The sequence below is a fragment of the Heterocephalus glaber genome, unplaced genomic scaffold (assembly GCF_053883595.1).
Source record: "Heterocephalus glaber isolate CG9 unplaced genomic scaffold, H.glaber_assembly_v1.0 deba00000936, whole genome shotgun sequence".
Taxonomy (NCBI): Eukaryota; Metazoa; Chordata; class Mammalia; order Rodentia; family Bathyergidae; genus Heterocephalus; species Heterocephalus glaber.
In genome coordinates, this window is record NW_028258172.1 from 1,468,359 (window position 1) to 1,540,447 (window position 72,089).

Sequence of the window (72,089 nt, forward strand, 5' to 3'; positions counted from 1 at the left end):
CTCTTGTTCAATATAGTTCTGGAAACATTAGCCACAGCAATTAGACAAGAGAAAGAAAAAAAAGCAATAAAGATAGGAAATGAAGAAGTCCAATTGTCATTATTTGCAGATGACATGATACTCTATATAGAAGACCCCAAGAACTCCACCAAAAGTCTTCTAGACTTAATAACCAAATTCAGTCAAGTAGCTGGTTCCAAGGTCAACACACAAAAATCAATAGCTTTCCTCTACACGAATGACAGACTCACTGAGAGAGAAGTAGGGCAAATAATTCCTTTCACAATAGCATCCAAAAAACTGAAATACCTAGGAATCATCCTAATGAAAGAAATCAAAGACCTCTTCTCTGAAAACTATGGCACTCTGAAAAGAGAGATTGAAGATGATATCAGAAAATGAACAGACATCCCCTGCTCCTGGGTAGGAAGGATTAATATAGTGAAAATGGCCATACTTCCAAAACTACTATATAGATTTAATGCAATTCCAATTGTGATCTCAGCAGCATACTTCATAGACCTCGAGAAAACAATCCAAAACTTCATTTGGAACAAGCAGAGATCCAGAATAGCAAAAGCAATTCTAGGTAACAGAGACATGGCAGTGGGTATCACAATCCCCAACCTGCAACTCTACTACAAAGCTACTGTGATAAAAACATCATGGTACTGGCAAAGAAACAGGCTTGAGGACCAGTGGAACAGATTAGAAGATGCAGAAACAACGCCAGACATACTCAGCTATCTTGTCTTCGAAAAAGGAGCCAAACACCCTCACTGGAGGAAAGATAGCCTCTTTAAGAAATGGTGCTGGAAAAATTGGACTTCAACATGCCAAAGATTAAAACTAGACCTGTATCTCTCACCATGCACTAAACAAAAATACAAAATGGATTAAAGATCTAAATATTAAAATAGAAAGTCTTAACCAGTTGGAACAGAGGTTAGGTAGAACCCTTGAAGACATTGGTGTAGGAAAAGATTTTATGAACAAAACCTCAGTTTCCCGTGAACTAGCACAAACTATCAACAAATGGGATCTCTTCTTATTAAAAAGTTTCTGCACAGCAAGACAAACGACCAGCAGTGTGAAGAGACAATCCACAATGTGGGAAAAAATCTTCACCTGCTTTTCCTCAGACAAAGGTCTACTATCTAGAATCTATAAAGAACTTAAAAAGATCAGACCTCTCAAATTTAAAGACCCAATCCGAAAATGGGCATCTGAAATGAACAGACATTTCTCAGACAAAGAAGTAGAAATAGCAAATAAATACATGAAAAAATGTTCAACGTCACTGGTCATTCGAGAGATGCAAATGAAAACAATGCTGAGATTCCACTTCACTCCAGAAAGAATGGCTGCTATCATGAAATCAACCAATAACAAATGCTGGCGGGGCTGTGGGGAAAGAGGAACCCTACTCCACTGCTGGTGGGAGTGTAGACTGGTGCAACCACTGTGGAAATCAATATGAAGATACCTCAAAGAACTAGGACTGGAAATCCCATTTGACCCTGCTATTCCACTGCTGGGGATCTTCCCCAAAGAATTAAAAAATCATACCACAGTGATATATGTGCACCCATGTTCATAGTAGCGCAGTTTATGATAGCTAAAACTTGGAAACAGCCCAAATGCCCATCAACTGGAGACTGGATAAAGAAAACATGTTTTTTTTTTAATAAAATGGAGTACTACTCACCCATAAAAAATGAGAAATTAGAGACATTTATAGCTAAGTGGATGCACAGTGAGGCGATACTCTTAAATGAAATAAATAGGACACACATGTGTAAATACCGAATAGTTTCTCTGGTATGAGAAACCGAAAGTGTAAATAAGGACTAAATGTATAATAGGCCATGTGAAATAGGAAGAAAAGAGGCAAAGGGGAAGGCAGTGGGAGGGCTAGGGGAAAGGATAGAAGGGAATGGGATTAATATGAGAAAATGGAAAAATAGGAACAAAATCTTTGTAAACAGGGAGGACTGGAGGGGTTGAAGGGAGGGCTGGGCAAGGGTGAAAAATAAGAACCAAGAGAGACTATGTAAAGGTGCAAATTTCCAATGATCAATGTCATTATATTGTATGCCTAAAATGTACCAATTATTAGAATGAATAATCGATAATGTAAAATAGGAAGAAAAGGTCCAAAGGGGTAGGGGTAGTGGGAGGCACAGGGGAAAGGAAAGAAGGAAAGGAAAAAATGCTGAAAAATGGAAAAAATGGAAATAAAGTCTTTGTAAATAGGGAAGGGTGGAGGGTGTGAAGGGAGGGCTAGGAATGGGGAAAAAATAAGAACCAAGATGCATTATATAAAGGTACAATTCCCAATGAGAAATGTAATTGTGTTGTATACCTACAATGTACCAATAAAAGAATTTAATACAAAAAAAAGAAGCAAAATCTAGCAATATGCTGTATAAAAGAAACACACCTAACTCAAAAAGAAATTCATAGACTGAAAGAAAAATGATGGAAAATGGCTCTGAATGTGACAGGAACCCAGAAGAAAGCAAGCATAGCAATCGTAATCTTATTTTCAGACAATGTAGATTTCAAACCAAAACTATTTAAGAGAGACAAAGATGGTCACTACATACTTGTGAAGGGAACAATCCAAAAGGAAGAGAAGACAATCCTAAATACATATGCCCCAAATACGAATGCCCACAACTATACAAAACAAATATTAATGGACATGAAAAAACAAATAAGGACTAATACAATTGTAGTGGGGGACCTCAACACCCCTCTATCACAAATAGACAGAACAACTAGAAAAAAAATTAACAGTGGAATTCTAGAACTGAACCAAGATATTGAACAAATGGACTTAATAGATGTTTACAGAGTATTCCACCCCACAAAATCAAAATACACATTCTTTTCAGATGCACAAGGGTCATTCTTCAAAATAGATCACATGATAGCTCATAGGACGTATCTAAGTAAATGTAAAAGAATTGAACAATATCCCCTGTATATTATCAGACCATAGTGCAATACAATTGGAGCTCAATAACATAAGAAACCGCAAAACTCCCACAAACACATTGAAATTGAACAACACCCTCCTGAACAACCAATGGTTGACAGAGGAAATTAAAGAAGAAATTAGTCAGGGGGCTGGGGATTTAGCTCAGTGGTTTTGCCACCTGCTTCGCAAGCACAAGGACCTGAGTTCAATCCCCTGTGCCAAAAAAAAAAAAAAAAAACTGACATAAAGAAGAAATTAGGCAGTTTCTACAAGTAAATGATAATGCCAGTACAACATACAGGAATCTGTGGGACAAAATGAAAATAGTTCTACATGGGAAATTCATAGCAGTGAATGCCTATATTAGGACAACAGAGAGAACTCAGTTAAATAACCTAATGCAGAACCTCAAACTCCTAGAAAAAGAAGAACATAACAAACCCAAAGCTCTTACAAGAAAGGAAATTATAAAGATCTGAGCAGAAATCAATGCAATGGAGTCTAAGAAAATGATACAAAAAAAATCAATGAATCAAAGAGTTAGTTTTTTGACAGAATAAATAAGATCGATAAACCTTTAGGCAAACTTATCAAAAAAAGGAAAGAAAAGGCTCAGATCCAGGCAATTAAGAATGAACAATGTGAAGCCACAACAAATCCAGCAGAAATCCAGAGAATCATCAATACCTACTTTGAGAACCTATACTCTAATAAAATGGAAAACACAGAAGAAATGGACAGATCCCTAGATACATACGAATTGCCAAAATTAAATGAAGAAGATATAGAAATTCTAAACACCCCAATAACAATGAGTGAAATTGAAAATTTAATAAAAAACTTACCAACAAAGGAAAGCCCAGGTCCTGATGGCTTCACTGCTGAATTCTACAAGGCATTTAAAGAAGAACTATTGCCATCGCTCTTTGAACTCATCAAGGAAATTGAAAGGGAAGCAAGGCTTCCAAATTCATTCCTGGAATCAAGTGTGACTTTGATCCCAAAACCAGGGAAAGACCCAATCCAAAAAGAGAACAACAGATCAATCTCCCTAATGAACATAGATGCAAAAATCCTCAACAAGACACTGGAAAACAGAATACAGAGTGTCATCAAGAAGATCATACAACCTGACCAAGTTGAATTTATCCCAGGGATGCAACGGTGGTTCAACATCTTCAAATCCATAAATGTAATACACTATATTAACAGAGTCAAGGACAAAGTCCATATGATCATCTCAATAGATGCAGAAAAAGCATTTGACAAAATCCAACACCCATTCATGATAAAAACCTACAGAAAATTGGAATAGAAGGTCTTTATGTCAACCTGATTAAGGCTATCTATGAAGAACCAACGGCCAACATCATACTAAATGGTCAAAAACTGAAAACTTTCATGCTAAAATCAGGAACAAGACAAGGATGCCCACTATCACCATTTCTGTTCAATAATGTTCTGGAAACATTAGACATAGCAATTAGAAAAGAGAAATAAATAAAGGGAATAAAGATAGGAAAAGAAGAAGTTAAACTGGCATTATTTGCAGATGATATGATACTTTACATAGAAGATCCAAAAAACTCAGTCAAAAGTCTTCTAGACCTAATTGACAGATTCAGGAGAGTAGCTGGATACAAGGTCAACACTCAAAAAACAATACCCTTCTTATATGCAAATAGCAGACCCATTGAGAGAGAAATTAGGGAAACAATTTCTTTTACAATAGCATCTAAAAAAATGAAATATCTAGGAATCAACAAAGGAAGCAAAAGACTTCTACACTGAAAACTACAGCTCTCTGGAAAAGGAGATTGAAGAGGATATAAGAAAATGGAAATATATCCCTTGTTCCTGGGCATGAAGAACAAATTTAGTGAAAATGACCATACTTCCAAAACTACTATATAGACTCAATGCAATGGCAATTGAAATTCCAACAATATACTTCACAGAACTAGAGAAACAATCCAAAAATTCATTTGGAGGCAAAAGAAACCTAGAATAGTAAAAGGAATTCTAGGCAACAGAGACATGGCTGAGCATATCACAATCCCCAACTTGAAAGTATACTACAAAGCTACTGTTATAAAAACAGCATGGTACTCACAAAGAACAGACATGAAAATCAGTGGAATAGATGAAAAGATCCAGAAACAACTCCAGACATACTCAGCCACCTGATCTTTGACAAAGGAGCCAATCACCTTCATTGGAGGAAAGATAGCCTATTTAATAAATGGTGTTGGAAAAACTGGATTTCAACCTGACAAAGATTAAAACTAGACCCATGCCTATCACCATGCACTAAACTAAGATTGACATGGATTAAAAATCTAAATACTAAGACAGAAACACTAAACTTGCTGGAAGATAAGTTAGGTAGAACTCTTCATGACATTGGCATAGGAAAAGACTTTATGAACAAATCATCAGTAGCACAGGAGCTAGCACAAAGAATCAACAACTGGGATCTCATCATATTAAAAAGCTTCTGCACTGCAAAAGAAATTCCCAACAGTGCTAAGAGACAACCTACAATGTCGGAAGAAATTTTTAGCAGCTGTACTTCAGACAAAGGTCTACTATCAAGAATATATAAAGAACTCAAAAAAATCAGACCCCCCCCAAATTCAAAGATTCAATTCAAAAATGCTCATCTGAAATGAACAGACACTTCTCAGACAAAGAAGTAAAAACAGCAAAGAAATATATGAAAAAATTTTCAACATCACTGGTCTTTTGAGAGATGCAGATGAAAACAGCTCTGAGATTCCACCCCACTCCAGAAAGAATGGCTGCTATCAAGAAATCAACCAATAACAAATACTGGTGGAGGTGTAGAGAGAACGCATCACTTCTCCATTGTTGTTTGGAATATAGATTGGTGCAACCACTGTGGAAATCAGTATGGAGATACCTCAAAGAACTAGGACTACAGGTCCCATTTGACCCAGCTATTCCCCTATTGGGAATATTCCCCAAAGAATTAAAAGAATCATACCACAGCATTATATGTGCACCTATTTTTATAGCAGCACAGTTTGTAATAGCTAAAGCTTGAAAACAGCTCAAATACCCATCGACTGGGACTGGATAAAGCAGAAGTGGTTTTTTTTTATAAAATGGAGACTACTCAGCCATAAAGAATGAGAAACTAGAGACATTTATAGCTAAATGGATGCATACTGAGGCCATACTCTTTTTTTTTTTTTTTTTGGTACCAGGGATCAAACTCAGGACCTTGCATTTGCAAGGCAGGCACAAGAACCACTGAGCTAAATCCCCAGCCCTAAGGCCATACTCTTAAGTGAAATAAATATGACACACATGTGTAAATACCGAATAGTTTCTCTAGTGTGAGAAATTGAAAGTGTAAGTAAGGATGAAAATGATTAAAATGAATAATTGATAATTTGATATAGGAAAAGGTCCAAGGGTTTGGGGATGGCAGGAGTGGAAGGGGAAAGGGAAGAAGGGAAAGGAAAAATTATGAGAAAGAAAAACAAATGGAATCAAAATCTGTGTAAATATGGATGGGTGGAGGGGGTGACGGGTTCACAGGTAATGGCAGAAAAAAATAAAAACTAAGATACATCATGTTCTGGTACAAACACCCAATGATAAATGCAAATGTATTTTATACCTAAAATGTATCAATAAATATATATATATAAATAAAAAAATTGTCCTAAAAAAAAAGATGAGGTGGGTGTGTGTTTCTGGAGTTGTTTCTGCATCTTCTAATCTGTTTCATTGATCCTGGGGTCTGTTTCTTTGCCAGTACCATGCCGTTTTAAATCACGGTAGCTTTGTAGTACAATTTCAAGTTGGGCGATTGTGATACTCCCCTACCTTGTCTTTGTTGCCTAGAATTGCTTTTGCTATTCCAGGTCTCTTCTCATTCCAAATGAATTTTTGTATTATTTTCTCTAGTTCTGTGAAATATGTAGTTGGAATTTCAGTTAGGATTACATTGAATCTATATATCAGTTTTGGAAGTATGGCCATTTTTACCATATTGGTTCTTCCTACCCAAGACAAAAGGATCTCCTTCCATTTTCTTATATCCTATTTGATCTCTTATTTCAGAGTACTGTAGTTTTCAAAGTAGAAGTCTTTTACTTTCTTCATTAGATTAACTCCTAGATACTTCATTTTGGAGGATGCTATTGTGAAAGGAATTGTTTTCCCCATTTCTCTCTCACTGAGTCTGTTATTCGTTTACTAGAAGGGTATTGATTTTTGAGTGTTGACCTTGTATCCCGCTACCCTACTAAATTTGGTTATTAACTCTAGAATTCTTTTGGTAGAATATTTGGAGTCTTCTACATAGAGTATCATGTCATCTGCATATAAGGAGAGCTTGACTTCTTCCTTTCCTATCTTTGTTCCTTTTATTTCTTTCTCTTATCTAATTGCTGTGGCTAATGTTTCCAGAGCTATATTGAGCAGGAATTATGATAGTGGGCATCTTTGTCTTTTCCTGATTTTAGCATGAAACATTTCATTTTTGACCACTTAGTATGATGTTGCCTGTTGGCATTTCATAGATGGCTTTTATCGGGTTGAGATAAAGACCATCTATTCCAATTTTACATAGGATTTTTATCATGAATTGGTGTTGGATGCTGTCAAAAACTTTTTCTTCATCTACTGAGATGATCATATGGTTTTTGTTCTTGACTCTGTTAATATAGTGTGTTACTTTTATTGATTTACATATGTTGAAGCATCTTTCATCCCTGGGATGAATCCCACATGGTCAAGGTATATGATCTTCTTGATGATCTTCTGCATTCTGTTTGCCAGCGTCTTATTGAGGATTTTTGCATATATGTTCATTAGGGGGATTGGTCTGTAGTTCTCTTTTTTAATTGAGTCTTTCTTAGCTTTTGGAATCAAGGTAATGTTTGTTCCCAGGAATGAATTTGGTAATAATGCTTCACTTTCAATTTCTTTAGAGAGTTTGAGATGTAGTGACACAAGTTTTTGTCTAAATTTCTTGTAAAATTCAACAGTAAAGTCATCAATACTTGAGTTTAACTTTGTTGGTAAGTTTTAAATTTCATTTTCAATTTAATTGATTGATATTGGATTGTTTAGAATTTTTATATCATCTTAGTTCATCTTTGGTAATTCATATGTATCTAGGAATTTGTCCATTTCTTTATTTTCATCTTTTTTTCCCTCCAGTACTGAGAATTGAACTCTGGACCTTGTACTTTCAAGGCAGGTGCAACACCCCTGAGCTAAATCCCTGGCCCATGTCCATTTCTTCTGTGTTTTCCATCTTATTGAAGTACAGCTTCTTAAAGTAGGTATTGATGATTCTCTGGATTTCTGCTGGATCTCTTCTAATTTCACCCTTTTCATTCCTAATTGCAAGGAATTCGGCCTTTTCTTTCCTTTATTTTGTAAGGTTGGCTAGGCATTTATTAATTTTATTTATTCTTTTGAGGAACTAACTCTTTGATTCATTGAGGGTTTTTTTTGTATTGTTTTCTTAGTTTCCATTGCATTGATTTCTGCTCTAATCATTATAATTTCCTCCATTGTATGAACTTTGGGTTTGTCTTGCTCTTCTTTTTCTAGAACCTTGAGATTCAATATACAGTTGTTGATTTGACTTCACTCTGTTTTCCTAATATAGGCATTCAGTGCTATGAATTTCACTTATATGGCTGCTTTCTATAAGTTCCATAAATTTCAGCATGTTTTATTCACATTATCATTTGATTTTAGAAACTAATTTCTTTTGTGACCCATTGGATTTTCAGGAGGGTGTTATTCAATTTCCATATGTTTGTGAACTTCTTATGGTTTCTTTTACTATTGGTCTCCAATTTTATTGTACTATGGTCTTATAATATAGGGGGGACAACTTCAATTCCTTTGCATTTACTGAAGCATGTTCTATGACCCAGCAAGTGGTTTATTTTGGAGAATGACTCATGTTCAGTGGAGAAGAATGTGTATTCTGATTTTGTGGCGTGGAACATTGTAGACATCTATTAAGTCCATTTGTTCAAAAGTTTGGTTCATTTCTAGTATTTCAATGTTGATTTTTTTGTCCAGTTGACCTGTGTATTTGTGACCATGGGATATTGAGGTCCCACACTACTATTACATTACTGCATATTTGATTTTTCATGTCCATTAATATTTATTTTATATAGTTGGGTGAACTAGTATTTGGTGCATATGTATTTATGATTGTCATTTCTTCTTGGATTATTCCCTTTACAAGAATGTAGTGACCATTTTTTGTCTCTCTTAATTAGTTACATTTGAAATCCAATTTGTCTGCAAATAGCTAACCTTGCTTTTTTACAGATTCCTGTCACATGCAGTATTGTTTTTTATCCTTTTAGCTTCAGTCTGTGAATTTATTTTTAAGTGTGTTTCTTGCATACAGCATATTGTTGGGTCTTGCTTCTTGATACATTCTGCCAATCTATTTCTTTTGATGTGTGAATTAAGACCACTAACATTGATGGTTATATCTGATTTGTATTGACTTATCATGGCCATGATATTTTCCTGTTGTTGGCTCTTTTATTTTTCCCTCTTTCTGTTTACTTCTTGCCTTGCCTGATGGCTTCATTTGGTTGGGGTTCATAGCGTTGTAGCCCTTATAGTCTTTTTCTAGGACATTGTTTAGAATTTTTTGGAGTGCTGGTTTGGAATTAATGAATTTGTTTAGGTGTTCTTTGTCTTGAAAGTATTGTATTTCTCCATCAGTTCAAAAGATAATTTGCAGGATACATCAAACTGGTTTGCTGGTTGTTTTCTTTTAGGGATTGAAATACTCCAGGCTCTTTGTAACTTGAGAGGTTGTGTTTAGAAGTCTTCTGTGAATCTGATAGCCTTTCCTTTGTATGTGATTTGTTTCTTTTCTCTAGCTGCTTTTAGTATTTTGTTTTTTTGTTGGATTTGTGGAATCTTGACTATTAAATGCCCAGGTGTAGATTTTTTTCATTATGCTAGTTGGAGTCCCATGTGCCTCACTTTTCTGTATGTCAAATTCTTTTCCCTTGTTTCAGAAGTTTCTTGCCATTACTTCAGTGAACAGGTTTCTAATGTCATTGGTGCTAACTCCTGCTTTTTCATTGACTCTGATCAATCTTATGTTGTTCTTCTTTGCATAATCTAGCAGCTGCTTGATTGATTTCTCATGGTCCCTTGCTATTTTTAAGGACTCTCTCTTTTTATGATCACTAACCATAGTCCTGTCTTCTATATCTGATAGTCTGTGCTCACATTGGCTTGTTCTGCAATATATACTTTCAGTTGAACTTTTAATCTCCTGTATATCTGTTTCACTCTGTTTCATAGTTTTCATTTCTTTCCTATGTTGGGCATTCATGGTTTCCATTTTTTTCCTAAGGTGGGCGTTCATGGCTTTTATCATGTTCCCAAGCTCCTCTATTTGTTTATCTGTATGTGTTCTAGAGTCACTAAACATATCTTTCTTTCTGGTCACCATTTCTGTAGTTATCTGGGAAGTTATTTCTGATTTCATTTTTTTCCAGAGCCTCTTTCATCTGTTTAGTTACTTCCCATTCAGGGACTCCACATGGTTAAATATGGATTGTTCTGCCTTGCTGCCCCTTGAATTTGCTTTTGGTGAGCTGGAAGTTTGGGATTGTGTCTAGTTCATGTGTCTTCTCATTTTTATTTTATTTTTTTGTCATTGATGTTTTTGGTTTAATTCCTGGGTTAATACTTGTGTTTTGCTTATTGCAAGTATTTACAACACTTGGGGAATGAGTACTCCTCAGCAGTGACTTCCAGGTATATCTGGTCTTTGGATTTTGAGTCTATTATGACCCTTAGGCAATCTCAGTTTTGGTATATCAGGAAGGACCATTTTACCAAAGTAATGCAATCAGTATTGACAATGTCATCAAACACAGTTTAGAAGATGACAAGTTTTGGTAACTATTAATCCATCACCTTTAACAGCATGAACTAGACTTGTGGTTATGTATCAAAATCAAAGACTAACCAGAAATATAGTTGCAGCAAATAAACCCTGCAGTTTAATGAATTTACCCTCTGGGAAGACTTAAATGGAGTTGGGGGAAGGATAGAGAAATAGATATAGAGGAAAAAGGTTAGAAGTAGGGCTAGATGGGGCTGGGGACTTAGCTCAGTGGTGCCACCACCTGCCTCGCAAGCACAAGGTCCTGAGTTTGATTCCCAGTACCAAAAAATAAAATAAAATTTAAAAAGAAGTAGGGCTAGAGGACACAGGAAGATCATATAAAATTTGGGAAACTGGTGAAGACAGGAGGAAAGGAGAAAAGCTTAACTAAAACAGGAATAGAACAAACTAATGGCAACAGGAAAACTAGAGACTGTATTCATCTTCTTATAAAAATAAAAACAATAAAAACACAGGATAAAAACAAGAACAAAAAGGAAAGAAATTAAAAAGAAAAGAGAACAAAAAAAGAAGAAAAAGAAAAAATGTATTATTCAAGGTGTGTCTCTGCTATCAGTGGTACAGGATATGGGCATTAATGTGCAAATTGGAGTCAATTAATCTTAGTGAGCCAGGCATAGTCCACTGAGATTCATCCTGGTTTCTGGCTGTGAGGCCAGAATTGAGCTCCCAGACCTTCTGTGGGTTTGTACTCTGCATGGTTCTGCTACAGGTTCAAGCTACACTTACTCCACAGCAAGTCCAGGTTCCAGTATGAGGTGCTGATCCCAAGCACTCAGCAACTGCTGTAGTCCACTGTGTCTTTATTACAATGACTCTCTTCATTCTCCTGATGGTCTTCAATTCTCAAAAGCAAGCCTCCTTGGAGAGGTGCTCTCTGTGCTACTCACTAATCCACCATCTTCCAGAGCTCAGAAATATGGTCTTTCTACTCTCCACCCTGTCTAGATCTGGCTGTAACTCTCAGGAAAGTCTGCTGCTGATGGCCCATGGGGATGATCCCACCTGTGACAGTGCACATGTGCAGTCCAACTGGCAAAGATGCAGGGTACCATTGATGAAAAAGCATTGGGAATGGTCCCACTGGTGAAGCAGCATGTGGTGGTCCCATTGGTCACTTCCTTCTTATCCATAACTTTTTTTCTTACTCTGCCATGCTTGGTCTGGCTAATTTTTTGAGAAATATATTGAACAGGAGTGGTAATAGCAGACACCTTTGTCTTGTACCTAATTTTGGAGGGAAATTTTTCAGCTTCTCTCCATTCAATATGCTGTAATGGCTTCTGTCAGATTGAAGTAAAGAGCTTGTCTTAGTTACTTTTTTTGTTACTGGAACAAAATACCCAAAACACACAAGTTAAAGAAGGAAATATTTATTTCAGCTCATAGTTTGTAGAAGGTTCATTACATAATCTGCTGGTTCCAAGACAGAATGGCATGACAGAGGGGGATCACATAGAAGAAATAGTCCATTGTGGCAATCAGAAGGCAGAAAGCAGCAGCAGTAGAAGTATGCCTGTCTTTCCATTTTATCCAAGAGAGGCTACAAACCTTTTGGGTGGGACCACCCACACCCGGGTTGGGGCTTCCATCTTCATTCAATCACACTCAGAACTTTTCTACTTTCAATCACTGGACTAATTTATCTCCACACACCCTTAATTCCAGTATCACACAACCTACATCCAGCCACATCCCAAATGCTCCACCTATGAGCACTGATTTATCATGTCCAAAAGTGTTTCTTTTATATTAGTTATCCCAGTGTTTGGTGCATAAAATATTTATGAATGTTACCTTTTACTGTTGAATTGTTCCCTTAACAAATATGTAGTGACCTTCTTTGTCTCTTCTAACCAGTTTTGGCTTGAAAACCACTTTTTCTGAAATTAGGATAGCTACTCATGCTTTTTTTCTGTGTTCTCATTGCATAGCATATTGTTTTTCATCCTTCAATCTTAATCTGCAAATTTACTTTTTAATTAAACGTTTCTCACATACCGTAACTGTTACATATTCTTTCTTTATTCATTCTGACAATTTGTGTCTTTTGATTGAGGAGTTATGACTCTTCGTGTAGAGAATCATTACAGAAAGGTATTGACTTAATCTCATCATTGCATTGTTTTTCTGTTTCTGATTTTCTTAAATTTTTTCTTTTGGTTAGCTGTTTATCCTGCCAGTTCTAGTCACGTGTTTGATTTATTTGCATTGTTGGCTTCATTGTCTCTTTCTATGATATCTTTGAGAATTTTTTGTAATATTGGTTTTTAGTGGTCATGAAATTCTTGAGGTGCTCTTTGTCATAAAAAAAGTTTATTTCTCCATCAATTTTGAGAAAAAGTTTCGCAGGATAAATAAGTCCGAGTTGGAAGTTGTTATCTTTTAGGATTTGAAAGACTTCACTCCAACCCTCTTGGCCTCTGAAATGTCAGATATAATTCTAATGAATTATATGTGATTTACTCCTTTTCTCTAATACTTCTAAGGTTTTAAGGTCCTTTAATTTTATTATATCCTCTTCAATATCTTTTTCAGAGTGTTGTAGTTTTCAATGTAGAGGTCTTTTACTTCCTTCATTAGATTCATTCCTCAGTATTTCATTTTTTGGGATGGTATTGTGAAAGAAGTTATTCCTCTAATTTCTCTGTCAGTGAGTCTGTTATTTGTGTACAAAAAGGCTATTGATATTTGATTGTTGACCTTGTATCCAGCTACTCTACTGAATATGTCACTTAAGCCTAGAAGTCTTTTGGGAAATTTTTTTGTGTCTTCTATGTAGAATATCATGTCATCAGCAGATATTTACAGTTCAACTTCTTCCTTCCTGTCTTTATCTCTTTTATTTCTTTCTCTTGTCTAATTGCTGTGGATAATTTTTCCAAAACTATATTGAACAGGAGTGGTGATAGTGGACATCCTTGTCTTGTTCCTTATTTTAGCATGAAAGCTTTCAGGTTTTGACCATTTAATATGATGTTGGCTGTTAGGTTTTCATAGATAACCTTTATCATATTTAGGTAAACACCATCTATTTCAATTTTCTGTAGGGTTTTTATCATGATGGACGTTGGATTTTGTTGAATGCTTTTTCTGCATCTATTGAGATGATCGTATGGTTTCTGTCCTCAAGTCTGTTAATATACTGTATTACATTTATTGATTTATGTATGTTCAAACATCCTTGTGTCCCTGGGATGAATCCCAATTGCCAGGCTGTATGATCTTCTTGATGATCATCTATATTCTGTTTGTCAGTATTTTATTGAGGATTTTTGCATCTGTGTTCATTATGGAGATTGGCCTGTAGTTCTCTTTTTTGGTTGGGTCTTTCTTTGCTATAGGAATCAGTGTAATTCTTGCTTCCCTGCATGGGTTTGGGAGTATCACTTCCCTTTCAATTTCATTAAAGAGTTTGGGAACTATTGGCATTATCTCTTCCCTAAATTTCTTGTAGAATTCAGCCATGAAGGCATCAGGACCTGGGCTTTTCTTTGCAATTTCACTGATTGTAATTGGGGTGTTTAGAATTTTTATATCTTCTTCATTCAGCTTTGATAATTCATATGTATCTAGGAATCTATCCATTTCTTCTGTGTTTTCCATTTTATTGGAGTTTAGGTTCTTGAAATAAGTATTTATGATCCTCTGGATTTCTGCTGGAGTTGTTGTGACTTCACCTTTTTTGTTCCTAATTGCATGGATTTGAGCCTTTACTTTCTTTTTTTGATAAGGTTGGCTAAGAGTTTATCAATTTTGTTTATTCTTTTGACATACCAACTCTTCAATTCATTTTCTTATTGTTCTCTTTATAATTTCTTCCCTTGTACGAGCTTTAGGTTTGTCTTGTTCTTCTTTTCTAGGAGCTTGAGGTTCAGCATTATGTTGTTTATTTGAGCTCACTTTGTTTTCCTAGAATGGGCATTTGCTGCTATGAATTTCCTTCATAGAACTCCTTCATTGTATCCCATAGATTACAATATGTTGTATTGGGATTATCACTTTATCATAGAAACTGTCTAATTTCTTCTTAATTTCCTCTGTGAACCATTGGTTGTTCAGGGGAGTGGTTATTCAATTTCCATGTGTTTGTGGGGTTCTTGTGGGTTCTTACACTAGTCACCTCTAGTTTAATAGCACTATGGTCTGATAATATACATGGGATAACTTCAATTCTTTTCCATTTACTTAAGCATACCCTATGAGCTAGCATGTGGTCTATTTTGGAAAATGACCCTTCTTCAGCAGAAAAGGATGTATATTGTGATTTTTGTGGTGTGGAACACTGTACACATCTATTAAGTTCATTTGTTCAAGAGTTTGGTTCAGTTCTAGTATATTGTTATTGATTTTTTTGTCTAGTGGATCTGTCTGTGACAGTGGGGTATTGAGGTTCCCCTCTCCTATTGTATTAGTGCTTATTGATTTTTCATTTCCATGAATATTTGTTATATACCATTGGGTGCATTAAAATTTGGTGCATATATATTTATGATTGTCATCTCTTCATTTTGGATTGTTCCTTTTACAAGGATGTAATGGCCTTCTTTTTCTGTCTTAATTAGTGTTAGTTTGAAATCCACTTTGCAAATAGGATAGCTACTCCTGCTTTCTTTTGGGTTTCTGTCACATGGAATATTGTTTTTCATCCTTTGATTTTCAGTCTTTGAAATTCTTTTTGAATTAAGTGTGTTTCTTGTATGCAACATATTGTTGGATCTTGCCTCTTGATCCATTCTGCTGGTCTAATTCTTTTGATTGCTGAATTGAGATCATTAACATTGATGATTATAACTGATATGTACTGACTGGCCTTGTCATGATCTTTTCCTGTTGTTAGATTTTTTTTCCTCCCTTTGCATTTAATTTCCTGCCTTGCCTTATGGATTCATTCTTTTGGGCTTCATGGTGTTGTGATTCTCATTGTCATTTCCTAGGATATTGCTTAGAATATTTGGTAGCACTGGTTTTGTATTCATGAAGTTCTTAAGTTGTTTTTGGTTGTGAAATTATCTTATTTTTCCATTGATTTTGAAAGATATTTTCAGAATACATCAACCTGGGTTGAAGACTGTTTTGTTTTAAGGCTCAGAATATTTCACTCCAGACTCTCCTTGACTTGAGGGTTTGAGTTGAGAAGTCTGATGTGATTGTAATGGGCTTTCCCTTGGATGTATTTTGTTTCTTTTTTATAATAACTTTTAATATTTTGTTCCCTTGTTGGATTTCTTGGATCTTGACTACTATATGCTTAGGTGTAGATATTTTTTGATCATTGCTAGTTGGAGTCCTATATGCCTCACTTATCTTTATGTCAAATTCTTTTTCCCTATTTGAGAAGTTTTCTATAATTACTTTTGTGAAAAGTTTATTTATGTCTTTTGTGCTATCTGCTATTCCTTCACTGACTCCAATTAATCTTAAGTTATTCTTTGTTGCATCATCTAGTAGCTGCTGGATCGATTTGTCATGTTCCCTTACTATTTTTAAGAAATTTTTGCTTTTTCATTAACTGCAATCCTGTCTTCTATATCTGAAATTCTGTCCTCACATTCACTTATTCTGCTGCTGAAACTTTCATTGGAATTTTTACTTTCTTGGATATCTGTTTGAATGTGTTTTATGCTTTCCATTTCTTTCTTATTCTCTGTATTCACGGTTTCTAACATTTTCCTCAGCTTCTTTATTTTTTGTCTGTGTCTGCTCCAGAATTAATCAAGTCTTTCATTATTGTCACATCTCTATTGGCATCTGAGAAATTATTTCTGATTTCATTTTTTTGCAGGTCCTCTTTTGTTGCCTGCTCAAGGAGTCCAGGTGGTCGAGTTTCAAATTGTTTCATTTCATTTCTCCTTGGCATTGCCTTTCAGGATCTGGAATCCTGGTTTGAGTCTTGTTTAGGTGTCTTTTCTGGATTGGGAAGTTATTCAAGTGGATAGCTTCTATGTATAGTGAGTTCCTGGGGTGAAAATTAATTTGAGCAGCCTCAGAATAGTCATTCGTCCATTTCTCACTCCCAGACACTGGGAGTACTATGCCTACATAATAGCCACCTTATCACCATGCCTATCATTCTGTATCCAAATGGGAGGCACCCATCCTGTTGTGTACTGCTGAGGTTCAGAGTTGCCCTGAGGCACCACTGAGTTTATGGGTTGGAGAATGATTTGTCATGAAGAGCGAAGTGAGAAACATCACAGACAGAGAGCTGGAGAATGTCAGATTAGCAAGAGGGCACCTTATGAAGCATATATCTCCAGCCATGTATAAGGAGAACACAGCAGCAGCTACAATGTTTATCATGCAAAGAACATAGCAGAAATTAGAGATCAAGAAGGCTGCTGAGACAAGCACACTTCATGCTTTCAATCTTGGCTTAAGTGAGGGAGTCTTACTATAAGACAAAGGCAAAGGCCATATGTCCAGAGGCAAAATTGAGCAGTATGTCACTTGCAGCAGGAAGGTGGGCATAGTGGTCCATCTGGGCCCCTAAGACTCCTCATTCACAGGCAAGCAACTGACAACTGAACTAGCTTAGAAGGGCACTAACTTGGAGACCTGCAGGTACAAGCTACAGGCTGAAGAAGGTGAAGAGAAACAACTTGAGGTAGTGATGTTCAATGGAAGATAGTGGTGTGGGCAAGGGCCAGAAGAAAAACTCCATCTAGACCCCCTTTACAGGACAGTGTGAGACTTCCTGAATTTTGTTTTCGTGAAACTGCATTGGTTTTTTGTTCTCTCTCTCTCTCTCTCATTATTTCTTATTCCCTTATCTTCCTTCTTTCACTTTTATTCTTTCATCTAGCACTTATGTGGGAGGTGTCTGTATATGTGAAAAAGGAGACAAGAATTAACAAGTGTTTTAACCTAAATAGTACATTGGATGGGAAGTCAGGAAAATCCACTCTAGAACAGTGTACAAAGGATGGAAACACCAGGTGACTATCAGCATATTAACAGATATGATCATCCCCACAGGTTTATTCATTCTTGAATTATACTTTCTTCCTTCTTCATTTCTTTTCCAGCTCCCACAACTATTTTCTCAAGCCTCTACACCACTAGCCCTCCAGTTCAGTTATAAAAATATTTAGTTTATTATCTTCTTTTCCATTCATTTCTTATAATATCTTTTTAAACTTTATCTCCTTTCTGATCTACCTCCTTTTCTTTTCAGTACCTTTTCCCCATTCCAGCTTTCCTGTCAAGAGTAATATCTTTTCCTCTTTAATGAAACATTGAAAATAGGTGAAATTGTTAAAACAAGATCTAATATGCACAATTAACATATGGTTGAACCCATTAAAATTGATACAACTGGTAGTAATTTTATCCTCATAAAATAGTGACTGAATCTGATCCTACTATGTCAATAAAACAAAGATCACATAACTTCAAAGCAGGTACTAACTGAAAGGCTTTTTTATCCTAGCAGAAGAGTCTCTCCATTCTAATTCATTTTCATTTGTCAGTACACACACACACACACACACACACACACACACACACACAATAGAAACATGAAAAAAGAGGCAACAGTGTGCTCCAGGAATTTCCCCAAATCATTCCAATGGGAATTGATGGGGAAGAAGTAAAAAACCAAATGGCAGTAATGTATGGAGGGAATTTTTAAAAGAAATTTTGAAAACCTGATAAATAGGATGTTCAATAAGCTTAAAGATTATATAACTAAACATACAATTAATGTAATTCATAAAATGACCACTGACATTAGAGATGAGAAAAACAAAAGACTGTGTGAACTAGCCAAGATAATACAAAATACAAATAACCAGTTCAGGTCTCCCCATTTCTGGCCTCCAGGTAGGGGCTTCTGAGCCACTGTCCCATTGATCCCAGCACAGAGGAAGGGGCTTCTGGCCACTGTCACACTGCTCCAGGCCCAGAGGAAGGGGCTTCCAGGTCACTGTCTGTCCTGCCACTCCTGGCCCAGAGGTAGGGACTTCTGGGCTGCCATCCGTCCTGCTGCACCCAGAGCAGAGGAAGGGACTATGGGGCCACCATCTGCCCCACCATTCCTGGCACAGAGGAAGGGGCTTCTGAGCCACTGTCCCACCTCTCCCAGCTCAGAGGAGATGAGCCACATGGGTGGCAACAGCATCCACCACTCAGGTCAAAATGAGAAGACACATAAACAAGTCTCAAAACCAGACTTCCAGATCACCTACAGCAACTCCAAAGGGAAATGAGATGGAACACTCTGATACTCAACCACCTGGACCCACTGAACTGGCAACAAAAGAGGATCTGAAAAAAATAAAATCAGAAATAATTTCTCAGATAACAGCAGAGATTGTGTCCATAGGACAAGACATGATTAATAAATCTAGAGAGGAGCTCAGGAACATGATGGAATCCCAACATAGGAAACAAATGTAATCCATAAAACAGATGCAAATAGATTTCCAGGAGATGAAAAACTCCATTGAAAGTGTACACAGCAGAATGAGCCAATGTGAGGACAGAATTTCAGATATAGAAGATAAGATTGCAATTAGTGACCAGGAAAAGAAAATTACTTCAAAATTGTAAGGGAACATGAGAAGTCAATCCAGCAGATGCTAGATGATGCAAAGAAAAACAACATAAGACTGATTGGCATCAAAGAAGAAAAAGGAGACAGTGAAGACAATGTAAAAAATCTTCACAAAAGTAATAGCAAAAAAATTCCAAACCAGGGGAAAAGAACTTGACATACAGATAAGTGAGGCATATAGGACTCCAAATAGCCTTGATCAAAAAAAATCTACACATAGGCATATAATTGTTAAGATTCCAGAAACCCAACAGAAGAACAAAATTCTACAAGCAGTTAAGAGAAAAGAAACAAATCACATACAAAGGAACGCCCATTAGAATCACAGCAGACTTCTCAACACAAACCATCAAGGCAAGAAGAGCTCGGAGTGATGTATTTCAAGCCCTAAAACAGCTTCCAACCCAGATTGATGTACACTGAAATCCTATCTTTCAAAATTGATTTGGAAATAAGATACTTTCATGACAAAGAGCACCTTAGAAACTTCATGAATACCAAACCAGCACTCCAAAAAATTTTAGACAATATCCTAGAAACAGACACTGAGGATCACAACCCCAGGAAGCCAAGCAGAATGAACCTATCTGGTGCAACAAGAAATTAAATGTAAAGTAGGAGAACTCTATAAAAAGTAAAAGTTATAACAATGGTGATTCAGTGTGTTTCTGTTATAACCATCAATGTTAATGGTCTCAATTCACCAATCAAAAGAAATAGACTGACAGAATGGGTCAAGAAGCAAAATCCAACAATATGCTGCATACAAGAAACACACTTAATTCAAAAGGAAACTCATAGACTGTATTTTAAAGGGTGGAAAACAGTACTCCATGTGACGGGAACCCCCCCAAAAAGCAGGTGTAGCTATCCTCTTTGCAGATCAAGTAGATTTCAAACCAACACTGATTCAGAGAGACAAAGAAGGACATTACATCCTTGTAAAGGGAACAATCCAAGAGGCAGAGATGACAATCATGAATATCTATGCACCAAACACTAGTGCACCCAACTATATAAAACAAATTCTAATGGACATGAAGTTATATATGCGTTAATACAATTGTAGCAGGGGACCTCAATACCCCACTGTCACAAATAAATAAATCAACTACACAAACATAAGTAATGAAATACTAAAACTCAATCGAACTCTTCAACAAATGAACTTAACAGATGTTTACAGAGTCTTCTACCCCACAAAATCAGAATGCACATTCTTCTCAGCTGCACATGGATCATTCTTCAAAGTAGACCACATGCTCACACATAGAACATGTTTAAGTAAGTGCAAAAGAATGTAAGTTATCCCCTGTATATTATCAGACTATAGTGTGATGAAATTGGAGATCCATAGCAAAAGAAACTCGAAAATTTTCATAAAAACTTGGAAATTGACCAACACACTTCTGAATAACCAATGGGTCACAGAGGAAATTAAAGAAGAACTCAGACATTTCCTTCAATTAAATGAAAATGAAAATACAACATATTGGAATCTGTGGGATGCAACAAAAGCAGTCTTATGAGGGAAATTCATAGCAGTGAATACACATATTAGGAAAACAGAAGAAGCCAAATTAAACAACCCAATGCTGCACCTCAAGCTTCTAGAAAAGGAAGAGCAGGACAAACACAAAGCTCATTTAAGGGAGGAAATTATAAAGATGAGAGGAGAAATCAATGCAATGGAGACTAAGAGAATGATACAAAAAAATCAATGAAGCCAAGAGTTGGTTCTTTGAAAGAATCAACAAAATTGACAAACCCTTAGCCAATCTTATCAGAAAAAGGAAAGAAAAGGTCCAAATCCATGCAATTAGGAATGAAAAGGATGAAATTACAACAGACCCAGCAGAAATCCAGAAGATCATCAATACCTACTTCCAGAACCTATATGCCAATAAGATGGAAAACACAGAAGAAATGGACAGATTTGTAGATACATATGAATTAACAAAGTTCAATGAAGAAGACCTAAATATTCTAAACAACCCAATATCAACCAATGAAAATTAAAATGTAATTAAAAACTCATAAACTAAGAAATGCCTGGTGCCCGATGGCTTCACTGCTGAATTCTACAAGACATTTAAGAGAGGTGCAACTGCCACTACTGTTTAAATTCTTCAATGGAATTGAAAGGGAAGCAATACTCCCAAATTCATTCCTGCAAGCAAGCATCACCTTGATCCCCAAAGCAGAGAAAGATCCAACTGAAGAACAGAACAATAGGCCAATCTCACTAATGAAGATAGATGCAAAAACCCTTAAGAAGATACTGACAAATAGAATGCAGAAGATTATTAAGAAGATGATACACCCTGTTCAAGTGGGATTCATCCCAGGGATGCAGGGATGGTTCAACATATGCAAATCAATCAATGTAATGCACTATATCAATAGAGCCAAGATTATTTGATTATCTCCATAGATGCAGAAAAAGCATTTGACAAAATCCAACATGCATTTATGATAAAAACCATAGAAAAATTGGAATAGATGGTCTCTACCTCATCTGATAAAAGCCATCTATGAAAAACCAACAGCCAGTGTCATAGTAAATGATCAAAAACTGAAATCCATCACAGTAAAATCAGGAACAAGACAAGGATGTCCACTATCACCACTCTTGTTCAATATAGTTTTGGAAATATTAGCCACATCAATTAGATGAGAGAAAGAAATTAAAGGAAAAAAGGAAACGAAGAAGTCAAATTGTCATTATTTACAGATGACAGGATACACTATATAGAAGACATGAAGAACTCCACCAAAAGTCTTCTAGGCTTAATAACCAAATTCAGTCAAGAAGCTGGTCACATTGTCAACACATAAAAATCAATAGCTTTCCTCTACATGTATTACAGATGCACTGAGAGAGAAATAGGGCAAATAATTCCTTTCAGAATAGCATCTGAAAAATGGAAATACCTAGGAATCAAATTAATGAAAGAAATCAAAGACCTCTTCTCTGCAAACTATAGGACTCTGAAAAGAAAGATTGAAGATGATGTCAGAAAATGGAAAGACATCCCCTGCTCCTAAGTAGGAATAATCAATACACTGAAAATGGCCATATTTCCAAAATTGCTGTATAGGTTCAGTGCAATTTCAACTGAGATCCCAGTAGTATACTTCACGGACCTTGAGAAACTTATCCTTAAATTCATTTGGAACAAGAAGAGACTCAGAAGAGCAAAAGCAATTCTAGGTAACAGAAACATGGCAGGGGGTATCACAATCCCCAACATGAAACTATACTACAAAGCTACTGTGATAAAAACAGCATAGTACTTGCAAAGGAACAGATCTGAGGACCAGTGGAACAGATTAGAAGATGGAAACACCGTCAGACTCACTCAGCCATGTCATTCTCAATAAAGGGGCCAAACACTCTCACTGAAGGAAAGATAGCCTCTTTAATAAATGGTGCTGGAAAAATTGGGCTTCAACTTGTCAAAGATTAAAACTAGATCTATATCTCTCACTATGGACTAAACTGAAATCTAAATGGATTAAAGATCTAAATATTAAAATAGAAATGCTGAACTGGCTGGAACAGAGGTTAGGTAGAACTCTTGAAGATATTGGTGTAGGAAAAGATTTATGAACAAAACCTCAGTTGCCCATGAACTAGCACAAACAATCAACAAGTGTGATCTCTTCTTATTTAAAAGCTTCTGCACAGCAGAGAAACCACCAGCCATGTGAAGAGACAATGAACAATGTGGGAAAAATCTTCACCTGCTCTTCCTCAGACAAAGGACTACTATCTCGAATCTATAAAGAACTGAAAAAGATCAGACCTCTCAAATTTAAAGACCCAATCCAAATTGGACATGTGAAATGAACAGACATTTCTCAGACAAAGAAGTAGAAATAGCAAATAAATACCTGAAAAAATGTTCAACATCACTGGTCATTTGATAGATGCAAATGAAAACAATGCTGAGATTTCACCTCACTCCAGAAAAAATGGCTGGTATCATAAAATCAACCAACAACAAATGCTGTTGGGGCTGTGCGGAAAGAGGAACCCTGCTCCACTGCTGGTGGAAGTGTAGACTGGTGCAACCACTGTACAAATTAGTATGGACTTACCTCCAAGAACTAGAACTGGAAGTCCCATTTGACCCAACAATTCCCCTGCTGGGTATCTTCCCGAAAGAATTAAAAGAATCATACCTCAGTGATATATGTACACCCATGTTCATAGCAGCAAAATTTGTAATAACTAAAACTTGGAAACAGCCCAAATGCCCATCAACTGTACACTGGATTAAGAAAATGTGTTTTTTTTAAATAAAATGGAGTACTACTCAGCCATAAAAAATGAGAAATTGGAGACATTTTTAGCTAAATGGATCCACATTGAGGTGATACTCTTAAGTGAAATAAATAGGACACATATGTGTAAATACCGGGTAGTTACTCTAGTGTGAGAAACTGAAAGTGTAAATAAGGTCTAAAAGTTATAATAGGTAATGTGAAATAGGAAGAAAAGTGGCAAAGGGAAAAGGGAATTGGGAGTGGTAGGTTAACTGATAGAAGGGAATGGAATTAATACGAGAAAATGGAAAAATGGAAACAAAATCTTTGTAAATATGGAGGGATGGAGGGGTTGAAGGGAGGGTTGGGCAAGGGTGAAAAATAAGAACCAAGAGAGATTATGTAAAGTTGCAAATTTCCCATGATGAATGTCATTATATTGTATACCTAAATTGTAACAATGATTAGAATGAATAATGGATAATGCAAAATAGGAAGAAAATCTCCAAAGGGTTAGAAGTAGTGGGAGGGGCAGGGGAAAGGAAGAACAGGAAAGGAAAAATGATAAGTAGAAAAAAAGGAAACAAAGTCTTTGGGAAGGATGGAGGGGGTGAAGGAAATGCTAGGAATGGGGAAAAAATAAGAATCAAGATTCATCATATAAAGGTACAAGTTCCTACTGAGAAATGTAAATGTGTTGTATACCTAAAATGTACCAATGAAAGCACTTAAGTAAAAAAATATTATTACCAGTTCAGAAAAAGATTACAGTCCATGTGAAAATATTAAACAGAAATCCAGGTATAAAAAATTCTATTGAAAGTATGGAAAGTATGGAGAGTAAGTGACCAGTGTAAGGACCGTGTCAGACCTAGAAGATTAGGCTGGTGCAGGAGAATATATACTCAAATATACCTTTAGAATAAGAAATTATGGAAAATTGATCCAATAACAGTTAAATGACTACAAAAGAAGTAATAAGAATAATAGGAGTCAAAGAAAACAGAGAGGACAACATAAAAGTTACACCAAATCTATTTACAGAAATCATTGCAAATATTTTCCAAATATAGAGAAATAATTCAACATACAGTAAATAAGATATGTAGAACCTCAAATACCCATGATCTAAAAAAGAACCTTATCAGAACATGTCTTAGTTAAAAATCTAAGAAGTCTAACACAAGGACAAAATTTTAAAAGCTGTTAGAAAAAAGCAATGGATAATTGTAAATATTCAACTATTATAGTTACAGATTATTTCTCACCACAAACCTTAAAAGTCCAGAGAGCATGGATCAAAATCTCTCAAACTCCAAAAAAATAGCTGTCAACTTGATTAATTTATCCTGTAAAACTCTCTTTGAAAAGTGATAGATGAATAAGGGATTTCCATGGCAATGAGCCCCTTAAGAAATAGAGAACTACCAAACCAGCACTGTAAAAACCATTCTGAAAATATCCTACACAGAGATAGTGAGGCCAAAAACATCAAAGAGCCTAAAGGAATGAATATATCAAGCATGATGAGCATATAAGCAAAAGGGAATAATAAAATAATCAGAAACAGAAGAGTAATGCATTGACAGAAACAATGCAATAGCTTTCAGTAATAATTCTCCATGAAAATTGACTTGTCTTCTGAAACAAATGACATAGACTTGAAGATTTGATTAAAAATCAGTGGAATTTTGCTTATAATAGCCATTGCTAATCAATAAAGAATCTTATTATGGTTTGTGTTTATATTTTCCTCAAGATCCTCATGTGCTAATAAGCAGAGCTTTTCAAATGTAATTGAATTCGGAGGACAATATATCTGCTGATGATATGTGGGACGTGGTTGGAAGAGGCAAGTGGTTGGGGACATGAAATGGGAAGATATGATTCGCTTCCTGGCTCCCCCATGCCCTCCCTTATTCTGGTTGCTGTGACATGAGCAACATTGCACCACCAGTTCTTTTCACCATGCCCTTGCTAAGTTGGACGCAGCCAAGTCTAAAAATGTGAGCCAAAAGAAAACTTTCTTCCTTTAAACTCTGTGTGTTAAGTAAAGTGTTGCAACACAGAGAAAGTGATGAAGACAGATTTTGATACTAGAGAACTGGCTTTGTTGCTTTGAGTACTTGATGATGATGTAACTGGCTCACAGGAAGTTTCTGGAAAGGTTTGGAAATGCTAGCTGCAGAAGTATCCCTGGAATGCTATAAGCCATGCTTAATGCAGAATTCTGATCACAGCTGTGAAGACCAGAAGTGGATAGCAGTGCAAGTGGTGAAGGCCAGGCTCAGGAGGTTTCAGTTGGGAACAAGGACTCTATTAGCAGTTAGGCAAAGAGTTATGTGTGATATGCTGTGGTAGATAATTTGTCCACATTTTACTCATGTCATGAGACTTTGCAAGAGATTGAGATTAGAAGTGTGTGCAGATTGGAGAAAGATGATGTGGACCAGAGCTGCACAAGGGGTTGCAGATCTGAGCCAGGGCCCTGCCCTGAAAATGGTTGCATAGGTCCACAAACAACAGCCAGGTTTCTGCCCAGATTCCATCAGTAAGTACACACAGATCTCAGCAAGTATCCCACAGGGGCCAGCCCTATGCTGGTGTACACAGGTGCGAGCCAGAGCACCACTGAGACACCAGCACCTTGGGCCCATAGGCTACAGCCAAAGCAGCACCTGGAGAAAACCAGAACAGGCCCATAAGCAATAGCCAGAGGCCCACCAAGATTCCATTGGTAAATGCAGGCAGACCCCAGCCAAAAGCCCACTCAAACACTAGCAACTTGGGAACATGGCACACACCCAAAGGCCCTCTCAGACAACAGCTATCCAGGGGGGTATGCCCCAGCCAAAGACATGCCCAGATACATTCCCAAGTATGCACAGGCACCAGCCAGAACCCTGAGGGGATGACAGGGCATCACAGGGATCCAAAATGCCACCATTCTGAACCCAGGAATTGGCACAGTGGTGAACAACAGAGAAAAGGCCTCTTGGTGTCTTGCTGAGAATTGACCACTGAGCAAGCAAAGCATCACCTCAACAAAGGCACACAGGCTGCATGTGCTGAAATGAGAAGCCACATAAATAAGTCTCCAAACCAGACTTCCAGATCACATAAGGCAACCCCAAAGGGCAATGAGATGGAGCAATCTAATACTCAAATAGGTGGACTCCCTGAACTGGCAACATAAGAGGATCTGAAAAAAATGAAATCAGAAATAGTTTCTCATATTTCTAACAACAGAGATTATGTCCAGAGTGCAAGACATGATTAATAACTCTAGAGCAGACACAGATAAAACAATAGAGGAGCTGAGGAACATGATAGAATCCCAACACAGGAAACAAATGGAGTCCATAAAACAGATGCAAAAAGATATCCAGGAGAGCAAAACTCCATTGATAGTTTACAGAGCAGAATGAGCCAATCTGAGGACAGAATATCAGATATAGAAAACAATATTGCAATTAGTGACCTGGAAAAAAATCTTCTTTAAAATAGTAAGCAACCACAAGAAATCAAAGCAGCAGCTGCTAGGTGATGTGAAGAAGAAAAATATAAGACTGATCAGAGTCATTAAAGAAACAGGAGAGAGTGCAAATGACAAAAAAAAAAAAAAACTTGACAGAAGTAATAGAAGACTTCCCAAGCAGGGAAAAAGAACTTGACATACAGCTAAGTGAGGCATAAAGGACTCCAACAAGCAGTGATCAAAAATTAATCTTTACCTAGGCATGTAATAGAAAGATTCCAGAAACCCAACAGAACAAAAAACTTCTACAAGCTGTTAGAGAAAAGAAACAAATCACATACAAAGGAAAGCTGATCAGAATCACAGCAGACTTCTCAGCACAAACCCTCAAGGCAAGAAGAGCCTGGATTGAACTATTTCAAGACCTAAAAGAAAACAACCTCCAACCCAGAATGAGGTATCCTGCAAAACTTTCTTTCAAAATTGATAGAGAAACAAGATACTTTCATGACAAAGAACACCCAAGGAACTTCATGAATACCAAACCAGCACTCCAAAAAATGTTAAATGATATCCTAGGAAAAGGGAATAAGGATCACAACCCCAGGAAGTTCAGCAATATAAATCTGTCAGGCACAATGAGAAATTAAATGTAAAGTGGAGAATCCAACAAAAAAGTAAAGTCATGGCAAGGATAAGTCAATACATGTCACTTATAACCCTCAATGTTAATCATCTCAATTCACCAATCAAAAGAAATAGATTGCAGAATGGGTCAAGAAGCAAGATCCAGCAATATGGTGCATAAAAGACACATGCATAATTCAAAAAGAAACTCTGGCTGAAAGTTAAAGAATGGAGAACAATACTCCATATGATAGAAATCCGAAAAATAAGCAGGAGTAGCCATCCTATTTGCAGATCAAATGGATTTCAAACCAACAGTAATTAAGAGAGACAGAGGACACTACATCCTTGTAAAGTGAACAATCCAAGAGGAACACATATCAAGTATAAATATGAATGCAACAATTACTAGTGCAACTAAGTATATAAAAAAACTAATGGACATGAAAAATTAAATAAGCAATACTACAAAAGTAGTGAGGGACCTCAATATCCCACTGTCACAAATAGACACATCAACTAGACAAAAGAATAAACAATGAAATACTAGAATGCGATCAAACTCAAACAAATGCACTTAACAGATGTTTACAGAGTGGTCCAAACCACAAAATCAGAATACACATTCTTTTCTGCTCCACATAGCTTGATCTCCAAAATAGATCATATACTACTAGCTCATAGAACATTTTAAGTAAGTGCAAAGGAATTGAATCTACCCACTGAATATTATAAGACCATACTGTGATGAAATTGGAGATCAATAGGAAAAGAAATTGAAAGAATTTCATGAATACTTGGAAACTGAACAACACACTACTGAATGACCAATGGATCACTGAGGAAATTAAAGAAGAAATCAGATGTTCCTTCAATTAAATGAAAAGGCCAATACTACACAATGGAATTGATGTAACACAATTAAAGCAGTCTTATGAGGGAAATTCATAGCAGTGAATAATCATATTATGAAAATAGAGCAAGCTCAAATAAACAACCTGATGCTGAACCTCAAGATTCTAGAAAAAGAAGAGCAGGACAAACCCAAAGCTCATACGAGGGAGGACATTATAAAGATCAGAGCAGAAATCAATGCAATGGAGACTAAGAGAATGATACAAAAAGATCAATGAAGCAAAGACTTGGTTCTTTGAAAGAAGAAAGAAAATTGACAAAGCCTAATTGAACCTTATCAAAAAAGGAAAGGGCCCAAATCTGTGTAATTAGGAATGAAATGGGTGAAATTACAATGAATCAAGCAGAAATCCAGAGGATCATGAATACCTGATTTGAGAATGTATATGCCAAAAAGATGGAAGTCACAGAAGAAATGGACAGATTCCTAGACATGTATAAATTACCACAGTTGAACAAAAAGGACATAAAATTCTAAACAACCCAATATCAGTCAATGAAATTGAAAACATATTTAAAATCTTAGCAATGAAGAAAAACCTGGGTCCTGATGGCTTCAATGCTGAATTCGACAAGAAATTTAGACAAAAATTATTGCCACTACTCTTTAAACTCTTCAGTGAAATTGAAAGGGAAGCAATACTTCCAAATTCATTCCTGGAGGCAAGCATTACCTTGATCCCAAAAGCAGAGAAAGACCCAACCGAAAAAGAGAACTATAGGCCAATCTCACTAATGAACATACATGCAAAAATCCTCAGTAAGATAGTAGGAAGCAGACTGCAGAAGATCATCAAAATGATCACACAACCTGACCAAGTGGGATTCATCCCAGGGATGCAGAGATGGTTCAACATACACAAATCAATAAATGTCATACACTATATTATTAGAGCCAAGAACAAAACCCATACGATCATCTCAATAGATGCAGAAAAAGTACTCAACAAAATCTAACATGTGTTCATGATAAAAAAAAACCCCACAGTAAATTTGAATAGATGGTCTCTACCTCAACCTGGTAAAAGCCATCTATGAAAAACCAACAACCAATAGCATACTAAATGGTCAAAAACTAAAATCCTTTACACTAAAATCAAGGAACAATTATGTCCACTATCACCACTACTGTTCAGTATAGTTTGGGAAACATTAGCCACAGCATATAGACAAGAAAAAGAAATAGAAGGAATAAACATAGAAAACAAAGAAATTAAATGGTCATTATTTGCAGATGACATGATACTCCATATAGAAGACCCTAAGAACTCCAACAAAAGTCTCCTAGACATAACCAAATTCAGCAGAGTAGCTGGATAGAAGGTTAACACATAAAAATAATTACCTTTCCTGTACATGAACAACAGACTCACTGAGAAAGGAACTGGAGAAAAAACTCCCTTCACAATAGCATCCAAAAAAATGAAATACCTACTAATCAACCTAATGAAAGAAATCAAGTACTTCTACTCTGAAAACTAACACTCTGAAAAAAGAGATTGAGGAGGATATCAGAAAATAGAAAGACATTCCCTTCTCCTGAGTAGGAGGAAAAAATATAGTGAAAAGACCATACTTCCAAAACGGGTATGTAGATTCACTATAATCCCAACTGAATTTCCAACAGCATACATCACACACCTTCAGAAAGCTATCCAAAAATTAATTTGGAACAAGAAGAGATCTAGAATAGCAAAAGAAATTCTAGGCAACAAATAGAAAGCAGGGGCATTACAATCCTTAACTGGAAACTATATTATAAAGCTACTGTCATAAAAAGAGCATAGTACTGGCAAAGAAATAGACCAAAGGACCAGGGAAACAGATTAGAAGATGCAGAAAGAACTCCAGACATACTCAATACCTCAACTTTGCCAAAGGAGCCAAATATCCTTACTGGAGGAAAGATAGCCTCTTAATAAATGGTTCTGGGAAAAATTGGATTCAACTTGCCAAAGATTAAAACTAGACCTCTATCTCTCATCGTGCACTAAACTAAAATAAAAATGAATTAAAATTCTAAATATTAAAACAGCAACACTAAACTGGCTGAAAGAGACGTTAAGCAGAACTCTTGAAGACATTGGCATAGGAAAAAATTTCATGAACAAAACCTCAGTTGGGGCGGGGGATTTAGCTCAGCGGTACCTCTAACTGCTTCACAAACACAAGGTCCTGAGCTCCATCGTGGTACAAAAAAACAAAACAAAACAAAACAAAAACCTCAGTTTCAAAAGAACTAGCACAAAGAATCAACAAGTGGAATCTCTTCTCATTAAAAAGCTTCTGCACAGCAAGAGAAACCACCAACAGCTGGGACAACCCACAATTTGGGAAAAAATTTCTAGCAGCTTTTCCTCAGCCAATGGTTTACTGTCTAGAATATTTACAGAACTTTAAAAAATCGGACATCCCAAATTTAAAGACCCAGTCCAAAAATGGGCATCTGCAGTGAACAAACATTCTTCAGAAAAAGAAGTAGAAGTGGAAAATAAACATATGAAAAAATATTCACCATCACTTTTCATTCAAGAGATGCCAATGAAAACAGCACTGAGATTCCATCTCATCCCAGAAAGAATGGAAGCTATCATGAAACCAACCAATTATAAATGCAGTTTGCAATAGCTAAAATCTGGGAAAAGCCTAATTGCCCATCAACTGGAGACTGGGTAAAGAAAATGTGGTTTTTTTTAATAAAATGGAATACTGCTCAGCCATAAAAAATGAGAAATTAGACATTTATAGCTAAATGGAAGCACAATGAGGCAATATTCTTAAGTGAAATAAATAAGACAGACATGTGTTAATCCTGAATAGTTTCTCTGGTGTGAGAATCTGAAATTGCAAGGGTCAAAATATATAATAGAAAATGTGAAATTGGAAGAAGAGTTCCAAAGTGGATGTGGAAGTGGGAAGTGTTGGGGAAAGGAAAGAAGGAAATGGAATTAATATGAGAAAATGAGAAAAGAGAAATAAACTGTTTTTAAGTAAGGAGAGGTGGAGAGGTTGAAGAGAGGGCAGGGGAATGGGGAAAAACAAGAACCAAGATTGATTATGTAAATGTACAAATTTCCAATGATGAATGTCATTATATTGCATACCTAAAATATATCAGTAAAATTAATTCTAAAAATTTCTGATGAGATTGTAGGGATATTCATTGATGTGATTTTTAAAAAGGTTGTATTATAAAATGTATCAGTACTTGGAAGATCTCCACAAGCCAGGGATCCAATATTTTCCAAATTACCTAGGTTCAATGTTGCAGAAAAATGCAGGGGTATGCAGTCATTCCACAGCTCCTAGGGCAGAGGAGGTGAGCCAATCCCAGTGCCCAGAAGGAGGCTCTGTGGGAGCCATTCCACTGCTCCTAGGGCAAAGGAAGTGAGCCCTGCAGGCACCAGCAGCACACTGCCCCCCTACCTGTTGAAATGAGAAGACACATAAACAAGCCTCAAAAACAGATGCCCCAGATCACCTACAGCAACCCCAAAGGGAAACGAGATGGAAAAATCTGATACTCAAATTCCTGGACTCCCTGAAATGGCAACAAAAGAGGATCTGGAAAAAATGAAATAAGAAATAATTTCTCAGATAACAGCAGAGATTGTGCCTATAGTCCAAGACAGGATTAATAAATCTAGATAGGACACAGATAAAAAAAAAAATAGAGGATCTGAGGAACATGATGGAATCCCAAAATAGGAAAAATGGAATCAATAAAACAGATGCAAACAGATTTCCAGGACATGAAAAACTCCATTGAAAGTTTACACAGCAGAATGAACCAATGTGAGGACAGAATTTCAGATATAGAAGATAAGATTGCAATTAGTGATAAGGAAAAGAAAAATTGCTTTAAAATTGTAAGGGACAATGAGAAATCAATCCAGTAGCTGCTAGACGATACAAAGAAGAATAACATAAGACTGATCAGAGTCAATGAAGAAACAGGAGAGAGTGCAGAAGACATAAAAAAAAAACTGTTCACAGAAGTGATGACAGAAAACTTCCCAAGCAGGGGGAAAGAACTTGACATACAGACAAGTGAGCCATATAGGACACCAACTAGCCTTGATCAAAAAAAAAAATCTACACATAGGCATATAATAGTTAGGATTCCAGAAACCCAACAGAAGAACAAACTTCAACAAGCAGTGAGAGAAAAGAAACAAATCAAATACAAAGGAAAGCCCATCAGAATCACAGCAGACTTCTCAATGCAAACACTCAAAGCAAGATGAGCTTGGAGTGATGTATGCCAAGCACTAAAGGAAAAGAGCCTCCATCCCAGATTGATGTACACTGGAAAACTATCTTTCAAAATTGATGGCAAAATAACATACTTTTGTGACAAAGAGCACTTTAGGAACTTCATGAGTACCAAACCAAAACTCCAAAAAAATTTTAGACAATATCCTAGGAACAGACGATGAGGATCACAACCCCAGGAAGCACTGCAGAATGAACCCATTGGGAGTGACAAGAAATTAAATGTAAATGGGTAGAATCCAAAAAAAAAAAAAAGAAATAGTCATGACAACAATAAGTCCATATATACCAGTTATAACCATCAATGTTAATGATCACAATTCACCAATCAAAAGAAATAGACTGGAAGAATGAGTCAAGAAGCAAAATCCAACAATATGTTGCATGCAAGAAATACACCATGCTTGAAAATGAAACTCACAGACTAAAAGTTAAAGGGTGAAAAACAATACACCATCTACAAAAAAAAAAAAAAAAAAAAAAAAAAACTGAGAAAAGAGGCTGGGGATTTAGCTCAGTGTTTTCGCTGCCTGCTGCACAAGTGCAAAGACCCAAGTTTGATCCCCGGTACCAAAAAAAAAAAATACAAACAATACTCCATCCGATGGGAACCCAAAAATAAGCAGGAGTAGCTACCCTCTTTATAGATCAAGTGGATTTCAAACCAACACTGATTAAGAGAGACGAAGAAGGACACTATATCCTTGTAAAGGGAACAATCCAACTGGAAGAGATGACAATCATAAATATCTATGCACAAAACACTAGAATGCCCAACATTTAAAACAAATATTAACAGACATGAAAAGTCATATATGCACAAATACAAATGTAGTGGGCAACCTCTTCCCCACTGTCACAAATGGATAAATCACCTAGACAAAAAATAAGTAAAGAAATGCTAGAACACAATTGAACTCTTGAACAAATGAACTCAACAAATGTTTACAGAGTATTCCACCCCACAAAATCAGAATACACATTCTTCTCAGCTGCACATGGGTCATTCTCCAAAATAGACCACATATTTGTGCATAGAACATGTTTAAGTAAATGCACAGGAATTGAAGTTATCCCCTGTATATTATCATACCATAGTATGATGAAATTGGAGATCAATATTAAAAGAAACCGCAAAACTTTCATGAATATATAGAAATTGAACAACACATTTCTGAATAACAAATGGGTCACAGAGGAAATTAAAGAAATCAGACAGTTCCTTCAATTAAGTGAAAAGGATAATAAAACATATCAGAATCTATGGGACACAATGAAAACAGTCTTATAAGGGAAATACATAGCAGTGAATGCACATATTAGGAAAACCGAGCAAGCCCAAATAAACAACCTGATGCTTAACCTCAAGCTTCTAGAAAAAGAAAAGCAGGACAAACCCAAACCTCATACAAGGGAGGCAATTATAAAGGTCAGAGCAGGAATAAATTCAGTGGAGACTAAGAGAATGATACAAAAAAATCAGTGAAGCCAAGAGTTGTTTCTTTGAAAGAATAAACACAACTGGCAACCACTTAGCCAACCTTATCAGAAAAAGGAAAGAAAAGGCCCAAATCCATGCAATTAACAATGAAAAGGGTGAAATTGAAACAGACCAAGCACAAATTCAGAGGGTCATCAATGCCTACTTCCAGGACCTATGTGCCAATAAGATGAAAAACACAGAAGAAACAGACAGATTCATAGATACATATGAATTACCAAAGTTGAACGAAGAAGACCTCAAAATTCTAAACAACCCAATATCAACAAATACAATTGAAAACATAATTTAAAACTTACCAACTAAGAAAAGCCCACATCCTGATGGCTTCACTGATGAATTCTACAAGACATTAAGAAAGGAACCACTTCCCTTACTGTTTAACCTCTTCAATGAAATTGAAAGGGAAGTAATACACCCAAATTCATTCCTGGAAGCAAACATCACCTTGATTCTCAAAGCAGAGAAAGACCCAAGCAAAAAAGAGAACTATAGGCTGATCACACTAAGGAACATAGATGCAAAAATCCTTAATAAGATACTGGCAAAAAGAATGCAGAAAGTCATCAAGATGATCATACACCTTGATCAAGTGGGATTCATCCCAGGGATGCAGGGATGGTTCAACATACGCAAATCAATCAGTGTAGTACACTATATCAATAGAGCCAAGGATAAAAACCATATGATTATTGCAATTGATGCAGAAAAAGCATTTGACAAAACCCAACATGCATTTATAATAAGAACACTATAAAAAATTGCAATAGATGGTCTCTAACTCAATCTTATAAAAGCCATCTGTCAAAAATTAATGGACAGGGCTGGGGATTTAGCTGAATGGTTCCGCTGCCTGCCTCACAAGTGCAAGAATGCAAGTTCGATCCCTGGTACCAAAAAACAAACAAACAAACAAACAAACAAACAAAAATCAATGGACAGTATCATAATAAATGGTCAAAAACTGAAATCCTTAACACTTAAATCAGGAACAAAACAAGGATGTTCACTATCTCCACTCTTGTTCCATATAGTTTTGGAAACAGCCATGGCAATTAGACAAGAGAAAGAAATAAAAGGAATAAAGATAGGAAATGAAGAAGTCAAATTGCCATTATTTGAAGATGACATGATACTCTATATAGAAGAGAAATCCACCAAAAGTCTTCTAGACTTAATAACCAAATTCAGTCAAGTAGCTGGATACAAGTTCAACACACAAAAATCAGTCTTTCCTGTACACAAACAACAGACTCACTCAGCGAGAAATTGGGCAAATAATTCTTTTCACAATAGCATCCAAAAAACTGAAGTATCTAAGAATCAACCTGACAAAAGAAATCAAAGACCTCTTCTCTGAAACTATAGCACTCTGAAAAGAGAGATTGAAGATGATATCAGAAAATGGAAAGACATTTCCTGCTTCTGGGTAGGAAGGATCAATATAGTGAAAATGGTCATAGTTCCAAAAGTGCTATATAGATTAAATGCAATCCCAATAGAAATCCCAGCAGCATACTTCACAGACCTTGAAAAAATAATCCAAAAATTTATTTGGAACAAAAAGAGACCCAGAATAGCAAAAGCAGTTCTAGGTAACAGAGACATGGCAGTGGGTATCACAATCCCCAACCTGCAACTCTACTACAAAGCTACTGTGATAAAAACATCATGGTACTGGCAAAGAAACAGGCCTGAGGACCAGTGGAACATATTAGAAGATGCAGAAACAACTCCAGACATACTAAGCCATCTCATCTTTGATAAAGGAGCCAAACACCCTCACTGGAGGAAAGATAGCCTCTTCAATAAATGGTGCTGGCAAAATTGGGCTTCAACTTACCAGAAATTAAAACTAGACCTATATCTCTCACCATGCACTAAAGTAAAATTGAAATGGATTAAAGATCTAAATACTAAAATAGAAATGCTGAACCGGCTGGAACAGAGGTTAGGTAGAACCTTTGAAGACATTGGTGTAGGAAAAGATTTTATGAACAGTTGCCTGTTAACTAGCCTAAACAATCAACAAGTGGGATCTATTCTTATTAAAAGCTTGTGCACAGCAAGACAAACCACCAGCAGTGTGAAGAAACAGCCAACAATGCAGGAAAATATCTTCCCCTGCTGTTCCTCAGACAAAGGCCTTTTATCTCAAATCTATAAAGAAATTTAAAAACTCAGACCTCTCAATTTTAAACACCCAGTCTGAAAATTGGCATCTGAAATGAACAGACATTTCTCAGACAAAGAAGCAGAAATAACAAATAAATACATGAAAAAATGTTCAACATCATTGGTCATTTGAGAGATGCAAATGAAAACAATGCTGAGATTCCACCTCACTCCAGAAAGAATGGCTGCTATCATCAAATCAACCAATAAGAAATGCTGGTGGGGCTGTGGGGGAACAGGAACCCTGCTCTACTGCTGGTGGGAGTGTAGACTGGTGCAACCACTGTGGAAATCAGTATGGAGATAACTCAAAGAATTAGGACTGCAAGTCCCATTTGACCCCGCTATTCCACTGCTGGGGATCTTCCCCAAAGAATTAAAAGAATCATACCACAGTGATGTATGTGCACCCATGTTCATAGCAGCACAATTTGTAATAGCTAAAACTTGGAAACAGCCCAAATGCCCATCAACTGGAGACTGAATAAAGGAAATGTGGTTTTTTAATAAAATGGAGTATTACTCAGCCATAAAAAATGAGAGATTAGAGACATTTATAGCTAAGTGGATGCACATTGAGGCAATATACTTAAGTTAAATAAATAGGACACACATGTGTAAATACCAAATCATTTCTCTAGTGTGAGAAACTGAAAGTGCAAATAAAGACTAAAAGATTATAACAGATAACGTGAAATAGGAAGAAAAGGGGCAAAGAGGAAGGGGAATTGGGAGGGGTAGTTGAAAGGAAAAAAGGGAATTTAATTAATATGAGAAAATGGAAAAATGGAAACAAAGTCTTTGTAAATAGGGAGGGATGGAGGGGTTGAAGAGAGGGCAGGGGAAGCTGAAAAATAAAAACAAAGAGAGATTATGTAAAGGTGCAAATTTCCAATGAGGAATGTTATTATATTGTATACCTAAAATGTACCAATGATTAAAATGAATGATTGATAATGTGAAATAGGAAGAAAATGTCCAGTGAGGTAGGGGAAGTGGGAGGGTCTAAGGAAAGGAAAGATGGGAAATGACAAATGATGAGAAATGGAAAAAAATGGAAACAAAGTCTTTGTAAATAGGGAAGCGTGGAGGGATGATGGGAATGTAGGAATTGGGGAAAAAATAAGAACCAAGATACATCATGTAAAGGTACAAGTTCCCAAAGAGAAATGTAAATATATTGTATACCTAAAATATACCAATAAAAGAACTTTTACAAACTATAGTTATTTTGAATAAAAATGTGTTTTTTTATTAAAAAAATAGTTCTTTTGTGGCATATTTTGTAAATTATCTACATAAAGTATTGTGTTTCTTTTTCCTTGTTTGAGATCTGGAATAAAATGTTGAAATCACCAATAAATCAATGAGTAAATTAGCTATTTGATACTTTATTTGCTATTGACTTCATTTTTTTCTTTTTTTAAATAAAAAAATAAAGCAAAATTTCATAATGAAGAGAGTATGAATAGTTAATACACTCTACTAATTTATTAATTTACAATACTAGTTTCTCTTAGTTCATTGAAAATAGTTTTGCACTGTTAACTTTTATTCTTTCTAGTTTATCTTTTGGTACAGTAGACTCCAACATTATTTTCAGTCTATATTCTTTAAGATTGTTAAGCAAATTAAGAATTTGTATACAACTATTATTTCTGCTAGTTCAGTTAATTTTATTTCAAAGAATATAAGCCTCTACAACACTGTAATGATTATATCTACATGAAATATTTCTTTGTTTTTATTCAATTACTAATTTTTGTTCATTTTAACTAAAATATAAAAAGTGATTATATTAATGAGGAAATAAATTATGTTTATATATGCACATGGATAGTCAATCAGATTAAGCATATATCTCCTCAAATATTTATCATTTTTATGGTAAAAAATTTTAAATCCTTTCTGTGAGACATTTGAAATACACAGTAAATTATTGGACTTTGTCATCACCTTACTATGCAATAGCACACTGGAACTCCAATCTAAGTGTAACCCAATATCTACTGATCAAGTAGTCCACTACGCTTTACTCTCCCTGACCTCTAGTAAGCACTATTTTACTTTTAACTAATATCAGGTGACCTTTTTTTTTTTGGTTGCACATGTGACTGAGATCATGTAGTATTTGCCTTTCTGTGGCTGAATTATTTCACTGAACATATTGGTCTCCCATTCCATCCATGAGTTTTGAAAATAAAATGTCTCATTCTCTTTATAGCTGACTATTATTGCATTGTGTATATGTGTCACACTTAAGCCATTCATTTGTTGATGGAGACTCAGTTTACTTCTATGTCTTAGGTACTATAAATATTGTTGAAGTGGATACATGGGTGCATATCTCTCTTCAATCTTCTTATTTCTATTTGTATGGACATACCCAAAGTCAGCTTGGTGGATCATATGTTAGTTCTATTTTCTCTTTTTTAGAGAAATATTTCTACTGTTTTATACACTAGATGTACCACCTTGCATTTCCACCAACATCATGCAAGGTTTTCCTTTTTTCCACATTCTTGTCAGAATTTGTTATTTTTACTCATTTTCAGTAATAGCTAGTCTTAATCAGGTGAGGTGATAAGTCATTGTGGTTTTAATTTGCATTCCCTTGTTGATTGATAATATTGGAAATATATTCATATTCCTGTTCAACATTAATATGTATTCGTTTGGGATATGTCTGTTTAGGTGTATTGCCACTTTAATTGGATTTTCTTTAGCTACTGAATTTTTGTAGTCCCATATATAATCTGGTTGTCCGCCCCTTGTCAGATATACAAATTGCAAATATTTTCTAATATTTTTCAGTTGTCTCTGAACTCTGTTGAGTGTGTTTTTGCTGATCAGGAGCTTTTTATTTTATGTAATCTCATTTGTCTATTTTTGCTTTTGCTTCCTGTGTTTTGAACGTCTTCTCTAAAAACATTTTGCCCATTCCAATGTTCTGAAGTCTACACCTTATGTTTGCTTATAATTGGTTTATAGTTTCAATTAAGTCATGAATGCATTTTGAGTTGATTTTGACAACTGGTGAGAGAGACAATAGATTAATTTTCTTATTCTGCATATGGATATGCAACTGACTCAGCACCATTTATTGAAAGACTTCTTTCTCTAATGTGTGTTCTTAATATTTTTTGTGAAAAGCAGTTGGTTGTAGATTCAAGGATTAAGTTCTAAGCTGTCTTTTATTTCATTGGCTAAAGTATCTATTTTTATGCCAATATTATGCACTATTTGTTGAATTCAAATAGTGTAATGGTTATTGCTTTATTCTTTTTCCAAAAGTTGTCTTTCATTATTTAGGATTTTTATAGTTTAATATGGTTTAATATGAACATTAAAATTTTTCTAGTACTGTGCAGAATGTCATTAGGATTTTAATACAATTTTATTTTATTTTTTCATACCAAAATAATAAGAAAGTAAGAGTAGTTAATACACTGTGGATCATTATCTTCAAAGTAGTTACTAAGAGAATAAGACATAGACCAAAAAGATTCTTCCAAAGAAGCATACAGATAATAACAAAAAACTTTCTTTTCAATGAACTAAGGTTAACTTGTAGTCAAAATGAAATAAATTGGCATATATATTAAAATATTTTGAGACACCAGAATAGGTAATTTAGGGAAGTATTTGAACTTCTCCTTACATTCTATTTATCTCTCTTCTACTCTGCTCTTTTATTTAATGTTCCTCATATGACAGAAACCATGCTTGTGTGTTTTAAGATACTTAACATTATGTTCCCAAAATGCATGCATTTGCCTAGAAATACCTCAAGTTTATCTTTCTTTATGGGAGAGTAGTACTCCATTGTATATAAATACCACATTTTCTTTATCCATCAATCTGTAGATGGACATATACACTGTTCCCAAAATCTAGCTATTATAAGTTGTGCTGCTATAAACATGGGTATGCATATATCCTTGTAACATGGTGATTTTAACCCTTTTGGAAAAACACCTATAGCTAGCTGGTATAGCTGGGTCAAATGGAATTTCTACTTTTAATTGCTTGAGGAACCTCCACATTGATTTCTATAGTGGTTGTACTGGTTTACATTTCCATCAACAATGTAGAAGAGTTCCTTTTCCCCCACATCCTCACCAGAATTTGTTGTTATTACATTTTTTTATGATAGCCATTCATCTGGAGTAAGATGATATGTAAGTGTAGTTTTAATTTGACTTTCTCTAATGGCCAGCATGATGTGCATTTTTAATGTATTTATTGGCCATTTGTAATTCTTCATATGAGAAGTGTCTGAATAGACACTTGAAATGAATATTTCAGTTACCCATTTTTTTTGATAGGGCCTTTAATTTGGAAGAATCTAATTTTTTTCCATTCTTTAAATATTTTTTTAAATTTTTAGTCCCCTGTCTGTGGAATAGTTGGCAATGTTCTTTTTTCCCATTCTGTAGATTGTCTCTTCACTCTGCTAACTCTTTCCTTTGCTATGCAGAAGCTTTTATTTTTTTTAATTTTTTGATTTATTTTTTCTTAGTACATGTTTGTAGTAGATGTGTTCATATAATCATGCTGGGAAGTGAGTACATATACATAATACAACTTGATTTTTTAAATCCTCCTTCCCTCCCCCTCTTTCTGTCCTTTGCTAATTTCCCTTTTCTCATTTCATTCTTGTTTTTTTTCATTCTTGTTAATACTATTAATTTAGCTCTTCTTTATGACATACAATGTTTACATTCATTAAATGTTTTATTAAGGTTCCTATACATGACATATCTTTATTCCACTTATTTCTCTTCCCATCTTCTCTTGCTCTTGTGCTCCTAGAGCCCTTCTCCTTTGCAAGAGAGTCATTCCTTTGTCTCCTATCCATCCTTTATTTTCCCCTTTGTTTGTGTTTTGCCTTACTCAAATGAGAGATACCATAGAATATTTAAGCTTGTGTGTCTGGTTTAATTCATCGAAAATATTTTCCAAGTATATTCATATTCCTACAAATGTCTTGAATTTGACCTTCTTTATAGCCATGTATTATTCCAGTACCTAGAGATAAGACTTTTTCTTTATCCAGTTGTCGGCTTATAGGTATAAAGGCTGTTTCTAGTACTTAGCTATTATGAGTTGTGCTGCTATTTGTGTATGCCTATGGTATGATATTTTTAGCTCATTGGGGAAGACAACTAGAAGAGAGATACCTGGGTAATATGTAAATTCTAATTTTAGTTCATTGAGGAATTTCCATACTGATTTCTATAATGGTTGCACTAATTTATATTCATACGTGTCTTCTGATTTTTTAATTCAAATTGTGCTTATGTTAGTCCTCTTTGAGTCACCTAGGACCTGTTGGATTTATCTTTCATGTTTCATTATTGTTTTTAAGATATCTCTCATTAATTGATCATTCACCATAGCCCTTTCATGTAGATCTGACACTCTGTCTTCACATTGGTTGCTTCTGCTACCCATAATTTCAATAGTGTTTTTAATCTCCCAAATTTTTGTCTGGAACAATTTTTTTGAGTTCCACCCTTTTCTAAACTGGGCATTCATAATTTATATTTCTTTCTTTAGCTGCACTAGCTATTTGTTAATGTCTTCTCTAGACTTGCTGATAATTTGTTTCATTGGGATCATTATCTGATTACTTAGGTATTAGGTACCCCTGCAGTGGATCCTGATCACCTGCTCAGTGCTACAACACAGGTGAGAAGAAAGACATAGAGGCAGTATCAAAGTGAGAATTGGGGAAGTGGGATGGTTAGTGTTGAGCAAGCAGCAAAGACCCTGAACAGCCAGAACCATGCATATGTATTGATGACACAATCATTGTTAAGTTGGGGTAAGGGGGCTATGTGTGGTTGCTAGGGGTATGTTACTGATACAAGCAAGCATTGTAGAAGAAGAGATAAAGCATTCTTGTGTTAGGAACAGAACAGACAAGATATAGGTTGTACTTAACAAATAATCTTGTCTTTTTAGTTAAGAAGATTTTAATTCTAGGAACAGAATTTGTGTAAGATTCACTCTGACCTTAGTTGAACTCACTTCTTAAAACAAGCTAATTTGCAGGTTAACACTTTACAGCCTGAAATGCTTACAGCCTGCGTTGGACATAATCAACAGTGCAGTCTCCCACATTTATGTATCATTTAATTTCACCAAGCACCTTATTAAATTATTTTACTTCCTTTAATACTCTTTCAGACCTATCTCCTGTGTGGCTTTTGATTTCTTCTCACTCCATATATCCTGAATTGGTTTTGGGGGAGTTGGGAATTTTGTGAGGCATTTTGCCACCTTGTCTTTTCATGTTTTTGTCTGTGCTGGGGTGTGCAAATTTTTTTGGTCCAATTCTCTGTTCTTTGAGAGTGAGCCACAGTATTCTTCATGACCCTCCCCAGATATTGATATACAGGGAAAATCAATTGTATACCTCTACTCTCTTACCTTGACTATATTTTTAAATTCTGCAACAATAATGGCTTAAAATGTCAACTGGATATTGACACATTTTAAGAGTCACTCATGAATAGTCCTTAACCAGAAGAAAGAGAACTATGATTTTAGTGGAGACAATTAGGCCACCATTATACTGACCTACAGTAATTCATACTATTAATTCCTGCTGAATGTAGTAGCAGGGCCATAGCTCAAACATAATATTAGACTAAATGCCTTCCTTTTCAGGACTGTCCCTCTCATGATTACACCTACCAAACCTGGCCTCCTACAATAGAATACAGGTTCCATGATTTTTTTGGTGTGAGCCTAGGCCTCACAGAGGACTCCAGGAGATCCCTATTTAGCTTTCACCATCTTCATGTCTATCTCTCAAGTTTGTCTCTCACCCAGTCTCTGTGGATGAGTAAAATTTCAGCCCTGAAGTGAAACTATTCTCTTGGGTGTTGGTTTCTTTTTTGATCAGGTCAGTCTGATGGCTATCACTTCTGTTTCCCTGTGCTGTAGAGAAATCATGAGCAGGGGCAAAATCAGTTGTATGGGACGTGTGGTTTCTTGTCCTCCTGGTTCAGCAAGGGGCCCTGGAAGGCACTGGCTTCTCATTGGAATTTTGATATGGATTACATTGAAACTGTAAATTGTTCTGGGTAGTATGGATGTTTTATCAATATTGATACTTCCAATCCATGAATACACAATGTTGTTCCATATTTTTATGGCTTCTTCAACTTCTTTCATCAATATTTTATAATTTTTATTTTAGGGATATTTTCATCTCTGGTTCAATTTTTGTAGGTATTTTAATAACTTGAGGCTACTGTAAAAGAAATTTTTTATTGATATCTGTTTCAGATAATTTTCTATTAGCATATAGAAACAATATTTATTTTGTATATTGACTTTATGTCCTGCATCTTTGATGTTAGTTCTAAAAGTTTTTGCAGATGTTTTGTCAATTTATACTATAAAAGAGATCATGTCATCTAGAGTGGAAACTTGACTTCTTTTCCAATTTAGATCCCCTGTCTTTCTTGTGACTCATTGCTCTAGATAGGACTTTCAGAATAAGAAAGTTAAAGTGGTGAAAGTAGCCATTTTTGTCTTATTTCAGATTTTATAGAGAAAAGTTTTCACTTTTCTTTTTTTTCTAAGTTCTTTCATTGGTACATTTTAGGTATACAATTTGTTTACATTTGTCATTGGGTGTTTGTACCTGTACATGATGCATGTTGGTTCTTATTTTTTCCCCATTACCTGTGCACCCTTCACCCCCTGCTCCCTTCCCTATTTACACACAGACCATTTACTTTTTTTTTTCTTTTCTCATAGTTTTTCCTTTCCCTCCTTTCCTTTCCCCTTCCGCTCCCTTCACCCCTTCATCTTTGGACCTTTTTTCCTATTTCACATTGTCAATTATTCGTTTTAATCATCTTAACCCTTGTTTGTATGATACATTTCTCACACTAGTGAAACTATTCAGTATTTACACGTGTGTCCTATTTATTTCACTTAAGAGTATGGAATCTATATGCATTCATTTAGCTATAAATGACTAGTTTTTCATTCTTTATGGCTGAGTAGTACTCCATTTTATAAAAAGACCACATCTATTTTATTGAGTTTCCAATAGATGGGCACTTGGGCTGATTCCAAGCTTTAGCTACTACAAAATGTGCTGCTATGAACATGGGTGCATATATATCGCTGTGTTATGATTCTTTTAATTGTTTTGGAAAGATACCCATCAGGGGAATAACTGGGTCAAATGGGACCTCTAGTCCTAGTTCTTTGAGCTATCTCCATACTGATTTCCACAGTGGTTGCACCAGTCTACACTCCCACCAGCAATAGAGAAGGGTTCCTTTCTCCCCACACTCCCGCCAACATTTGTTATTTGTTGATTTCTTGATAGTAGCCATTCTTTCTCCAGTGAGGTGGAATCTCAGTGTTGTTTTCATCTACATCTCTCGAATGAACAGTGTTTCATATATTTGTTTGCTGCTTTTACTTCTTTGTCTGAGAAATGTCTGTTCATTTCAGATGCCCATTTTTGAATTGGGTCTTTGAATTTGGGGGGTCAGATTTTTTTCAATTCTTTATATATTATAGATAGTAGTCCTTTGTGTGAAGTACAGCTGCTAAAATTTTTTTCCCACACTGTAGGTTGTCTGTTAGCTCTGCTAGTGGTTTATTTTTCACTGCAGAAGCTTTTTAATAAGATGAGATCCTAGTTGTTGATTCTTTCTGCTAGTTCCCATGCTACTGAGGTTTTGTTCATGAAGCTTTTTCCTATGCCCATGTCTTCCAGAGTTCTACCTAACTTATCTTCCAGCAGGTTTAGTATTTCTGTTTTAATATTTAGATCTTTAATCTATTTCAATCTTAGTTTAGTGCCTGGCAATATGTATGGGTCAGTTTTAATCTTTGGCAGGTTGAAATCCAGTTTTTCCAGCACCATTTATTAAATAGGCTATCTTTCCTCCAATGGTGGTGGTGGGCTCCTTTGTCAAAGATGAAGTGGCTGAGTATGTCTGGAGTTGCTTCTGCATCTTCTAATCTATTCCACTGATCCTCAGGTCTGTTCTTTTGCCAGTACCATACTGTTTTTATCACAGTAGCTTTGTAGTATAGTTTCAGGTTGGGGATTGTGATACCCCCAGCCATGTCTCTGTTGCCTAGAATTGCTTTTGCTGCTATTCTAGGTCTCTTCTGGTTCCAAATGAATTTTTGGATTGTTTTCTCTAGTTCTGTAAAGTATATTGTTGGCATTTCAATTGGCATTGCATTGAATCTGTAAAGTAGTTTTGGAAGTATGGCCATTTTCACTATATTGGTTCTTCCTACCCAGGAACAAGGGATGTCTTTCCATTTTCTTATATCCTCCTCTATCTCCCTTTTCAGAGTTCTGTAGGTTTTAGTGTATAGGATTTTTGCTTCCTTTGTTAGATTGATTCCTAGGTATTTCATTTTTTGGATGCTATTGTAAAAGGAATTGTTTCCCTAATTTCTCTCTCAGTGAGTCTGTTATTTGTGTACAATAAGGCTATTGTTTTTTGAGTGTTGACCTTGTATCCAGCTACTCTACTGAATCTGTAAATTAAGTCTAGAAGTCTTTTGCTGAGTTTTTTGGGTCTTCTATGTAAAGTATCATATCTTTAGCAAATAATGGCAGTTTAACTTCTTCCTTTCCTGTTTTTATTCCTTTTATTTCTTTCTCTTTTCTAATTGCTGTGGCTGTTTCCAGAACTATATTGAACAGGAGTGGTGATAGTGAGCATACTTGTCTTGTTGCTGATGTTAACATGAAAGTTTTCAGGTTTTGACCATTTAGTATTATGTTGGCTGTTAGTTTTTCATAGATAGCCTTAATCAGGTTGAGATAAAGACCTAGTCCAATTTTCTGTAGGGTTTTTATCATTAATTGGTGTTGGATTTTGTCGAGTAGCTTTTCTGCATCTATTGAGATGATCATATGATTTTTGTCCTTCACTCTGTTAATATAGTGTACTACATTTATTGATTTAAGAATGTTGAACCAACCTTACATGTCTGGGATAAATCCAACTTGGTCAGGGTGTATGATCTTCTTGATGACACTCTGTATTCTGTTTGCCAGTATCTTGTTGAGGATTTTTTCATCTATGTTCATTAGGGAGATTGACCTGTAGTTCTCTTTTTGAGATGTGTCTTTCCCTGGTTTTGGAATGAAAGTAATACTTGTTTCCAGGAATGAATTTGGAATTATTGCTTCCCTTTCAATTTCCTTGATGAGTTCAAAGAGCAATGGCAATAGTTCTTCTTTAAATGTCTTGTAGAATTCAGCAGTGAAGCCATCAGGACATGGGCTGTTGTTCATTGGTGAGTTCTTTATTACATTTTCAATTTCCCTCATTGTAATTGAGGTGTTTAGAATTTCTATATCCTCTTCATTTAACTTTGGTAATTCGTATGTGTCTAGGAATCTGCTCATTTCTTCTGTGTTTTCCATTTTATTGGAGTAGAAGTTCTTATAGTAGGTATTGATGATCTTCTGGATTTCTGTTGGATCTGTTGTGACTTCACCTTTTTCATTTTAAATTGAATGTATTTGTGCCTTTTCTTTCCTTTTTTTGATAAGTTTGGCAAAGGTTTATCGATTTTATTTATTCTTTCATAAAACCAACTCTTTGATTCATTGATTTTTTGTATTGTTCTCTTAGTCTCCATTGCATTGATTTCTACTCTGATCTTTATGATTTACTCTCTTGTACAAGCTTTGGGTTTATTATACTCTTCTTTTTCTAGCAGCTTGAGGTTCTGCATTAGGTTATTTATCTGAGTTTTCTCTGTTTTCCTTATATGGCATTCACTGCTATTAATTTCCCATGTAGAACTGCTTTCATTGTGTCTCATAGATTCCTGTATGCTGTAGTGGCATTTTCATTTATTTGTAGAAATTGTTTAGTTTCTTCTTTAATTTCTTCTGTGACCCATTGGTTGTTCAAGAGGGTGTTATTCAATTTCCATATGTTTGTGGGTGTTTTGTGTTTTCTTATGTTATTGATCTCCAATTGTATAGCACTATAATCTGATAAAATACAGGGGGAAACTTTAATTCTTTTGCATTTCCTTAGACATGTCCTATGAGCTAGCATGTGGTCTATTCCGGAGAATGAACTGTGTACAGCCTAAAAGAATGTGTATTCCTATTTTGTGGTGCGTAACACTCTGTAAACATCTATTAAGTCCATTTGTTCAATAGCTTGGTTCAGTTCTAGGATTTCCTTGTTAACTTTTGTCTAGATGATCTTTTTATTTGTGATAGTGGGGTATTGAGGTCCCCCACTACAATTGTTTTAGTGTTTATTTGGTTTTTCATGTCCATTACTATTTGTTTTGTATAGTTGGTGGCATTCATATTTGGTGCATATATATTTAGGATTGTCACCACTTCCTCTTGGATTGTTCCCTTCACAAGAATGTAGTGACCATCTTTGTCTCTCTTAGTTTTAGTTTGAAATCTACTTGATCTGCAAATAAGATTACTACCTCTGCTTTCTTCTGGTTTCCTGTGGCATGGAGAAATGTTTTTCATTCTTTTACTTTCAGTCTATGAGTTTCTTCTTGAGTTAGGTGTGTTTCTTGTATACAGCATATTGTTGCATTTTGCTTCTTAATCCAGTCTGCCAGTCTATTTCTTTTGATTGGTGAATTGAGACCATTAACACTGATGGTTATAATATCTCTATATTGATTCATCCTTGTCATGATGTTTTACTTTTGTTGGCTCTTTTATTTCATTTTTCCCCCTTTCCCTTTAGAATCTTACCTTGCCTAGTGGTTTCCCTCTGTTGGGATTCATGGAGTTGTGACCTTCATTGCTTTTTTTCTAGGATATTGTTTAGAATTGCTTGTAGTGCTGGTTTGGTGTTCATGAAATTTCTCAGGTGTTCTTTGTCATGGAAGTATCTAATTACCCCATCAATTTGGAAAGATAATTTTGCAGGATACAACACTCTAGGTTGCAAGTTATTTTCTTTTATGGCTTGCAATACTTCACTCCAGCCTCTCCTTGACTTTGAGGTTTGTGTTGAGAAGACTGCTGTGATTCTGATGGGGTTTCCTTTATAGGTGATTTGTTTCTTTTCCCTAACAGCTTGTAGGATTTTGTTCTTCTGTTAGGTTTCTGGGATCTTGACTATTATATATCTAGGTGTAGATTTTTTTATCATGGCTAGTTGGAGTTCTATATGCCTCACTTATCTGTATGTCCAATTCTCTACCTCTGTCTGGGAAGTTTTCAACTATTACTTCTGTAAACAATTTTTTATGTCAATTGTGCTTGCTCCTATTTTTTCGTGGACTCCTATCAGTCTTATGTTATTCTTCTTTGAATCATCTAGCAGCTGTTGGATTGATTTCTCGTGGTCCCTTACTTTTTTCAAGAAATTTCTGTTTTCATGGTCTTTACATGCTATCCTTTCTTCTATATCTGATATTCTATCTTCAGATTCCCTTAATCTGCTGTGGATACTTTCAATGGAGTTTTTGATCTCCTGAATATCTGTTTGAATCTGTTTCATGGATTCTATTTCTTTCTTATGTTGGGTGATCATGGTTTCCATTTCTTTCTTATACTGGGTATTCATGGCTTCCAGCATCTTTCTGAGCTCATCTATTTTTTTTTATCTGTTTCTGTTCTAGAGCTTCTAATCATGGGTTTCACTCTGCTCACCATCTCTGCAGATATCTGGGAGATTTATTCTGCTTTGAATTTTTCTAGAGCCACATTCATCTGTTTTGATACTTCCTGTGCTATCAGCTCAGGGTGACCAGGTGGTTTGTTACAGGGCTTTTCCAACTCATTTCCCCCAGGGACCGTTGGTGGCATGGAACTTTGAGTTTGTGCCTTGCTTAAGTGTCTTCTCATTTTTATTTTTGGTACTGTCCTTGGTTTAACTCCTGGGTTGATACTTTGGAATTGCTTATTGTAAGTATCTTTGTTGCTTCTACTTAGAATCCTTATGGAATGTTTACTTCTCAGAGCTGACTTCCAGATATAGCTGGTCTTTAAGTTTTGACTCTCTAATGACTCTGAGGCTATCTCATTGTCATTATACTAGAAAGGATCACTGCCCAGATCAATAAAAACACCCTGGCCCAAGTGATACAAACAGCAACACCATTGCATCAAGTACATCTTAGAAAATGACATTTTGTGGTAGATATTAATCTATCACCTTTAACTATGTAAATTAAATCAAGGTCAGGGACCAACCCAACATATGATTATTATGAGTAAACTCTTGAATATAACACTTTACCCTTCCGGATGGGGAGTTAGAAGGAGTTGGGGGTGGATGGACAGATAGGTAGCAGGATAGGGGAAGGTTAGCAGTGAGGCTAGAGGACACAAGCAAGAAGGGAAAAGAGAATAATAGAAAAATAATGAACTCTGAATGAGGGCCAGAACAGGGACAAAAAGAGAGATGAACAATATGGGACAGCAAGAGAGTGAGTGTAAGAGAGAGAGTAAGGAAAGAGAAAAGAAAGAGGAAAAGAAAGGAGAGAAAAACTAAAATTTGCAAAACATAGGAGAAAAAAAGAAAAAAAGACAAAAAAAGAAAAGAGGAAAAAGAAACAAATAATACCAATTTTGGGAATGAAAAATAAAAATAGAATTTAAGAGCCTCCTTCAGGGTGTGTCTCTGTTGTCACAATAGACAATGTGGTTAGCAGTGTGCAGATACAAGTCAATGGGTCTCTGTAAGCCAGTCTCCGACCCATGAGATTCGGGCAGATTTCTGGCTGCAAGTCTCAAGTTGAGCTCCCTGCCCTCCTGTAGGGTTGAACTCTGCAGGGTTGTACTGCACGTTCCCTCTGCTCTTCCCCTGAAGATAGTCCCAATTCTGATGGGAGGTGATGGTCACTCCAACTTACCTGGTACAGTGGTCTGGTGGTCCAGTGTCCTCTGTGTCTTTGTAGTTTATAACCTGATGTCAGTACAGCCAAGAGGGCAGAGGAGCAGGGTGCATCCAGTGGATTGCTGCCGGGCCACCGGCTGGATCTGCAAGGTCTGTGCAAGCAGGAATGCTCCAACTGCGTCTGGAGGGGTGCCCGCTTGTTCACAGGCTCAGTTTTTGCTTTTCAACAATCAGTATAGTGTTAGCTGTTGTTGTCTTATAAATAGCCTTTGTTCTGTTGAGGTAAATTTCTTCTACATCATTCAGTGTTATTTTTTTATCACAAAAGGGTGATAAGGTTTATTAAATACATTTTCTCCGTATATTGCTATAAAGATATGGTCTTTGTCCTTCATTCTTTTGATGTAATGTATCAAGTCTATTAATTTACATATATTGAACTATCTGTTCATCACTGTCATAAAGCCCTCTTGATCATAATACATAATTTTTAAATATGCTCTTGGATTTGCTTAAGTAGAAATTTGAGTATTATTATCTCATCAAAGGTGCAAAAATTTTCAAAATTTCTTTCTATTCTGTCCTTTGGAATACCTTCTCATTGGTATATGTTTATAATTCATAATATTTCTTTATGATATTGGAACTATATATCATATTTTGATCATGTTGATGCCTTTTCCAGCTCCACGCTTTCTGCTCTACCAGTCCTACAGAGTTAATATTAGTTCTTCTGCAGGTGTTTGGTAGAATTCAGCAGTGAAGCCATCTGGTGCTAGGCTCCTATTAAAGGAGGATTGTTTTTGTACTGATTAATCTCATTGTTTATTATAGGTCTGTTTTGGGTTTGTTTCATAATGATTTAGTTTTGATAAAAGTTCATTGTCTATAAATTTACCCATTTCTTACAGATCATATAAGTTTTTGGCATATACAGGCAGTTGTTCATAGTACTATCTAGTGATCTTTTGTTTATTTCTGGTGTCAGTTGCAATGTTTCCTTTTCACCTGTAATTTTATTTTTAGTCTTTTTTCTAGTTACACTAGCTAAGAGTTTGTCTATTTTGGTTATCTTTTAAAAAACAGCTCTTAGTTTTATTGATCTTTTTATTGTTTAATCACCATTTCATTTCTTTCTATACTGCTTTATTATGTTTTTCTTGTGCTAATTTTAGGTTTGACTTTTTTTTCTAGTTACCTGAGATGAAGTGATATATATTTATTTGATATCATGCTCCTTTTTGGAAAGTGGACATTGTTACAAATTTCCCACTTAGTACTATTTCCAATAGAATTTTCGTGGTGTGTCTCCATTTTAATTTGATTTTTTAACTTTTATTTTTAAATTCTTTATCGATTCATTGGCTGTTAAAAAGTAAAGTGTTTAACTTCCATGTATTTGTGTAGTTTACAAAGTAGTTGCATTGTAGTTAGAAAAGATATTCAATATGACTCAAGTTTTGTAAAATTTGTCAAAATTTCTTTCTTGCTTGTCATCTGATCTTTAGTGTTTCTTTGTTTAATTTCTGTCTGGAAAATTTATCCAAATTCCTGAAGATGAGGTGCTATAGTGCCCAAGTACTATTTAATTAAAATATGTATTTCTTTTTAGTACTATTAATATTTATTTCATATGTTTTCTTGCTCTGATTCTGGGAGCATATACTGATATTGGGAGCATATATACTTAAACTTTTTATATCCTTTGGATGCATTGTCTGCTTCATCATTTTGTAATGTGCTATATTTCTCTTTTTACTCCTTGTAACTAGAGTTTATTCCTTCTGATGTCAATACAAATAGCCCAGCTTTGTTTCTAATTCTATGTCCATGGAATGTCTTACTCCATCCCTTAACTTTTATTTCAGATATGTCCTTAGAGGTGAATTTGATTTCTTCTAGGTGTCACATAGTTGGGTCATGTTTTTTGTTTTCAATCTATCACACTATAACTCTTAGTTGAAGAATTTAATTCATTGCATTCATGGCATTTATTGATATGAAACTTCTTACTCCAGCTGCTATGTAACTTCATTTTATTATAGTGTCTTTTCATTTTCTCACTCTATCATAATATTATTTTTAGACAAGTGAATTTTTTAATAGTGTGTTTTGATTTCTTGCTTATCATTTTTGGTTTGTCTAATGCAGAGTTTTGCTTTGTGGTTAACAAACACAAAAATCCTTCAATTACAATAAGCTATTTGAAAATGATAGCAACTTAATTTGATCATAAAAGTATCTAAAAGAATGTTATAAAACATACATAAAAGAACAAGAGACAATATATTAAAAAGAAAATTCCATTTGTTCTCGATTTCTCCCACATTTTGAATTTTTGATATTTCATTTTACATTTTTCTACACTTCCTGTGACTTTTAATCATATGTCAAACTGAATGTATTAAAAAATGCCTAGCAGATTAGTACTACACAGTTCTGTGTGTCTGTGGATAATTGATGTGTAGGCCAGCAAACTGAGGTGGAAACATTTACCACAGATGTGGGTGACACCAACCAATAGTGTTGTAGCCCAGATAGATGAAAGGGGAAAACAGGAAAGATTCTCATTTTGGAGATCTCCAGTCTTTGTCATTGTCTTGGACATTAGGCTCCAATTTCTTCAAGACTTCCCATGCAGACTCACACTAGCAAATCTACAGTGAGCTTCCAGGCCTTTGATCTTGGACTGGTGTCAGAGCCTTGATTACTTTTATTCTGCAGCTTCTATCTTTTTGGGCAGAGCAGCTATGGGATTTTCTGTCTCACTAGTGATCATACAACCATGGTGGATACTTTTGCCCCTGAATTGGGAAGATTACCAAATAAATCTTGCAGAATTTCACATTTTCTATTGATTCTGATCTTCCAGAGAACCCTAATACACTGCTTTTCTACAAATATATTAGTGTCGGTGTTATTAATTTTTCTAATATTTATGCTAAAGATACAAATAGATTATGAACTATTTTTATATTATAGAATTCTTGATTTGTTAGTATAGTTACTCTTACTAGTAAATTTCATACCTTCCTATGTTGTATTCTTACTAATTCATGTCTCTTTCTTTCAGTTTGAAGAACCTTATGTACCATTTCTTCCAATATAGGCCTGGTGGAAATCTGCTGTTAGCTTTGGTTTCTCTGGAAATGTCTTTATTATTCTTTCATTTGTTAAAAACAGCTCTTCTTGGTGCACTATTCTCAGTCCACTGTTTATTTAATACTGTGAAAATCTCATGCCACTTAATCCTGGCCCATAAGATTCCTGCTGAGAAGAGTACTGACAGATGAATTGGTACTGTGTGTTAACTGTTTATTTTCCCATGAAGCATTCAGAATTTTCTCTTTATCATTCATCAGTGAGACCTCAATTTTAAAGTATCTTTGGAAGGATTTGGTTGTGTCAATTCTGACTGATATACTTTCACCTTCCAGTACCTGAAGTATTTGTATATTTCTCTAGTTTGTGGAAGGTTTCTATTATTATTTATTTCAAAAATTTAAATTCTTTTGACATTCTAAAGTTATTCTTGAGACCTAATAACCCAAACACTTGTTCTTTCAATATTGTCCCAAAGTTCCTATAACTTTTCTTTATTCTCCTTCATTTTTTCTCTTTTATTGTCCAAATGTGTTTTTCAAATAACCTATCTGTGAGCTCACTAATTCTTTCTTCTATTTGTCATGTCTATATATTAATTCTACCTCTCATGTTTTTAATCTTACTCAAGGTCTTTTTCAGGTGAAGAATTTCTGTGTAATATTTCAGTTGTTTCATTCCGTTAAATTTTTATGTTAATGTATTTATATTTTCCTCTGTGTTTTATTCAGGGTTAAAATGTTTTTCAAATAGCCTACTTTTGATCTCACTAATTCTTTCTTCTATTTGTCATGTCCTTGTATACACAGTGCATCAATTGCCACTAACTAAAAGAATAGAAGAGGGGAAAATTACATGGTGAAAACAACTTTTAACTAAGCAAAACAAAAGTGGGTCATATCCCAGGAAATATTGTCAAGATAACCTGCACAATAACAAGGTTCTCACTTAGTGTGTAAGAGAATTCCAACTCAAAAAATGAGATTTGCAGATGGATCAAAAACCAAAACCTAACAGTATGCTGTATACAAAAGACACATCTAATCCAAGAAGAAATCCATAGGCTATAATATTCCATGCAAATGGAGCCCAAAAGTAAGCATGAGTAGCTCTCCTGTTTTTAGAAAAAGTGGACTTCAAGCCAAAATGGATCAAAAGAGGCAAAGAAGGTAACTACATATTATTTAAATAAACAACTCAATAGGAAGCAATAACAATTGTAAATATATATGCACTGAATACTGGTGCACACAACTTAATAAAATAAATACTATTGGATAGAAAAGATCAGATAAACCTCAAAACAATCATAATGGGAAACTTCAATAGCCCACCTTTACAAACATACACATCAGCTAGACAAAAATATCCACAAAAAATATCAGAGTTGAGCCAAACTTTTGAATAAATGGACTTAATAGATATCTACAGTGTTGCACCCTACAACAGAATATACATTCTTCTCAACAGCAAATGAAATTTTCTCTAAAACAAACCACATACTACCTATAAAGCTTGCTTAAATAAACACAAATAATTGAAATTATCTAATGTCTATTATCAAATCATAGTGCTATGAAACTAGAAATCAATAGCAGAAGAAAAAAGGTTTAGGCTGCTGAAATGGATAACATTCTAAAATAATTAAGAAGTGAAATTGAAAGAAGGGGAAAACCCCATGAAAATGTAATTTTATGATGAAGAAAACTTTAGCCTGTTTAGAGAAAGCAACTTATAAAATATTAGAGCAATCAGGAAAGAAAGGGGCCTCTTGAAGACAAAAGAATAAAATGAATTAAGAGACATTTTAGCTTAGAAAAAGGAACAGAAATCTCTTTTTCTGAGACCTATACAATGAAAAATAAATGGAAATGGGCATGGAGGGTCATGCCTATACTCCCAGCATTCTGGAAAGTTTACACAAGAGTATTCCATGTTCAAGCACATCCTTGGCAAACTAGGGACTTGGTTAGGTCCTGGCTCAAATTTTTTTTAAAACTGTGGAGGGTGTAGCTCAGTGCAGATACTATCAATTCAATCTCTAGCAATCTCTAGTACCACACATACAAAAAAGAATACATGAAATTGAGTTTTGCATGGAGAGTAGTGATTAAAAATTTGTGGAAATTCAATTATGGCAGCTCACCTTTAGAACATAATTTTATAAACATGATAAAAATTTATATTACTTTACATTTACCATAAGGAAAAATGGGAAATAATTAATCATCTAGCAATTAACTATGAATTATGATATACACAAATGATACATTATAAAACAATATGAAAATATATGGGACACTTTAAAACAATCACAAATAATGCTATTTAAAACTTCCTAACCATATTAGTAAGTATTTTATCTTTTTGATGACAAATAATGTATTATTTTCCATAAACAGTCTGAAAATTAGTGGTTATTTCTATGTAGCCAACTCATGAGTGATTTATATTGTCTTCTTTGTCCTTGTATATATTTTCTATATTTCATATAATGCTCATAGGTTACTTATAAAATCAATAAAAACCCAAAGGTAGCTCCTTTTTGTCTTTTTTAACCAGTCTAAATTAATTCTTGCCAGTGGTCTACCACCTAGTATTCTAAGTTAATGCCACTTCTCTACAGAAATAAACAGATATTCCTAGAGTTGTTTATTAATGAATCAGAAGATGAGCTATCAGTAACCATTGTTATTTTGTAGCCTTATCTACAGTATAATAAGATTTCAAGGGAGAAAAAAGTTCTGGTTGGCACATAGTGCTCTTACACAGGTCTCCTAGAACTTTTGTTCTTATTGTTTAAATGAAGCATACTGTGTAACCCCTTAATGCCTGAATATATGGATGTGTGGATGTGTGCATGGGCCTGTGTATGAATGAATGATAGCAGCATTACCAACTCATAGGTATAAGCCTGTTTATATTGATTCCTTTCCCTTATGTTATTGACTTTTAAAATTCAGAACATCAGAGTATATATAGCTTTGGTGATTACTCAGATCCTTAATCTTGACAATGATTAAATTGATGTACAGTAGGGATATAGAGTGTCTAAGTTAACACAGCTGGTTAATAATTGATACTAACTTTGATATCTCCAACCAGCTGCTTTATAACCATTCCCATAATCTATTTGCATCCTTTCCTTACTGGCATCTGCCTACATTAGCTGGATAAGCAACTGGATCAATCATCTAAAATATTGCTAATTAATCCATGATGCTATGAAGATAAAACCCACATTCAGCCTACATCAGAAAAGCTGTCATAATCTAGCACTGCTTCTCTTTCTTGCTTTCTGTTTTCTTTTTCTTTTATTTGTTTATTCTACAAACATTTATCAAACCAACTACTACATGGCAGATGCTGTATTATATGCAGATACTCACTGAAGATGCAGTAGTGATAAAGATAAATGTGGTTTTTAATAACCAAAGGAAAGAATGGATTGCTAACAAAGAATTACAACAAAACCTAATGTATGCCTCAATAGAGTTGATGAATTGTAACTTGACTGAGAATATCCTAAGCAAATATTTAAATATTTATTTCTGCCAGTAACACTTCTGGCAGTCCTGTAAACCCTGTCAATTTCTTTCCAAAATGTTTATAAATATATAAAATAAAAATACATATAATTAAAAAGTGAACCAATTATATTGAAATGTAGTGTGTTTATTTAAATTGATTTATAATATAACAAATTATTTGTGCTGTGATATTTACACATTAAATAAAACATATACACACATCAAACTACTACCATGATTTCAAAGTAGCGACAGGCAGAAATGTTATTTTAGATATTTGTATAGTTTTAATATTTAAAAATACCTGCAATTTTTGTTGGTGTCAAAGTCACAACACTGCTAATACTGTATTTAAAAATAAGTAAATGCTAACTTTTAATTATAATTTACTAAAAATAAAAATGTAAATTATTTTGCATCCAAATTTACCTCCTGATTCTATATATGGAACACTTAGAGGGTACATGGAATTCAGATTAAGAGCTTTTATCATAGAGCCTCTTTTTAAATGGTTTTAATGAGAAAAGATCACAAACAATACCCCAACCATTTATAGTCCATAATTCAATGGTTTTATTGTATTCACAGACTTATATATTTTATCACATCGGAAGAAACCCTGAATCCTTTAGCAATTAAGCTTCTACAATCTCAAGCCACACAACCCTAAACACATCCTAGTCTATATTTCATTCTATATATAATTCATATTTCATATAAGTGGCATCTCTCAAAACTTATCAACAAAACCCCTCCAGTAACACCATTCTTATGGAAGCCCAAATAGTACTTATGTAGAGTACTTCAGCCTACTGAATCAGAAATTATCACTCTGACAAGATAAGATTAGTACATTCCTGTTTTATTTTCTTCATACTTTTATACTCTGATATTAGTTATGTATAAACTGATTACTGGTCTTCTCTACTTAAACACAATATTCTAGACTAGACTAGAACAGTACCTAGTATATATTTAATTATTTGTTATGGTTTAAATATGGAGAGTCCCTGAAAGAATCATGTATTGTGGACTTTATACTTAATACAGTAATGTTCTGGGATGGGGTCTAGAAAATTGATTGGATGATAAGAGCACTAATTTGATAGACTGATAAGTTCATAACTGAATGAGTTATTAGAATATGAGGCCCAAACTGATGAAGTAGGTCACAATGAACACATCTTTGAATGGTATACCTTTCCCAGCCTCTTCATTTATCTTCGTCTTTTTCACTTAATCTGCTTCTTGGTTGTTATGAGATGAATGGTTTTCCTCTTCTATGATCTTCCACCATGATGCTTTTGCATTACTACAGGTATAAAATATTGAACAAAATCATACATTGACATCATATAATTCTGGATACTTCCTTCCATCAAGGGGAAAGACTTAGGTTCCTCACTGTTGTTGGCTTTCAGGTCTGGAACATCAGCCAAGGGGTCCTAAATTGATAGGTGAAACAAAAAGAAAGTGAGATGATCTGAAAGTAGATAGACTATAAATATGAAGAAATAAAGTTCAAGAGACAGTCTACTACATACGGTCTAAATACAAGGATTATAAGAAAAAAAAATTTAAAGGCTATGTGTTAGGTATTTCAGAGCCCCCACAGAGCAAGCTCCTTCCTCTCCTTTCCCCCTGCCCCACTCCAGCTACAGAGAGCAGGGAACTTCCGAATAACTAAGGAATGTCCTCCCTTTGTTAGTGACTCTCTGCCTAGTTAAGGACTTTCTGCCCCTCCGGTTTCATGGCCAGATGTTCCCGTAAGATAGGGGCTTCCTGGAAACTGTTACTCCACCCCCCCCAACTGAAACTTGTTGCCACATACCCCAGCCCAAATCACCCCCTGCTAATGGACTAGTGCTCTCCCACCTACAAAACCCTATATAAGCTTCCAGCTCAGCTCATGCTGCTGCTGGTCTCCATTCTGAGAGTCAGCCCGGCAGGCTGCAGACTGCCACCTCTAATAAAGGCTTGCTGCTTGAACGCCCATGTGTGCCCCCTTCTTCGGTGACTCTTTCATCTATGGACTTTTTTACCAAGTTGATACAGGCAGCCATGCCCATACCATTACTCCAGAGCTAGTATTGGGATATTACATGGCCTGAATTTGTCTTAAATCTTGTAAAGTGAAAATTATATTGGCAGATAGACAGGTATGTATACATAGAATTTAACTTTGATAATTGTATAATTTTCTACTTACATTGTAGTTAAAATGTCGAATGCAAACTGATTTTGTAATACCACCTTTCTGTTGTACTTTAGTATTTAACAAAGAAATTCCTTTTCTAAAAAGATACATGAGAAGGATTTATTAGAGGTAGATATAAGACACTCAAGAGCATAGATGTAAAACTGGAAAGAAAGCATTTATAAATAATGAGGAAAGGAGGGTTGAAAGGAGAGTAGGAGAATGGGGAAAAAACAGAATCAAGATACATTATGTACAGAATCAAATTCCCTATGATGAATGAGATCATTATGTATATCAAAAGAGTACAAATAAAATTAATTTTAAAAAGAGCAGAGTGCTGGTGTTCAGAAAAATGGGGCACAATACAGTTGGGAACTGGGAATTTTTTATGTGTTTTGCTTGGTGGAAATCTATAGAATGTGATAATCTATATTCTTATTCTTGTGTATAAGAAGAGAATCACTCACCCATAGTGAGATAATGGTCCATTCAGTATAGAAAATACCAAAAGAGTGGTCTATTCATGGGTGAGAGACAATTTGCAAGTTTAAAGGAAGGGGCAAACTCATTTGTAGGTGAAAGGATATTGCCCAGGTTTAGTCTGTTTATGGAGAAGAGAGAGAGAATAAATGAGAGTGGGCTTGTGTTCTGAAGCTGCAGTTTTTCCTTAAAGTACGATTTTAAAAATCCCATCTATCTAGGTTTTATTTTTTCTAGCCTATCTCACTTTCATCCATTGCCCCCCTTCCCAGAGAATTTGATCCTTTTTTTTTAAGGGGATGCAGAAGGCCTGACAATCTATCTTCATCTAACTACTTCAGGCTGAAGAGGGGTGTTGACCCTGCTGAGCTAGGGACCAAAAGTCTCATTCTGACTGATCTAAAGGATACATAAAAATATCAGGCTTCATCTTTTGAAGAACCAACACCTTTCAGTAGTCTGAAAAAGAGGGCAATGGCATATGAGACATATGCTCATAACAATAATGAATGATGCAACAGAAAAGAATTTCAATGAACTGTGTCATAGCCAAAAAATTAGAACTTTCTCCCACCACATTGTTCCAGGAAACCAGGACTCTAGCCCATCATTAAAGCTTGTGACAGAGTCTGATTTATGCATGTAGATCATGTAATGCAGAGGACATATTTGCAGAGTTGTAAGGAATGTATACAAAACATTCTGTTATGACAATGACAGAGGTTCCATCATGTGATACTATTAGAATATCTAGTCTTTCAGTTTTGAAAAATGACTTTTCTCGTCATTTTTACTTCTGACTTTACAAATGAAATACCTTCTGTAGTATCCTTTAGAGATCTTTGTATATAGCTACTAAGAGAATCAATTTGCCACATTACATCCTCAAGTCCTATTTGGGGAATGAAGATAGTGGCTAGATGATTATACCAGTGAGATACAAGATTAGGGTGTGGCAGAGCTGGCTGGGGAAGTAGGCATGATCTGTTAATTATAAGATCCCAGAACACACGTGCAGAGCAGTTCCCAAACCCCAGCATGTGAACTTCTCTTCAGAACTTGAGAGGTTTTCAATAGGATGACCTAGACTAGATGTCAGGATGAGGCATGGGATTCAAGCACTGCCTCTCATGACCCATATATAGAAGTTCTCATAGGTTTTCTTGAGATTTATACAGTATGTAAAAGAAAGCAGATGCAAAGAAAAAAAAGCTTGTTATCATGGCTTTCCTCAAAATAGCTTGCCATGCTTCCTCCAGGTTGTACTTTTATCTTGCTTTTTCCTCTTTTACTTGGCCTGAGCTTACTCTACAAAACCAGCTTCTCTCTCACTCTTCACTTTTATTTTTTCAAATAAACTTTGCAACTGCCTTTCACTCATTTCATCCAATTCTTTATTTGAGATGAGAAGAGCATAGACTCTAACTCTAGAAGGAGAGGCAAGCAATCCAGAACCTAGTATCATTTATTTGACAAGTCACTTTTAGAAGGAGCTACCTGGTAATATTTTGGTGAGGCAGCCAGTGGTAAAGTTCAGGTACCAGAGAACAAGGCAAGGCCCATGTCAGGCACAAAATTTTTCTGTCTGTGAGGCTTTTCTTCTTCTCCCTTTCATTTTTTCACTATCTCCCCTAAACTCAGAATTGGGGGACACTTCTTAAGGCACCCAAGAGGGGCTTTCTGGCCCAGCCATTGGGATGGGGGAAGGGAATATAGGCTTTTGTTTTTCTTTGTAGCTGCTTGCACTCATTCTGAGGGCCTTCTTGTCTGTGTTTCTTTGTTAAACTTCACTATTCTTTGGAAATTGTTATCTGCTTGCCCCAGTTTTGTAAATGGATTTTTATTCTCAGTTTATGTTTTGGTGTCATGGTAGGATTAAGGATGCCCCCTACCCTGGATATTTATTTCTCAGTATATGATGCTAGGATTAAGAATATAATGCTAGGATTAGGAGTGGCCCCCATGACTATGTATGACACCAATAAATTGGCTTAGAACCTGCATGGAATCATGTGGCTAGATGTGGGCTTACATTAACCACTCACCATATTTTTCTTTTTTTAACTAACTGCAATTATGAGCTAAGCCTCTGATTTTGAAGAACAAGAGGGAGGAACATTTTCTTTTTGAATTATTATAACTGATACAGTGGTGTCAGGTATTTTGTCTTAGCAATGAGTGAAAAGTAACTAATACAGAAATTTGGTACCAGAGAAATGGGGTCATTGCTATGACATTACCTGGCCATGTGGCTCAAGAGCCTTTGGGAATGGATTGTGGGAAGGGGAAGTGTTATGAAAGATTTGGAGATGCTTGATGTAGAAGTAGAGCTGGAATGCCTTAGACTGTTCTGTATGGGAAGTTCTGGTCAGAGCTAAGAAGACAAGAAAACCAGTGAAGACTGGGCTCTGGAGGTTTCTGCTGGGAAGAAGGACTACTTTGGCTCACGGACTCCAGATGATGTGCATTTGGGCCTGGCAGAAAGTTCATTTGCAGTTTACTCCTGTTGAGGGACTTTGCCTGAGACTGAGATAAAGGGTGGTAGACTAATTAATCTGGCAAAAGAAATTTCAAGGCAGGCTAATGTTAAGGCCATAGAATGGCTGCTGTTGGTGGCTTTTATCCTGACCTATATTGAAAATCAAGAGCAAAAAGACCAGCAGAGGGATTTAAAATATTTTGCCTTTGGCCAGAGGGAAGCTCCAGTAAAGCTATGGTCTGAAAAGATAGAGCAGAGATCTTGATTGCAGAGGACTAGGAGAATAAAAATGATGTCCTGAGAGCATCACAGGCAGCAGCAGGACTCCAGATTTGCAGCTTCAAAATTAATTGCAAAAGTGAAAGACTTTGCTTTGAGAACAGGGTCCCAGAGCACTGTGTTCCAGAATGGTGGTGGCCTAGGGAAGTTGTTCCTTAGGATTTGGTTCCTAGGCACTGGACTCATACATCCAAGGGAGAAGGAAGCCTGGCTACTGCTCCAGCTGTTAGCAGACCTTGGCATCATCCACGTCTTGCTGGATTTAGGTGCATACAGAGTGCAAGAGTTGGGGGGTCAGGAAAGCTTTTACCTAGATTTCAGGAGGAGGCTAGGCAGTGTGCCCCTGAGAGGGCAATGTGTGAAGCTGAGTGTGAAACCAAGGTGCAGTGGAGACCCCAGAAGTGTGGAGAAGCCAGGAACATGGATCTTCTGAGGAAAACTGCTGAGGGAGTAGAGCTGGCCCAAGAAGGAAGCTACAGGAGATACAACCACCAGAAGTGCCCCAGGAGTGGAGCCACCCAAGCCAATTGGAGTTTACAACTTGCCACAGACTGTTTCAGATGATCCAAATGGAACTATAGAGCTTAATGTTTTCTCTTCTGGATTTTGGACTTGCCTTTGTTCCATTCTGTTTTATCCCCTTATTGTATCTTTTGGAATGTTAATGTTTATCTTGTGATATTGTGTGTAGGAAGTGTTTCACTTTCTTTTTATTTGTACAAGGGCTTGTAGCTAAGAGTTTGCCTTAAATCTCAGAGTAGACCTGGGACTTGAACTTTTCAGCCATGCTGAAACTGTTAGTACTTGGCAACTCTTAGAGATGGGCTACATACCTTTTGCATAAAAGTATGTGCATGAGTCTTGGAGGGGCCAGGGACAGAATGTTATGGTTTGAGTCTAGATGTCCCCCCAAAGCCTCATGGGGTAACTGAATCTAGAGTGTGTGATGCTAGAATTAAGGGCACAGGATTACTAAACCAGTACACTGATTGGTTTGGCACCAACCTAATGTGGATAATATAAAAGGGGCAGAAAGCCTCTGTGACTCTCCCTTGTTGCTTGGCTACCTTCTGGCACCATGAAATCTTTCTCTTCTGTGACACCCCTCTGCCATGTGCCACTCTGCCTTGGAATTCATCAATTATGGACTGAAACTTTTACAAACTGTGAACTAAATTATCCCTTCCCCCTTTAACTATGGGTGTTAGATAATTTGTCTCAGCAAACAGAGGAAAGTAACAAAGACAAGGGGCTTTTCCTTCACAACATAGAAAAAAAGAAAATGCCTGAGGCTTTTGCTGGGGGTGGAGGGCTATTCGAGCTGGCTTTAACTTTCTCCCCTCTTAAATCCCACCTGAGGATATGGGCTTTCTTCCTTATTTACGTTTAGATAATTTAAAACTCTATGCCTGCTGACCTGAACAGAACAAATTGACAATGGTTAATATTTAATTAAAGAGATTGTGTAGATACATAAGCAGAGCCATCACCATTCTTAGTTTTCTTGTTGTTGTTGGTTGGTTGGTTGTTTATTATTGGAGTAAACACAAGAGTCAATTTACCCAATTGGCTCCTTTCTGGTTAGGTAGAGTCATCAAGGGACTTGAAATGCAAGTTGGACCATCAAGAGGTGGCTGAGAGAACTTTGCTTGAGGAAGTTCTGTTCTTACTTCACAGGGGTTAAAAGACTAGGTAAAGCCAACAAGAACCTTTGCCTCCTTGCTAATGAGTATATGGGTATAAATATGGATTAAAAAAGCCCCAAGGGGTCTTTCTTCTGTGCTTAATGAATCCAGCATCATCAGACAGAGATATCTCTCTAGTCTGTGTTAGGGTCTCACAAAGGATGCTTTGTGAAACCCTGTGGTCTCTTCCTTTTGCATGAGCCACCACCTTGAGTCATCAACTAGTTGTCTCCATCTCTGTATAGGCCCCAAGTCAAGCCAATGGGATAACTCCTGGACCTCACCACCATGGAGATTTCGCTGACTTCATCAGCAGGCTATACTCCTGCTGAGTGGGAAAGGTTTGATCCTAACAACCTAAAACAAACAGCTTATCTACTATTGAAACATAGTTTGGGTTTAATAAGAACTGGGAGGTGCCAAAAGATGTGGGATGAAATCCCTTATCTACAGGCTTTTATGACTATCAAAGGAAAAGCTCAAAAACAAAGATGATGGACCTGTCTTGGAACCCTCACTTGTCTCTCAGGGGGATGTGGATCTCTCTGATCTGTTTGATCAGAGGGAGGTCTCTTCCACCCCCTCCTTATAGTCCCAGGGGAATAAATCAGGCCCCTTCTTCGGTTACAGATGCAAAAGTGTCTAAGAACTATGCAACTGAACAATGTGCTTTAAAAAGGAAAAAAATCACCATGGAAAGGTGATTTGCCCCTTCAACACAACCAATCTGGGACTATAATTCTAGTGGAGGAACTAAGAATGTCTGGTATGCTACCTGCACTTACTTAACTTTATTTTTATTTTTTAAATTTTAAAATTTCTTTATTTTAATCTAATACAAGTAGACATTCATAAAGAAAATATAAAAACTTGTATAAAAATAATTCTTATAACAAAAATAATTAGAAAATAACAATGGTAAATACACCTAGTAGCATGATCTTAAAAGAATATATTTTCAATTACTAATCTAGCTCTCACTCATTTCCTTATATTACTATATTGTTTTGCATAAAAAATTTTAATTATTAATGAAGTATCTCACACAAGTATAATTTTGAACAATTTCTTCCTATATCATAATATATGTTATACAATTTAGTCCTAATTTGCACATGTACTTTCTCACACCAGAGACAATGTGATATTTACTCAAGTGTGCCTGATTTATTGCACTTAAGTGTATTGGTTCAAGGTGCATTCATTTATCTAGAAATCTCTCAAGTGTATCCTTCTTTATGGCTGAGTAGTTTTCCATTGCAAAAAGAAAGACATGAATCTTATCTATTCATTAATTGATGGGCATTTGGATTGTTTCCAAGATTTAGGTATTACAAAGTGTGCTACTATAAACATGGGTGTATATGTATCACTGTGTTATGATGTTTTTAATTCATTTGGGAAGATACTCAGAAAGTGAGTAGTTGGGTCAAATGGGACCTCTAATCCCAGTTCCTTGAAGAATCTCCACACTGATTTCCACAGTAATTGAACCAGTCCACACTCCAACCAACAGTGGAGAAGGGTTCCCTTTAACCCACGCCCCTTCAGCATTTGTTTTTGGCTGATTTCTTGATAATAGCCATTCTTTCTGGAATTTGTGGAATCTCAGCACTGTTTTAATTTACATCTCTAGAATGATCAGTGATGTAGAACATTTTTTCATATATGTATTTGCCATTCGCACTTCTTTATCTGAGAAGTGTGTATTCATTTCAGGTGTCCATTTTTGGAGTGGGTCTTTAAATTTTGAGCATCTGATTTTTTTCAATTCTTTATGTGTTCTAGATATTAGTCCATTGTCTGAGGAGCAACTGGCTAAAAATTTTACGTACTCTGTGGATTGCCTTGTTGATTTCTTTTGCTGTGCAAATGCTTTTTAATAAGATGAAATCTTAGCTATTGATTCTTTGTGGTATTTTTCATATGATCAAGGTTTTGTTCATGAAGTCTTTGCCTACTCCTTTGTGCACAAGCGTTCTACCTATTCTCTCTTCCAGCAGATTTAGTTTTCCTGATTTATTTTTTTAAATCTTTGACCCATTTTGATTTTAGTTTAGCACATGGTGAGAGACATGGATCTAGTTTTAGTCTTCTGCATGTAGAAAGCCAGTTTTTTTCCAGTATCACTTATTAAAGAGGCTATCTTTCTTCCAATGAAGGTGTTTGGCCCCTTCTTCAAAGACAAGGTGGCTGAGTGTGTTTGGGGTTGTTTCTGCATCTTCTAATCTGTTCCATTGATTATCAGGTATATTTTTTTGGTCAGTACCATGCTGTTTTATCACAGTGGTATCAAGTCTGGCATTGTGATGCTTCCTGCCTTTCCTTTGTTGCCCATAATTGCTTTTGGTATTCTAGGTCTCTGTTGGTTCCAAATGAATTTTAGGAGTTTTCTCTACTTCTGTATGTTATTCTGAAGGTATTTTGATTGGGGTTGCATTAAATTTGTATAACAATTTGTGAGTGAGGACATTTTCCCAATGTTGCTTCTTCCTACCCAAGAGCAAGGGATATCTTTTCTTTCAGATATCCTCTTTGATCTCCTTTTTAAGAGTACTGTAATTTTCAATGCAAAGATTTTTTACTTCCTTTGTTAGATTGGTTCCTAAGTATTCCATTTTATTTGATGATATTGTGAAAAGTGTTGTTTCCATAATTTCTCTCTCAGTGAGTGTGTTTTTTGTGTACAGGAATGCTATTGATTTTTGAGTGTTCTCTTTGTGTCCAACTATGCTACTGAATTTGGTTGTTAAATCTAGAAGTCTTTTGGTGGAGTTTTGGAGGTCTTCTATGTAGAATATCATGTCATCTGCCACAAATGATAATTTAGCTTCTTCTTTTCCTATACTTATTTCTTTCTCTTGTCTAATTTCTTTGGCTATGGTTTCTGGAACAATATTGAATAGGAATGGTGATAGTGGACATCCTTGTCTTATTCCTGATTTTAGAGTGAAAGCTTTCAGTTTTTGACCATTAAATATGATATTAGTTGTTGGTTTGTCATAGACATTTTTTATCAGTGAGATAAAGACCAGCTATTCTAATTTTCTGTAGAATTTTTATCATGAATTGGTGTTGAACTTTGTCAAATGATTTTTCTGCATCTATTAAGATAATCATGTGATTTTTGTCCTTGGCTCTGCTGATACAGTGTTTTCCATTTTTTAATGTGCATATGTTGAACCATCCCTGCATATTTTGGATGAATTCTACTTTATCATGATGTATAGTCTTCTTGAAGCTTTGCTGCATTCTATTTGCCAGTATCTTATTGAGGATTTTTGTGTCTATGTTATTAGGGAGATTAGCCTGTCATTCTTTTTGGTTGGGTCCTCCTCTGGTTCTGGTATCAGGGTAATACTTGCTTTCAGGAGTGATTATGTGAGTATCATTTCCCTTTCAAAATCATTAAACACTTTGAAGAGTAGTGGGATTAGATATTCTTTAAATTTCTTGTAGAATTCAACAGTGAAACCATAACAACCTGGGGGTTTTTTGTTGGTAAATTTTAAAATTTTTAAATTTTAACTACGTTTGCAATTTCATTGACTGATATTTGGTTAGTTAGAAATTTTGTATCCTCTTGATTCAGCTTTGCTAATTCCTATATATTTAGGAATCTGTTCATTTCTTCTGTTTTCTGCCTTTTTAGAGTACAGGTTCTGAAGTAGGTATTGATGATCTGGATTTCCACAAGATCTGCTGTGACTTCGCTGTTTTTATTCCTAATTACATGAATTTGAGACTTTTCTTTCCTTTTTTGATAAGGTTGGCTAAAGATTTATCAATTTTATTTAATCTTTCAAAGAACCAATGCTTCAATTCATTGAATCTCTGTATTGTTTTCTTAATCTGAATTGCATTTATTTCTGCTCTGATCTCTGATTTTTTCTCTTGCTTGACTTGTTGTTTTTATAGACATTTATACTTCAACATTGGATTGTTTATTTGAGCTCATTCTGTTTTCCTGATGTGAGAATTCACCACTACAAATTTCCATCTTAGGACTGCTCTCATTTTGTCCTATAATTTCCAGTAAATCATATCAGCATTATCATTTAATTGTAGATACTGTTTATTTTCTTCTTTAATTTTATCTGAGACCCATTGGTTGTTCAGGAAGGTGTTAATAAATTTCCATGTATTTATGCAGTTTCTGTGGTTTCTTTTGCTGTTCACTTCTAATTTCATTGTGCTATGGTCAAATAATATGTATGGGGTAATTTCAATTCCTTTGCTTTTGCTTAAGCATGTCTATTGGGCTAGTATGTGGTCCATTTTGGAGAATGTCTCATGCACAGCTGAGAAGAATGTGTATTCTGATGTTATAGAGTAAAACACTTTGTAGACATCTACTAACTCTATCTGTTTACAGGTTTGGTTCAATTCTGATGTTCTCTTTTCATTTTTTGTTGTTGAATTGATCTTTTTATTTGTGACAGTAGGGTATTAAGGTTCCCATTACAATTTTATTAGTGTGTATTAGCTTTTTCATGTCTGTTAATGTTTGCTTAATATAGTTGGGTGCACCAGTATATGCTGCATCTATATTTATAATTGTTATCTCTTCTTCTTGGAGTTTTCCCTTAACAAGTATGTAGTGACCTTATTTATCTCTTTTGATCATTCTTGGACTGAAGTTCACATTGACTGTGAACAGGATAGCTACTTTTGCTCTTTTCTGGGTTCATGGACTATTTATTGTGTTTCATCTTTTTACTTTCGGTCTATGAATTATTATTTTAGTTAAATGTGTTTCCTCTACATAGCGTATTGTTGGATCTTATTTCTTGATTCATTCTTCCAGTCTATTTCTTTTGATTGATGCATTGAGACCATTTACATTTATGGTTATAACTGATAGGTATTTGTTTTTCCTTGTCATATTATTTTCCTGCTGTTCATTCCTTATTTTTCCACTCTGTTTAATTGCTTTTCCTTCCTGGTGGCTTCTTTCTATTGGTGTTCTTGGAATTGTAGTGCTTATTACCTCTTTCTAAAATATACTTCAGAACACTTTGTAGAGCTGGTTTTGTGGTCATGAATGTCTTTAGTTGTTCTTTGTCATGGAAGTATCTTATTTCTTCACTGATTTTGAAAGATAATTTTACAGGGTACATCAATCTGGATGGGAGGTTGTTTTCTTTCATGACCTAAAATATTTCATTGCAAGCTCTCTTTGATTTAAAGGTTTGCATTGAGAAGTCTGCTGTGATTCTGAGGGGCTTTCCTTTTTAGGTGATTTGTTTCTTTTCTCTGACAACTTTCAATAGTTTGTTCTTGTGTTGAATGACTGGAATCTTGTTAATTATATGCCTTGGTATAGATTTATTATGGTCATGGCTAATTAGAGTTATATATGCCTCATTTATTTGTATGTAAAATTCTTTTTTCCATATTTGGGAAGTTTTCTGCCATTACTTCTGTGAACATGTTTTTTATGGCATTTTCACTGTCTCTGGCTTTCTCATTGTCTCTGATCAATATTACGTTTTTCTTTCTATCAACTTGCAGTAGTTGGACTGATTTTTCATGGTCCCTTGCTATTCTTAAGATATCTTTGTTTTCATGATCATTAATCACAATCCTGTCTTCTATAGCTGAAATTCTGTCCACGCCTTGGTTCAAAGAACAGTCTATACTTTCAATGGAATTTTTAATCTCTTGGATGTGTTTGAATTTGTTTCATTAATTCCATTTCTTTCATTTGTTGGGCATTCATGGATTCTATCAGTTTCCTAGCCTCCTTTTTTCCTTTTCTTAAATTTCTTCATTCCCCTGCCCTCTGTTCAAACACTCCATCCCTCCATATTTATGAAGGCTTTGTTTCTATTTTTCCCTTTTCTCATATTTATTCCTTTCCCTTCTTTCTTTTTTTCTACCCCTCTTACTTCCCTTCCACTTTGGACCATTTTTTCCTATTTCACATTACGTACTATACATTTTGGTCCTCATTTACATTTTCAGTTTCTCATACCACTAAAACTATTCGATATTTACACATATGTCCTGTTTATTTCGCTAAAGAGTATTGTCTCAGTATGCATCCACTTAGCTATAAATGTCTCTAGTTTCTCCTTTTATGGCTGAGTAGTTTGCCATTTTATTAAAAAAAACACATTTTCTTTGATCAGTGTCCAGTTGATGGCCAATTGGGCTGTTTCCAAGTTTGAGCTATTACAGTTCACAGTTTGAGCTAGTACAAGCTGTGCCATTATGAACATGGGTACACATATATCACCAGGGTATGATTCTTTTAATTTTGGGGGGAAGATATCCAACAGAGGAATGAATCAAGAGGGACCTCTAATCCTAGCTTTTTGAGGTATCTCCATACTGATTTCCACAGTGGTTGCACTAGTTTACACTACCACCAACAGTGGAGAAATGTTCATTTTTCCTTAGAGCCCCACCAGGATTTGTGATTGGTCGATTTCTTGATAGCAGACATTCTTTCTGGGGTGAAGTGGAATCACAGCATTGTTTTCATTTTCATCTCTCAAATGACCAGCAATGTTGCACATTTTTCAAATGTTTATTTGCTATTCCTACTTCCCTGTCTGAGAAATGTCTGTTCATTTCAGATGCTCATTTTTGGATTGGATCTTTAAATTTGAGAGGACTATATTTTTAAGTTCTGCATATATTCAAGATAGTAGATTTTTGTCTGAGGAACAGCTGGTGAAAATTTCTTCCCACATTGTGGGTTGTCTCTTCACACTTTGGTGGTTCCTTTCTTTTCTTTCTTCTTTTCTTGGTGCTAGAAATTTCTTCCTTTTTAACTGAGTTTATTGGTACACTGTAGGTGTACAATGTGATGACATTCATCATTGGGAATTTGTACCTTTACATGATATATCTTGATTCTTATTTTTTCCCCATTACCTGTGCAACTTTCACCCCCTCCACACTTCCCTATTTACATAGCCTTCATTTCCATTTTTTCTTTTCTCATAACTTTCCTTTTGCTTCTTTCTTTTCCCTTATTTCACATTATCTGTTATAACCTTTTAGTCCTTATTTACACTTTCAGTTTCTCACACCAGAGAAACTATTCAGTATTTACACATGTGTGTCCTATTTATTTCACTTAAGAGTATGGCCTCAATATGCATCCATTTAACTATAAATGTCACTAGTTTCTCATTCTTTATGGCTGAGTAATACTCCCTTTTATTAAAAAAACCACATCTTCTTTATCCATTTTCCACTTGATGGGAATTGGGCTGTTTCCAAGTTTTAGTTATTACAAACCATGCTTCTATAATCGTGGGTGTACATATATCACTATGTATGATTCTTTTAATTCTCTCACTTCCTAATACACTTTAGACCTTTTCTTCCTGTTTCCCATTATCTATTACATATTATGATTCTTATTTACATTTTGAGTTTCTCACCCCAGACAAACTATTCAGTATTAACACATGTTTAAGCTATTTATTTCACATAAGGATATGGTCTCAATGTGGATCCATTTAGCTATAAATGACTCTACTTTGTCTTTGTTTATGGCTGAGTAGTATTCCACTTTATTGAAAAATCACTTCTTTATCCAGTCTGCACTTGATGGGCAATTGGGCTGTTTCTAAGTTTTAGCTATTACAAACCATGCTGCTATAAACATGGGTGCACATATATCAGTGTGGTATGATTCTTTTAATTCTTTTGGAAAGATACCCAGCAGGGTAATAGGTGGGTCAAATGGCATTTCTAATCCTTGTTTTGTGAGGTATCTCCA